General features: G+C 40.6%; 1 long non-coding RNA gene across 1 annotated transcript; it reads left to right on the forward strand.

Moving 5' to 3' along the window:
- The first annotated feature begins 50,617 nt into the window (after nt 1-50,617).
- Nucleotides 50,618-60,214, forward strand: LOC110197926 (uncharacterized). Its single transcript, XR_002321599.1, has 4 exons — nt 50,618-50,677; nt 50,808-50,941; nt 51,866-51,934; nt 59,823-60,214. It is a non-coding gene; the product is annotated as an uncharacterized LOC110197926 (long non-coding RNA).
- The last annotated feature ends 6,549 nt before the right edge of the window (nt 60,215-66,763 follow it).

Here is a 66,763-nt window from a genome sequence, read left to right on the forward strand (position 1 = left end):
CCAGAATCCGAGCTCTTTGGGTGCCTGATTCCAGCCCATTATCATCACCATCAATGGCTTGAGTCCCAAGGAGAATTCTAACTATATTCAGCTGCCCCGGAAGATTGATAAATTGGATTATTAGTTGCAATTAAAATCATCTGTAAGACTTCTAAATATCCCAGGCATCATGTAACAAAGAGCAACCAGAGATGCCCCTACCACTTTTGGAAATCTGTCCCAGTGCAGATAAGACTTTCACAAGGTACTATAGCAGGCATGAGAGTGGGGTCCATCATGTGGTTATCTTGGTGAAGCTGACTCCCCCCCTCTGTGGAGCAGAGGCAGGATCACCATGCCTCTGGGCAGGGGTTTTTCTACCTAGGACCAAGGAAGTCAAAGAAGGAGAACTGAGTTCTATTCTCCTACCTACTCTCTTTGGAGGCTTCTCCCTGGGTGTAGCACCTTTCCTACAACCTGTATTTCCTGGTGCCCTCTCCCAGTAGGTTTCCAACAACTTTCCCTCTCCCCCCTACCCCTCAGAGCAAGTTGTACAGGGTGTCTATAAAGTGCTTGGGGTGGGGGTGGGGGAGTTGAAAGAGAAAGGTGATCTGTAAATACAAACCATTGTTGTCTCATGTGAAAATGCACCTGGACCCAGAGCCAATGCTAAGGGATTTCCAGAAAGGAGAGAAAAAATTCCCCTAAAGCCTCACTCTATATAATGCAGCTTTGCAAAGATAACCCTACAATTTCAGGTTGGATATTTTCCTTAGTGATAGCTGAGAAAGAAACCAGGTCAGCGAAGCATTTCCCCCAATTGTTAAAGCCTTATTTTATCGTTGACTAAATAATGGCAGCTGCCATCCTGCAGAGAGTGCATGTGTCATGGAGAATGGTTCAAGGGCAGGAAGCAGGAAGTTTTGCTGTCCAAAAATTACCTTCAACCCAGGTGAATGAGTTGAATGTTGTCCCAGATAAAGTGCCCCACTTTTGACCAAACAGATAAGATATGAAGACTATCTTATCACATAATGATTCTCTGTAGACCTCAGAGCCACCGACACAAATGTTAGTATGGTAAGTCTTTGTGCCTGTCTAGGCAAAGGCATTCAGCGAACTTCGGTTTTCTCATCTTCAAAATAGGGAAGCTGGATTAGATTATTTCTAAATTTCTTTTCAACTCAATCTAGGATCCTATTATCACTCTTTGTAAAGCGCTCAAAGCAGCTTACAGTAAATTAATTCTCTCCTTTCCTTCCAGGTAAGTGCAAGACAAGGCCAGCCTTATGAGTAGGAAGAATAAAATAAGTGGATATCTATGCACTATGACTTATAAAGAAACAGAAAGCCTTTCTACTCCCATTCAAAAATATGTCACCTGAAAGTGGCTGAAATTTTACCACTGGACCAGGGACCAGGTTGACTAAGGAGAGTCAAACATGACTAGGTAGGAGACAGAGAAGGTCAAAGTTTCCATGTTGGTCACAGCAATACTGGGCCCATGGGTATCCCTGCAATTCCAGCCTGCACAAGATAGGGAGACTCTTGAAGAGAGCAGTAAAGAAATGGAAAGTAGGAAAGCGCCAAAGACAGACTAAAACCAATTTTGTCACTGCCCCATCCTAAACACCAACAATGCAACCTACTAGGCATGGAGGAGGAGAAAGTCTGTTCATGTTCCTTCTTAGGTTTTCCCCTTGTCGAAGGAGCTTTAATGAGTTGTTTCCAACATTTAAAAAAAAACCAACCAAACCTACTAAGCCATAGAATGGAGCTTAGAAAGAGGAAAAAGAGTGAATTGAATATGAATTCTCATTATGGATCTATCAATAACTATCTCAGTGATCTTGGCCCAGTCATTTAGCTTTTCTGAGACTCAAATATATCATCCATCTGCAAAATAGGGCTAAATGATGCCTGCCCAACCTAACTCAGAGTAGTTGTGAACATCACATGAAATAATGAAAGTAAAAAAAGCTTTGTAGTGGACTAAATAAAACCAAGATTTTCTTGTTTCTTCTCTAATGCTTCAGAAAGATAGGGTTTACACTAGGGAGGGCTCTTCTTCCACTGAGACAAATCACAATCATGCCATACCGCGGTAGCCAGTCTTGATGACTTGCTCAAAAATTTCATAACCTGGTGGTCAGTCTGGTGATCAGCTCCCCTAATATAGTTAAGCTTGTCCTCAAGAATGGACATTAAGTCTATAGTGGGCCTATACTAAAAATCCTTTTGCCAGAGCCAGTGTTCCAGTAGCACAGCAATTGAGAACTCAGGCCCATCCTTACATTACAATGAAACTTGAATTATCAGAGTACAGCTTTAATAGAGGTCATTATTATGTTGCTGTCATTGGCTGTTGTTTATTTCCTCTTTCTGATGGTTTCTCCTATTGGTTTTAATTTTTACTTACAACATCACTAATGTGAAAATATGTTTAATAGGAATGTAAATATATAGCCTATATCAGATTGTGTGCTGTCTTGGGGAGAGTGGTGGGGAGGAAGGGGGAGAAAAATTTTACACTCAAAAGCATATGGAAGTGATTATTGATAAATCAAAATAAATTAATTAAAAAAAGAAAAAAAGAAAAGGAAAACACAATTCACATTAAAAAAAAAAAAAAGAAAAAGAAAGGCCATTCCAGAATTGTCAGGAAGTTCTTTTCTTGGATTAAGCTTTAATTTTTCTCTTGGCAATTTCATCCTATTGTTCCTAGATCTGTCTTTTGGGGACAAACAGAATAAGCCTAATGCCCCTTCCACAGGACAGCCTTTAAAATTCTTGATAGCAACTGTCGTGTCCAGGATTCCCCCATGTCTCTTCTGCAGACTGAACACCCTTCATTTCTCCAACTAATCTTCATATGGCATTTTCTTCATTTCTCTCCCTATCATGCTTAGCCTCATCTAAATGAATTCCTAAGCCTCAAGCTGATTTTAAACAATATTTATGAAGTGCCTACTATGTGCGAAGGGATGCACACAACACATAGAGCACTGGGATTGGAGTCAGGAAAACCTGAGTTCAAATCTGTCCTCAGACAGTTGCTACTTGTATGATCCTGAGCAAGTCATTTAATCCATTTGCCCTCATTTCCTCATCTCTGAAATGAGAATAATAGTAGCATCTCCCTCAGAATGTTGTTGTGAAGTACAAATGAGATAAAAATTGTAAAGCCCTTAGCACAGTGCCTGGCTCATAGTAAAAGTTATATAAATGTTAGCTATTATTATTGGTAGTAGTTGTTGTGTGACCCTAGGCAAGTAACAACCTCTCTCAGCCTCAGTTTCCTCAGCTGTAAAATGAGGATAATAATATCACCTACCTCCCAAGGTTTTTATGAGGATCAAATGAGATAATATTTGTAAAGTGCTTACTTAGCACAGTGTCTGGCATATAGGTGCTTTAAATACTTGTTTCTTTCTTTCTTCCTATGCTTTGGTAGATAAAAAGACAAAACATAAAATAAAATAAATGTTTCCTGACCTCAAGAAATTTACAATGTCCTGGGAGAAACTCATACATTGATGAGTATAATACGTGGGAATTTGAAGAGAAAAAATATTTATAACTGGGGGAATCAGGGAAAGTTTCAGGGAGGTAGTGACATCTAAGTTGAGTCTTTGATAAAGATAAGTATTCTGAAAGGTAGAAAAAGGATTCCAAAAGTTAGAGATGAGGAAGGAGTGTTTTCTAGGCATGGAAAACCCAGGCAAAATCTGTAATTGTACATGTACTCTGGTCCTTTGCTAAAAAATGTTTGTGACTCAATTTCTCCTAGTTGACCCTTTGGTCCCAATACCTGGGTGTTATGTCAGAGATGATTCACAACTGATCCAGGAAAGATTGCCCTTTCAATAGTGTATACGAATTGTAGAAAGCTCTGCTTCCCTCTTTTTAGAATGTATCAATTTTGGCCTCTGCCTTCTTTTTCTGGGACTTACAGTATGGTGGCAAGTGAAGATTTCATATCAGCAATTGCAGCTATGACTACAGCACATGACAATAAGAACACGCATTTACCTCAGTGAGTCTGACACTGCACCTCAATTCTCTGGCTGTATCTTCTTTGTGTTTCATTCCTTCATACCAGGTCATCAAACATCAATCCTGAGAAATGGATATTTCCAGTCCTAGAGATAACCTCGTGAATTCAAGAGGTTAAGATGTCCTGAATTTGTGCTTGCTGTCCAGTGGGAGGTATTTCCCACAACTATAATATTGCCTGAGATGACCACCAGCTGGATTACCCTAAACTGGAAGGGACTAAAGAACCATGCCTAGTTGGCCAAAAGATCTGGACTTTGTGAATCATTCAGATGTTACAGATGTCAAGTAAATATGAAGTATCTGTTTAGCAGTTCCATCAAGCTGTCTTAACCTCCCAGGAGAGTATAATAGGTGAGATGGAAAATGAAATTATTTTAGTATTTTTATTTTTCCTCAATCACATATAAAAAGTTTTTAACATTTTTTAAATTTTGAGTTCCAAATTTTCTCCTTTCCTCCCTGCCACCCTCATTGAAAAGGCAAACAACTTGATGTAGGTTATATGTAGTCATGCAAAATGCATTTCCATATTAGTCATATTGTAAAAAAAAAAAGACCAAAAAAACCATGAAAAAATAAAGAAAATTTAAAAAGTGTGTTTCAATCTATATTCAGACTCTATCAGTTCTTTCTCTGGGAGTGGATGACATTTTTTATCATAAGTCCTTCAGAGTTGTCTTAGATCATTATATTGTTGAGAAGAACTAAGTTATTCACCGATGATTGTCTTACAATATTGCTGTTACTGTGTACAATGTTGTCTTGGTTCTATTCATTTCACTTTGCACCAGTTCATGTAAGTCTTTCCAGGTTTTTCTGAGAGCATTCTGCTCATTATTTCTTATAGCACAATAGTATTCCATCATAATCAATTTAGCTATTTCTTAATGTATACTGACAAATCTTGAATTTTAAGCATTTTTTCATGGTAGTAGAAATAAGAGCTATTGTATACCTGATACTAATATTGTTCATTTCTAGAAGAACTCTATGAATCTGTTTTGGGGAGAACCTAAATATGAACCATACCTAAGTTTTGTTAAAAAGATTTTCCCCAAGATTCTGGCTTGAGAGCATAATGAATCATGGAGTGGAAGAAAATATTGATTTTCCTTCTAAGGGTCAGGTCTCCCTAAAATTGATCCTGATCCATGTGAGACAATATCCAGAATGCCTTTCTGGGAGGAGGGGGCTTTTGGATGCAGGTTACATATGTGTGCATGTGTGTGTTTGTGTATGCATGGAAGTAGGAAATTGAACATCAAGTAGTAGCCCAGTTTCACAATAATCTAGAGAACATAAAAGGAAATAATATGAAATATGGCTGGAAAGGTAGGTAAATGGGGATATAACAGATTGCCCCTGCTTTTAATACATGCTTCCAGGGCTGCCTCAGTTTTTACATAAGTCAGTCAATCAAGAAAGTTTTATTAAGCTACCTACTATGTTACAGGCACTCTCCTAGGCATCAGGGATGTAAGTACAAAGAATGAAATAGCATAATGGAAGAAAAAGCAAATATAAATAAAACGCACAACAAAATAAATACAAAGTTAATGAATATAAATATGTACAAAGTAGTTAAATGTATGGTAGTTTGTGAGGAAGGGTGCTAGTGTTTGGAGGAATCCCAAGAAATGCTTCATGGAGAAGATGTTGCTTGGGTGCAGGGATTATGAGAGTTGGTCAGTGAAGACTCTAATTGAATGCAAACATTTGCCATATGCCCTGTTTAAACACTGAAACAGAAGAAATGGAGCCAGGGAAGCAGGAGAAAATGGATGTGAAGTCAGGAACCTTCTCTTCAGTCATGTAGTGCTTCTATTGGGCCTAACAAGAGACTGCCCCTCAGCTATGTCTCATTTGTGCCGGGGCTAGCAAAGAAGCAATGCTGTCAGGATGGTGAGACAGACATGAGGTTCTTTCTTTAACGGTTACTGAGGAGCAGCTAGGTGGCGCTGTGAATAGAGCTCCAGCCTTGGAGTCAGGAGGACCTGAGCTCAAATTTGGCCTCAGACACTTGACACTTACTAGCTGTGTGACCCTGGACAAGTCACTTAACCCTGACTGCCTCACCAAAATAGAAAAAACAAAAACAAAAACCAGTTACTGAATTAGAAAGCTGAGTGAGAAATTTCCTCATCCAAACTGTACTCATTGATGCTATACCAAGAAGAAAAACTAGCAGTCTCTCTAGTTTCAGTGCTGAGAACAATGAATATACCCAGTGGAAAAAGGAAGATGTGTTTTCATTCACCTTCCTGTGAGTAAAATCATGTATGCTTCTCTGTTGCAATGAAAATGATGGAGTGGTGAATGGGGGGAGTGAACTTCAAGTCCACGGAGGCCTGCAGATGGTAGGAGATGGAGATGGAGATGATGCTGAGAAATGGATGGTGAAGATGCTTCTTGCTTGATTTAACCTCTGTCCTTAACCTCACCTTTTATTTTAAGTGCATTCTTTACCTTACTTTATCAAACAGTGCATTTGGTCAGCAGGGGGGAGTGGTGGGAGGGAGGAAGAGGAAGTTCAGAGGAATTGGAACTTTAGAGCTATGAATTTAAGTAGATGATTGGCCCAAACTTGCTCTAACACCATGTGGTTCAACGGATAGAGCACCAGGCCTAGAGTCAGAAAGATCTGAGTTCAGATTCAACCTTAGATAATTATTATCTGTGTGACTATAAGCAAGTCACTTAAGCTCAGTTTCCTCATCTGTAAAATGAAAATAATAACATCTAATTCCCAGGACTGTTGTGAGGACCAAATAAGATAATAATTTAAAGTGCTTAGCATCGTGCCTAGAACAGGGATGGGGAACCTGTGGCCTTGAGGCCACACATGGTCCTCTAAAACCATTTTGACCGAGTCCAAGTTGTATAGCACAAATCCTTTTATTAAGGGGATTTGTTCTAAGAAGTTTGGATTCAATCAAAGGCCCCACACTTGAGGACCCAGAAGGCCACATGTGGCCTCGAGGCCACAGGTTCCTCACCCCTGGCCTAGAATATAGTAGGCTCTATGTAAATGTTAGAGATGATGATGATGGTGAGGATGAGGATGAGGATGATGAGATTGATGACAATTTGGATATAGCAAAGAGTATCACTTGTGAGTTTCCTTCAGGAATTTGTTGTCAGTCCAGGGTGGCTTTTAAGTTTCGGTTTTGTCCTTTTTGTTTTGTTTTGTTTTCTGTTTTAATACTGGCTCAAAAGAGCTGATTGTTCTGGTATTACAGGGATTCAATCAGGCTTCTTTTTCTTCATCATTCTCCAAAATGTGATTGGATAGTAAAGCTTACTTAAAATCTCTCTCTGACCAGATTGATTGTTTTACTAAAACTATTAAGTGTTGGCTGATGCTATTGAATTTTGTGTATGTGTTGTTGTTGAAGTGATATTGTTAAACTAGTTTTATAAATTATATATTTGAATAGTCATTTTGGCTAAATAAATATTCGTGATTTCTGCTAATTCATGGGACTTGACCTTCACTGAGGACTATTGGTTTGGGAGGCTATCTTGACTGCAACAAGGATGATCTTGTTTGGGCTTTATGCCATGCTGGGGACACTTTGAAGGCATGCGAATGATGGGCCAAGGAAAATAGGGATGAATAAGAAACAGCAGCTGTTACATAAACTGCCTGTAAGTGATACAGTCTAGCGTTCCCAAAGAGATAACTGTTAATGGGGCTGCTTGGGAATTACTTAGTAAATCACCAGTAGAAACTGCAGCAAATAAACTCCAAACCTTCCCTAAACTGAAAAAAAAAATCCACTAGCTTGGTGCCTTCTTAAAGAACGGAAGGATCATTTGAAGAAGAAACTTGGTGTGGGGGCTAATTCATGCACTATTGACAGAGCCAGAGGTTTTTCTGGTGAGAGAGAAATGACTAAGGATGTGGTGAGAAGTAAGCTAATTAGCAGTGAAGGAGAAGTATCACCTACAGCAGCACAGGATGCAGGGATAACATCCCCTACAGCCACTCAGGTTTTAGTTGCCATAATTAGGATTGAAGTTAGCCTGTAAGTCACAACCAAAGGCCTCATTATTGAAAGTTACCATCCTTTTCTAGAGAAGATAGGGCAAGAAATTCCCGTCCACCAAATGAGAATCCCTAAATCCTTTTAGGACATGTCACTGAAGTAATACAGTAAAGTAAGAGAATTGACTCAGAGCAATCTAGAAAGCGAATGGAAAGTTTCTGAGACTGGCTTTTGATCTGAAAAATTCAATATCTCACAATCACAATGCTTGAGTTCTTAGAGATGAAGGTTGGACAATTTGGTGACATAGAAAGTATACAGGACAGAAGCTTATGTTCAGTTTCTAAATATTCTTCCACATGGTGTAGAGAAGTTCTCAGGCTTGGAGTTCCTTTGGAAAGACAACTTTAGAGGATGGGAGTCAAAGAAGCAATGATAGTGTTAGGCTGGACCAGGTGGCCAGGAATTCAGTATATGGTGGAAACCTTCGGCAGCCATTGGTTTGGCTCTTTCCAGCTGACTGTGGCAGAGTGTGGCAACAGGACATACTATAAATGACTCATTGGGGGAAGAGGCCTTGGGCCTTTATATCTCCTCATCTAGGAGGAGCACCAGCACAGGGGCCTGATACTGCTTCTGACTCTGTGGTATTTATTCTTCTTGCTTTTAAATAAAGGAGCGTTGAATACAGCTATGCCCTTGTGAGCTTCAGAAGGTTAGAATGGTAAAAACCTAGAGCCCAGAGACCAGAATTTAGGCTAGGCTTTGTAGCCAGACAGCCTAAATCAAGGCTTTGAGAAATGATCTTAAGGACCCAGCCTAGCAACATGGGGCCCTTGGAAGTTGTTGTTCATCTTAAGCATGAGGTGATTCTTGACTTGCACTTGAGTTGGACTGAAGTGAAGGGAAGCACTGCATCAAATCATCAGCCCCGCTCTCTCTCCTAGCGACCCTGAAGTCCAGTAGCAAGACAAAAGTATAGCCGACTGGCAATGGCCAAGCACACAGTGGATGCCCTTGGCGTCTGTGATGCTTGACCAGGCTCTGAGCATTCCATGATGCCTACTTTTGCCACCTTTGTGGCCACTGGAACAAATTCTTCTCATCCATCCACTCCACGGGAGGAAGTTTTCATATGCTTAGGGTAAATATCTCCCTAATTCACTAACGGGTTTGGGGCCTATCAGTTACTCTTAATCTGGGTGAGCTTGTCTGCCAAGATGTTTTACCAGGTTGTGGCAGCTGCACATGGTATAGATTCTTGAAGCCACAGGTGAGAGTTGGGGGAAAGATGGACACCAAAGATGAATGAGCAGCCCTAAAAGGGGTTTGGCAAGCTCTCATACCAGAGATGCTAGTCCTCCCTAAATACGCTATACATCCCAACTGCTAGGTGGCTCAGTGGATAGAGCACTGGGCCTGGAGTCAGGAAGACCTGAGCTAGAATCCAGCCTCAGACACTTACTAGCTGCGTGACTCTGGTTAAGTCACTTAACCTCTGTTTGCATTCATATACTGGAGATATTCCAGTATCTTTGCCAAGAAAACCCCATGGACAAGATTGGTCTTAAAGAGTCAAACATAACTGAACAACCTTGGAAGTGAACTTGATGGGGCTTTTAAGTTTGAGCCGATTGTCCCCAGATAATGGTGTGGTAAAGGTTAGTATGTGGTACTCCTACCACCAGATGTTGGGGCAAAATTCATAACTTCTATTCTTCCTCTATTTTTCATTACAAATATTCCCTTGTAAAAGCAATAAAAAATATTGCAGAATACCAAAGACTTACTTCTCAGTTACGTCCATTTGCTTTGCCTGGTGAAAACATAAAAGATAAAAATAGCAAATAGAAAGCAAGCAATGAGTCAAACTAGTTCCAAATGGTTCTAGGATGTCTCCTCACATATGGACCACCAAAGCCAATCTGGATGAATCAGATTCCTTTGAATAGATATTTTAGAAGCTCAGAGAGAGCCAGGTGGAAGATAGCAAAGCAGGCAGAGCCATTCTCCTCAGAGGAACAAAGGGGTGTAGGACCAGATCATGGCAGCACCCTTCAGGAAGAGTACTAAAAGAAGACAGAGAGAATGAGAACTGTCTTACTTTGCTATTTGTATGCCCAGAGCTTAGCACAGTGCTTTAAGGTACATTAAAAGTGCTTAATAAGTATTTTTTATTCATTTATTTATTCCTTAGAAAGAATGATAGTGTTGAATCGAGCAGCATTCTGGGTCTGGGATGGGCTAGATATGGAGCCCTTTTACCAAGCAGAAAGAATGTGGACACCATGATGTCAGTATGTCCTCATCTAATGAAAATCTGTAGAATGTCAGCACTAATTGGGACAATTCCAACCTGTTCCCATTTATATTTATCTATATTTATAGAATACTGAAGGTACCAAGCTAGTACTCAGGTCTAGGACACCCTGGCAATCTTTGCCTCCTACAAAGTGGGCAGAGAACATCAAAACCCTGAATCTTGCACTTCAAGGGTGGATCCAGAGAGGGTTGAAGACCCTCTGATGCTTAAAGAATGGAAGGATCATTTGAAGAAGAAACTTGGTGTGGGGGCTAATTCATGCAGGACATGGTGGTGCCCAAAAAGCAGCACATACAATCCACCTCAATAACTCCTGATTTTTTTTGAATGATCTCAAAAAATTGTCCTCTCGGAGGTGGAGGACCTCAAGAGCCATCTAAAGTCAACATCATAACATGGGGTCTTACAGTTCCCATAACTCACTCATATATTTGAAAGACCCAAATGTGCATGGATTACCAAACTTTGATGAAAAGAATGAATGTGGACGAGGACACCATGCCAGGAGGTCATGATGACCTGGACAATCTGCTAGACATTGGTTTTCAATCTTGGGCTTGCAATGTGAGCTTCCTCAGGAACTATTTTTCGTTTTTCTTTGAACCCCTAGTGATTAACTAAGCATCTAGCTACCACATAATAAATTGTTAATAAATCCATTGATTAATGGATTTACACAGTGGATACTACCAGATTCCAATGGCAGAAACAGGTAGAGACAAGGTAGCCTTCATTTATAGGGGCAGCTAGATGGCACATTGGATAGAGCACTGGGCCTGGAGTCAGGAAGACCTGAGTTCAAATCTGGCCTCAGACATTTACTAGTTATGTGACCCTGGGTAAGTCACTCAACCCTGTTTGCCTCAGTTTCCTCATCTGTAAAATTAGCTAGAGAAGGAAATGGCAAATCAATCCAATATCTTTGCCAAGAAAACCCCAAGTCAGGTCACGAAGAGTTGAACATTCCTGAAAATGACTGAACGAGAAAGCCTTCATTTGCCAATAAGTTTTACCAATTTAGACACAGGCCTCAAGAAATTTCGGGGAGCTCCATTATTTTTCAAAGACCCATGGAGAAGGTGGTTTATTGTATGAACTATGTGTAGGATTTCTGGTATCTGGAAGATCTCATCATAACTGGAAAGATAATAGAAGAAAACGATAAAAGTTCATCGAGAGTGTTAGCTCAGCCAGAAGAAAGTCTGAAGCTGTTACTGGACAAGGACCAGTTCTGCAGAGCCTTTTTCAAATACAGGGGTCACACAGCATCTGGGCAGAGAATAAATACCAAACTCAAAAAGACAGAAATATTTGTCAACTAGACATGCCCAAAGAATTTTTGAGAGGTAAAATCTTTTCTAAGATATGGTGGTTAGTATCATAAATTTGTCCTCGTAATAATAAACAATACCAAGGATCATCAGTGGTAAGTGTAGCTTAGCTAATTCCCTGTGAAAATCCCCTTTATTAGAGATTTAGATTATATGTCATTTCACTTCTATAGCTAGTACAGGACTGCCCCTGAGCAACTGGCTGCCCAGGAAAGGGCTGGATGAACAACTGCCCCGCCCTTCCAAGCCCTTCTCTTTCTCATGAAGAACCACATGTGGCTCCAGAGGCAGGGGTTAGATATTACTGTGTAGGATAAGCATCATTAATAGGACTCAGAAGTCATTTCCCAATTATCAACCTGACAAGCAATTTTTTTCTCTTTTTGCTTTATGCCTGGCTGGTCTTCCAATGTGAATGATCATTGGATTAGTGCAGCCACCATCTCAAAGAGATGTGGTTCATTTAGATCATTTACATAGCAACTAAAAAGACCAGAGGGAGGACATTGTTTACCGCAAATAGCAATATCTGTAATCTACTGAAGCCTTCTCAACCGTTACTGTGACTTGAAAATCTTCAGTAAATAAAAATTCAAGTCATCAGTGGAGATGACTACATTATGCTGATGATCACATCAGAAGCAACCCAGATTTTCCTCTCTCTATTTAGTCACCTACAATGAGGGAGAGATGCTCTAAGTAAGACAGAGGGATCCAAGACATAAATCTGGCCAGCACAAGCAGGATCCTTAGACAAGAAATTGTTGGAATTCATCCTTTTGGTGATATCTCTGTGAGGAGAATCACTAACAGATGTTAGGTCCCTGCCCCCACCCTGCAAAGGTTGGGTATTATTCTAAATAGCACCCCCACCCAGCCCAGACCAGTAGAAAAGGAAAGCCACTGCTTCAGTTCGTAGGCTCCCAGCTTGAAAGACAACAGAAGTGGTGATGTAGAGATAGAGATGAAGTCAGAGTACTTGAGCAAAACAGAATGGCCAGAGGCACTGAGGGCAGGTCATCATGATGGTACAAAGCACCCACTTGCTAACCAGGACCACTTCTGTCTGCCAGACTCATTTTTTAAAAATGAATCTCCCTATTCAAAGGACTTCATGAAGAATTTTAGAACAGAGCTTCCTAGATAATACAGAGCTGAAATGGAGGAAAGAGGGTTCTTGAACCAGCTATAACTTTCTTCATGTAACACCGTAATGTGCAGGTAAGAAATACTGTGTTAACTAGAAATAAATTTTTTTTTACCCCACCAGGAATAAGGCCCTGTTATTTTAGCAGCTTTTGCATCCAAGGACCTTAAGGTAGTTTACAATTATAGCAAAATCTACCAAGCTTTCCATCCCTTTGATTCCATTGCACCTTACGTCAAATCTCATCTCTGAATGTACAGAGATATGTGCAGTGAACCTAGGCTTATGATGAAGGTGTTATCCTTGATCTCTGGGGAGTTCCATTGTGCTTGGCATTTTGAGAAATAGAAATGTCACTGTCCTTGAACAAATGGCTCCCAAGGACAAAGCTGAGTGAACACCCCCACACACACACACACACACATACACACACACACACTCAAATCCCAACCCTTTCCATCCTCCACAAAGAGCCACACATGGCTCCAGAGGCAGGGTTTCAATATTACTGAAGTAGGACAAATACTTTTAATAGGACTCAAAAGTTATTTCCTAATCAAAATTTCGTTTCCCGAAAGAAAAAATATGACTTTTCACTGTCCCTATTGCAGCATCAACTTGTGGCTCTCTTCCAGTTTTTAAGTACTGCTAGATATTTTCTGCATTACAAGGATATTTTGATTTTTATGAGATTACTTGACTTCCCCTACCCCCCAAAAAACTTTTGCCAAACTACTTATATCACTAGTTTACCCTATCCTTAGCCTATATTTGGAAACACCTCAATCCAACACCATAATGATATAAATTGTAAAAGCAGGGACGTAGGTTAGACAGTGGGAAGAATTATATATGACCCATGTGTCATACACTGACCTCTGACATTTGTTTTCAGAGGAATCTCTCAAATAATAATCCCAGTGATTCATAACCCCAGAAAGAGCCTCCCCTGAGAAGGTCAGAATTTAATTTGTGTCAATCAAAGTACCTTTGGCTCCCCTAAAAAACATCAGGTTAAGGACATTAAATATACATTTATTTAAGGCAATATCAAACAAAGTAGGATTCATACCTTATCCCTTTGCCAGCAATGGAAAATTCTCCCATTTAGTTATGTTCAGTTCTCCAAAAGTTTTTCTTCCAAGCTCTTCAGACTCGTTATATAAACTGACGATGCCCCTGTCTGACTTGGTGGATGGAGCAGGGCTAAGGGGAAGGAGAGAAAAAGGGTGTTTGTGAGCCCTGCTACAAGTACAAGTTCAGTATTTTTGATGTGAATACCAATTCAGCAATACATTCAGAAATGTTTCTTTTCAGCAAGTGTCTCCAAACTTTTTTAATCATACCCTCTATTAATTAAAAATAGTGTTAATTTATAAATTCCATAAATGTAATATTATCCTGATATATTATGCACATTATAACATTATAATACAAGCAAAAAATAGAAATTTTTAAAAGCATAATGATGAAGTTAGATTTTAAAGTAATTTTTTTTTAAATTTTCACAGAATCTGAACTTAGAAAGGATCCCATTTGGCCATCTAGTGCAACCCATACACAGAAGGAATTCCCATGATATCATACACATCCAGCAAATGGTTATAAGGCTTCTGCTTGAACACTTTCAAAGAGAGGAAACCAAGCCCTTACTAAGGCTGCCATTTTCAATTTTGGACAGCTCTAATTAAAAGGATATTTTTCCTTCATAGCAAACCCAACTTTGCCCCTTCGCATCTTCTGCCTATTTCTCCTTATACTAATCTTTGCGGTCAAGCAGAAAAGGCCTAATTCCTTTTCTACGTGAAAACCCTTCAGGTACTTGAAGACAGCTACCTTGTCCCCTGTGAATCTTCCTTTCTCCAGACTAAATAACCCTACTTCCTTCAGCTGATCCCTCTGTATGGCATGGATTCAAGACCCCTTCACCATCTGAGCACTTTCCTACTTATCAATATCCTTCTTGAATTATGCTGCTGAGAACAGAACATAATGATCCAGAAGACTGATCCACAGCTGGCTACAGTGGAAAAGCCATGAGGAAGAGATGCCTGGATACTGAAAACCATCCCCTCTTGGGATTTTCCACTTTGTTTTCTACATTTTTCTCAGCATCTTCATATGTCTCACTTGTAGACAACATGCAGAGGGGAAGGGAGAGAGGATAATTTTCCCATTTGTTGCTATCTTTGTAGGTTTCTGCATCATTGTCTTCTGTTCAACATTTAAGCCCTTTCAAAATCTAGTAAACCTACCTTTCCAATTATTGCACATTCTTGCCCTTCATGCACTCTTCAGGCCAGCCAAACTGGCCTTTTTGTTTTTCATCATACATGACACTCCTTCTCCTATCCCTATGCCCTTGTATTGGCTGTTCCTCATGCCTGGAATGTACTCTCTCCTCACCTCTGTCTCTTAGGATCCCCAATTTCCTTCAAGATTCAGCTCAAGGGCTACCTTCTATTTGAAGCCTTTCCTGGTCCCCTAGCTGTTTCCCTCCAAATTATGTTGTATCTCTTGTGTCTATACTTAGGTACTTATTGTCTCCTTTGATAGAATGAAAACTCCTTGAGGGCAGGAACTTTTTCATGTTTTTCTTTATCTTCCCATCACTAAGTAACTAGTATCTGGAACATTTTTGTTGTTGTTCCGTCCTTTCAGTTGTGTCTGACTCTTTGTGACCCCATGTGGGATTTTCTTGGCAAATAAATCAGAGTGGTTTGCCATTTCCTTCTCTACCCTAGAACACAGTCAGTGCTGAATAAATACTTAAAGATTGATTGCTTGATTGTCACCTTCTACTAGCTGACTGCACCCAGTGCCCTGGTCCAACTGCTCCCAGAAGCTCTTTTATGACTCCTATGTCCAGTGATGTCTCATCAGCTACAACTATTGCTCCCTCAGCCTCTGTTATTTCTACCTCTCCCAGTCATTGCTGCACCCTGTCTCACCATGTGTCTGCTTTTATCATTATAGCCCATGGAGGTGATAAGGAGGAGCTGATAAGATAAAAAGAAAACAAGGGCAACTATATGGGTGTGTCTACCATAGAATATCTATGGAATAACAAAGCTAAGAATTATAGATGATGAGACAGTATGGATGGGTTGTGATCTGCACTGATGGAAAGGATACATACCTTGATGAGATCATAGATCCACTGAAGTAGCCAAGGAATGGCCTAGGCACTATGAAATTCTTTGGCTTTTTATTTGTATAGGGCCTATGAATACCAGGTAAGGTGGGGCATCACCATTCACACTGCTCATATTCTTCCAGTCCCTCTCCAGAGATAAGACATCTGTGTACAATGATATCTAACATGCTCCTTGGTATGGCTTCCAGATAAGCAATTCAGGTAAATGGTACTTTCCTTTAAATAGACCAGCACAGGTCTCAAACTTCTTGTCTATATCTGCCACCATCTGGGGCCAATAGACCCAGTTCTACTCCAAATCCAGAGTTTTCTCTTGGCCCCAAAATCCAAAATCATCACAAATTGTCTCATAGCCACGGATTAGTAAGCTTCAGACATCATTAACTTTGTTCTCTCATTTTAATAGGGTTGGATATATTAAATTTTCTAAGTAATTTAGAAGTGCTTAATGTTTATAAAACATTTTGCTAGATGTGACAAAAGTCAATATGAACAAAGCTATGGTCTTTCCAGAAGCAATGTATGGCTGTGAGAGTTAGACTGTAAGGAAAACTGAGTGCCACAGAATTGACACTTTCAAATTGTGATGCTGGAAAATATTTTTAAGAGTCCCTTGGATATCAAGGAGATCAAATTGGTCAATACATAAAGAAATTAATTCAGGGTATTCACTGGAAGGTCAAACAGCAAAGCTGAAGCTTGAATACTTTGGCCATATAATGAGAAGATAGGACTCATTAGAAAAGACCTTGATGTTGGGAAAGATTGAAGGCAAAAGGAAAAGGGTATGTCAGAGGATGAGATGGATAGACAGTGCTATGGAAACAATGAACATGAATTTAGACAGACTTCAAGAGACAATGAAGGATAGAAGAGTCCAGCATGCTATAGGGGATGGGGTCACAAAGAGCAGGGCATTACTGAACAACTGAACAAGAAAAGATGTAAGGAATTTAAAATAGTCCCTGCCCTCAAGAAACTTCCATTATATTTTTATAGAGTCCTTCATGACAGAACAACTTCTGTTCTTATAACAGTAGCATGCAGTCAAGGTAGCTGAGCTGGATTTCTGCAATCATGGCCCCATCTTTCCACTACCTTTGGCCCCTTGGCCAGTGGCTGAATTTAAGTTCACTGCTAGTCATCTAGCATCTATCTTCAATCTGGGTGGGAAAAACTGGTTCTAAGCTACAAAATTTACTTTCCTCAATGGCATACTCTCTAAAGAAAGTTCCAAACTCTCAGCCATATTTTTCTGTATCAGCAAGCCTCCTACAGATGGTCTTCACTATCCTCATAGGAAACACCTGATGCATAGGGCCTTTGGGACAGGGTAAATATGTCTTCATTGGTTCTTCCTGGCTGGTAATGCATGATGAACTCATAGGTAGCCAGAACCATTTCTGGCTGGTACCATCCTATTCAACACTTGTCAGGGTGTAGGCCAGCAGACTTTGTCCACCCATCCCATATCTCCTAGTGAGCTTTGTTTTCCTTCCAAGAGTTTCGTCTCACAGTCCCTGCACATTCACAACACCAACTGGTAAAGTCCCTGCCCGCTGGTAGGAAACAAATGGCCCCTACACCAAGTGTGCATTTAGTTTCAGTTTGAGTATTTCCAGGTTCCTGTTCCCTCAGGCTTTCCTTTTGGAGAGCTATGGAGCTGGGAGGGGTTGACTTTATTCCTGTCAGCCAACATGTCTTCCACAGTCAATGTAATCAATCTAGCAATCAAGGTAATGGAGACCCAGCAACATACAGATTTATAGGAGTACAGAGTTGGAAGAGATCTCAAGGTCTTCTAGTTTAACCCACTATAAAAATATTTTTAAAAAAACTACACCTTACAGCATCCCCAACAGGGGAACATTCGGGCTCTTCTTAGAGATAGTCAAACCTCCTGACTGTGAGAATTCTGAAACATTAGCATGAGTTACCAAGGCCAGGTTTGCAATTTCCTTATCGTCCCTTTTAGCTCTAACATTCTATGATTTCATAACTTCATTATTCAATTAATACCCTGTAGTGAGTGCACAGACCATCTATCCCTATTATAATATAGTAAATGCCCTATAATCTTTACTAATAGGTTATACTTATCACCTAAGAAGGCATGTTCAACTCCCATTGTCTATATATATAAAGGACTGCTCTTTTTCTGACTGAAATATTTGGGCTTTCTAACAAATGACTAAGGTGAACACAGAGAGTGATATCCTATCCTTAGGGGCACTGGGCAAACTAGATTTGCCCTTCATCCTGAATAGTCTGTTAGATCAATTCTAGATGTCCCCAAAAGATTTTGGTCCCTTTACTGAAGGAGGTCCACATTGACTCAGGGCTTAAGTATGGCAGAACAAATATAGCTAATGATCTCTACATTCTGGATCCTAATCAGACAGTCAATCAATGAGCATTTACTAACTGCTTATTATGTGCCAAGCTAAGCACTGGTGATTCAAAGAAAGGCAAAAACATCATCCCTGCCTTCAAGAAGCTCCTGCTGTAATAGAGAAGACAACACGAGGGGAGGGCAACTATGTCATATCACATACAGCACAAATTGAAGGTAATCTCAGAGGGAAGGTGAAGAGGGGAGCAGAAAAGGCCTCCAACAGAAGGTAGGATTTGAGCTTGGTCTTGAAGGAAAGCTATGGAAAGTAGGAGACAAGTGAGGAAGGAGAGCATTCCAGGCATGAGAGACAGCCAGCACAAATGGTACCAATTGGGAGATGGAGTGCCATGGGCGAGGAACAGAAAGCTTGTCAGTGTAGCTGGATTGTGGTGCATAGAGCGAAGGGTGAGAAAACCAGAAGGGGCCAGGCTTTGGAGGGTTTTAAATGCCAGAGTTCCTTATGTGTGATCCTTGAGGTCACAGAGAGTTACTAGAGTTTATTGAGTCGGGGAGGGGAGAAGGGAGAATATGATTGACTTATACATTAGGAAAATCACTTTGGCAGCTAAGTGAAGGATGGCTTAGAGAAGGGAGAAACTTGGAGTAAGGAGACCAATTAAGAGACTAAGATAGGAAGAGAACCAGGAGAGAGCAGCATCACCCAAAGAAAGAGAGGAGAGAGTATCTGGGAGAATCTGATCAATGGTGTCAAAGGCTGAAGAGAAATCAAGAACAATTTGAATAGAGAAAAGGATGTTAGACTTGGCAATTAAAAGATCATTGATAACTTTGAAGGTGGCAATTTCATTTAAATGATGAAGTCAGAAGCCAGAACACAGAGGAACTGAGTGAGAAGAAAAATAGAGACCCTGACTGCAGACGGCTTTCTTAAGTTTAGCTGAGAACGAGAGGAGAGATTAGGAGGATCGCTAGTTGGACAGTGGAATTAAAAGAAAGTTTTAGGAGGTTCACCATTAAAAGAAAAAAGATTCTTCCCATATCTCCTTCCTCTCTGACCTCCCACCCCCAAACACCACCACAAAGGTTCTAACAGCCTCAGGCATATGGCTGTTCAAGGAGTCATTTGACTCTGTGTTCTACTCCCCCCACCACCACTTATATTTACTAGCCCACCAATGGAACCAAGCTACCAAAGGTGAAAATTTTTTAAGTGTTGTGTCTCAAGGGAACGGAGGCAATGAGGACAAACCATTAGAAGGAGCATTTATGAGTAGCCTGAGGTGAGTTTATAAAACTCTCATATACTGACAGATTTTTTTTTCTTTAAACTCCAATGGACACATTCTCCAGACAACCTATGCTTTTTTTTTTCCTTTCTCAAATATCCTATTCCCTTCATGTGTCACTGCACAATTTTTCAAACCTGTCTCATGAAAGGATTTGGCAGGGGTTGGGAGGGAGGTCTGGGGCCAAAAAGTTGCCACATGTGACCCTACAGTGTGACGGCCTAACTAGTCTGGAAGGAGATTGGGGGTGTAAGGGGGAAGGGGGGGGAGGATGGCAAGGTCCAGGAGGAACATCTGAACCGAGCAGTCTGGGGAAGTCGATTTAAATCAATGTCATAGTTAAACCTGAGGGCTGCTGGGTGAGGAGAAGGGAGGGGAGGAAAGCAGACCTGTGGCTAGCACCGTGGGGTTCAGGGAAAAAAAGTGATAAAAACATAACCCCATAGCCTGCTGTGCCTGCCACACAGCTCGGGGAGATTAGAAAGTTATTGAGTGAGAGGACAATTAAACTGATTTGTAATTAACTCTGCAGAGAGGAAAAGCAGCAGAGTTAATAGAAGACCAAACAGCTCTTGCTGGGCTTGTCCCTAAAAATTGTTTCTGGACCGCACCTTTTCCCTCTGTGCTGAATAATAACCTGGAAGAGTAGGCAAGTTGGTGCCACAGGGCAGTTCCCCAAAGTGGGTGTGGGTTGGGAGAAAAGTTAACCCATTCAGCCCAGCTTTAAACTCAGCCCCCAAAGTATGGTGTGTGTATGTTAACCCCCCACTCCCTTCCCCCCCCCACAAACCAAATCCATTCTGGTCTGCATACAGTGATGAAATGTAGTTACAAAATATAAAATAAAAGCAGCAGCAATTGGTTTTCTTACCTCCAAAGGCTAAATCAATATTGCTTTGAAAAGGACCCATAAATAGATCTCCTATATTATTGCCCCTGAAGTGCACTCAGAACACAAGAAGAAAAAGAAATTGGAGGCCCCCAAGACTGTCACACCATCATTAAACGATGTCTCCCTGTGCTTCTCACCGAAAGCTGCACCAAGGCTAACAATGTGATGCACCAAGCATAGGCCTGTTTGAGAGACAGAGTACCCTTCCAAGGATAAATTCAATAGTCTGAGAAAATGCCATCCACACGCCTGGTTCAGACAGAGTAGAGAGAAAAGGGCATTTGGTTTGCAAGTTGGAAGACCTGAGTTCCATTGTGAACTCTGCTGCCCATTTGCTGTGTGACCTTGCCAAGTGACTTACACTCCCTGGGCCTCCGTTTCCCCATCTGTAAAATGAGGATGATATCTGCCCTGCTTAGCTCTCAAGATTGTCACAATCTAATGAAGAGAGAGCTCCTGGACTCCAAATCCTGATCCCAGACTTGAAAAAACAGGGATAGAACCTCTTTGCCTGGGATAAAGCAGTCATGAAGAGGGATGCCACATGGTCAGTATAGTGGGAATTCCTGAATCCTAGCTTTTGGAAGAGGACTAAGAGGTCCTAGGTTCCAGCTTCCTGGGCAGCATCAGAAACCAGACCTGTGAAGAGAGGATGTGAGTTCCTAGGCTATGCAGTCTCAGGCTTGCCTTGCAAAGAATCCCAATTTTGAGAGATTGTCAAAATCAGACCAGAGCAAACCACCAACCGGTCTGATCTGAGTGAGGCCATCTTCATGGGAATGAAATGTGGGACTAGCAGTTTAGCAAACTAACCATGCTTTGTAGAGGGAGAAGAGGAATTCTTGGATAGCATTCACCTCTTGGAGAACAGAAAGACTCCTAGAATCCAACCTTATAGTGAGAGAAAGAGGAGTTCTTGGATGGATCTAGCTTCTTGAGAGAAAAGCTCATGGACTTGGCCTCTGGAGCTGGAGAAACAGCAGGGGAATTTAACATACAATTAGGGGAATGGGGCACAAAAGACCTAGACTTTGCCCTCTGCTCTTACCATGAATTATTCAGAAAGAAGAGGGGATGCCTCTCTAGTAACTCTAAGCAGTGGGGATAGAATTGTGTAAGAATTTCCTGCTTAGCATCTCCAAGTGTGTTTCCCTTCAGAGAGGAGTCCAAACCATCAGGGTGGAAGCCTGTATGAGTTTCTTTAGAGTTTCTGGGATAAAAAAAAAAGTGGGATTAGTTGGAATGGAAAGTGATTTATCTGTCTGGCAACCCCAAGTTCCTTTTCCTTCTGGAAAAAAAGAGTCCAAACCACAGGGTGGTGCTATGTGTCTGGAGGACTACAGGACCATGAGGAAGGGCAGGATTCCTGGAGAGGGAGGAGCATTATATCTATTGTTTATAGTCTAGTGTGAGTCCTTTCTATGTTTTCTGCATTTTCTAGAATAAAGATGGTTGAATGCTTAATATAGGTATTTGTTACCACAAGTGTTTGTATAGGATTTAGGAACCCTTTTACCCACATTTCTGAGGACCTAGACACAAGTTATATTTGAATTAGATTTTAAAATTCCCCAAAAGCAGCTCTGGGTAGAGACAACATGAACCAAAGAGAGAATGATAGCCACTCATAGCTGCTGAGATCAAATTCAGTTCTTCTTAGCTCAGATTTTGGGATGCTGGGCCCTAGGTGACATAATTAAGTATTCTGTGAACTTAAAGAAAGGGCCCTTCACATCCAGTAAGCAACACAAGTCAGTTATTTGCATCCTTTGATTTGTTGAAATGAATCTAAATAGACCTAGCCTAAGTCAAACACTAACTTAGCCAGCAATACCCTGATTCTTCCTTTCCATTATCATCACATGTTGTCATTATTTAAATGTAACTTACTGTGCTGGACACTCTACAAAGCAAGGGCTTTGGTTATAAAGCCTCCATGGCTAAGTGCCAAAGCTAGCACAGGTCGACATTTTCAAGTGTATTAGTTTTTCAGTTCATCTTTCAACTCTATGCTTTGCATACACCATCCCTGCCACATCTCAAATATCTGGAATAACAACAGCATCCATAAGGCGTGAGAAGTACTTTATGTGTTTTATCTCAGTTGATCCAGAGAAGACTCTGAAATTTACACACATCTGCCTCTTAGAATGCCTAACTCCCTTGGAAGTACCTCATCCCCCTCCATACATATACTTCATGATCCCATAAAAATATCATTCTTACTACCCTTCTCACAAGACACTCTATCTCCTGATTCTTGGCATTTTCATTAGCTGCACCCTCCCCAACCCCCATGCCTGGAATTCTCTCCCTCTTCATCTCCGTCTCTTGGTTTGTCTGACTGCCTTTTTAAGTCACAGCTAAAATCTCATCTTCTGCAAGAAGCCTTTCCCAGTCCTCTTTAATCTTACTGCCTTCCCTCTGAGATTATCTTCAGTGTATCCTATATATACATATATAGTATGTGTGTGTGTGTGTGTGTGTGTGTGTGCATGCGTGTGTGTAGTTTGTACAGGGTTGTCTCCCACATTAGACTTTGAGCTCCTCGAAAGCTGGCACAATTTGTTTTTCATTATATCTCCCATACTTAGCACAGCGTCTGCCACATAGTAGGTACTTATTGACAATTTCTTGCAGCCAGGCAACAAGGCTTTATTAAACACTTACTATATGCTAAGCCCTTTATTAAGTGCTACATAGATGGATGGATGGATGGATAGATACATAGATAGATAGACATTGCATTGAACAGAACTGAATTGTGGTATACTTTTGGCCATGCCAGTGTTATCCTGTAGCTTAGGAGAGGCATTCACAAAAGGGCTACAGCTTTGATCTTTGCCACAAATACAAGTGCGGGTAGTTGGAAAACATACACACCATACTATACCTTTAACTGCATAGGATCCCCGTATTCCCATTCTTTTAATTTGCACCAACAAGTTCTTTGGCACAAGGACTCCTAGCAAAACACCAGCTGCAAAGGGGCTCAGCTTAGAGGCTCAGCAGTTATGTTTAAAACCTATGACATTCACTGCCTGTCGTTTAAAGGCTCCTTTGTGAGAGCACAGAAGCCATTATTCAAAAACTTCTGGCTTATTCCTAAGCTATCAACCAAATTGAGATCATTCGTCTGGCTGGAACAATCTAAGTGCAGTACATCCACTGGGATGTGGGCTGCCTGGAAGGAGATGTCCTGAGCCAAAATTGGAGGGATTCTGAGTCAGATCTGGTTAGGCGGAGATTACCCATATACCCAAATTGGACTAGGGTGAAACATGAACTCATCTGATTGCAGTGAGACCATCTTCATGGGAATGAAACATGGGACTGGTAGTTTGACAGCTCAACCATGAGATGAGAGCTACAGTGTATAGGAAAGACAGTGGTTTTTGTTCCTAAGTGAGTAACCATGGGGATGCAATTTGCATCTATACAACAATAGACAGCTGGATGAAAAATGAAAAATGGCCAGTGGTCCAGATGTTTCCAGACCATGGCACCTTGAAGACCAAATATAAAACAGTTGGATTTTTTTTCAGCCTGAGTAGTGGATACAGAAGAAAAGGTAGTATAAGGTCTATAGTAGATGTTTCCTAGAAAAAAAAATTAGCCTTGTATTTGTAGCTATGTGTCTTTACTACTGAAGTCTGAACTTTCAAGGCCAAGAGTTCCACATGATTCAGCCTCACTTTTTTCTAACCTAGTTACTGAGAAAATGTTGTATGCTTATATGCGGGTACCATCATCATGACTGGGAATCAGTCTGCTGAATTCAACATAGTAAAAGGAAGCTAGACAGATGGCCACCTCCCTGGTACAGTGTTAGGCTGGATAAAGGCATCTCACTTTCTGTTCCTTCTTATTCCTAGAATGGGTGACAAAAATGTACAAATAGAAACTTACCACAAATCTAAGCTACTATATTACTATTAAAATTTAACATGTGAAGGTGGGGGATAGGGACAGATATTAGGAAGGTATCTGAGTTATTCAAGCCTTGGATATTAATTCTCCACATTATTTTTACCTTTTCCTATACTGTAGGACACTAGTCAGTTTTTATCATCTATGACAGTTTGTAGTAATAGAGACAACAGAATTTAAGCATGGGGAAAACTCTTTCAAGAAATGAGCCTGCCTCATCCTCTTATAACTAGGAATTAGGATGTGTAAATCTGTGGAGATCTATGGACTGTGTGCAGCTTATCTCACCCAGAAGGCAAGGGGAACAAAGTTCTATTGAGTTCTCCAGGAAGAAATGATTTTTTCTTCCTCGGAGTACACAAAGCACTTTATAATATACTTCTATTGTGCTCCTGTTACATAGTCAGTGAGTTAATAACCATTTATTAAATGCCTACTAAGTGCCAGGCACTTGCTAGGTGTGTGATCCTGTGCAAATAACTTACCCCTGTTTGCCTCAGTTTCCTCATCTTTAAAATGAACTAGAGAGGAAATAACAAACCTGTCCAATATCTTTGGCAAGAAAACCCCAAACGGGGTCATGAAGAGTTGGACATGACTGAAACAACTGATGAGCAACAAATGCCTAGCACTGGGCTGCAGTATACAGAGAAAGGCAAAAGACAGTCCCTGCCCTCGAGGCATTTACAATCCAATTCAGGATGATGACAAATAAAAGGTGAAAAGGAAGAATTGCAGGAGGGTACCTGGCTTGTGGTTGTTTGTGCTTCTTTCAGGAAGGGGACCATGACATCAGGGAGGTGATGCCACGACATGCAAGTGAATTGTATTTAAGTGAGGCAGGGCTGTGCAAAGTCACCAGCCTCACTTTCTCCTCTGGAGCCTTCAGGATCCAGTAACAAGATGTAGATCAGGACTACTGGAGATGGTCCTGATGCAGTAGGAGAGATTGGCCTTTTTAAACTAAGGTCTTTCCCAGATGTCAGTTTGACCACTTGGAGGAGGGTACCTGACTTAAGAGGATGATGAAGTCCTGCAACCAGGTAGGAAATGACGAGGTAGCTGCCTTGAACACCCTCCTTAAATGGAGGATCTGGAATGAGCTCTGCTGATGTCCACCCTCTACCTTCTCCAATCAGAGGAATGGAGGGGCCCCAGTGGCAGGGGGGTAGTGGGGAGATGTGAATTTTAGAGCTGACATAGATCTTTTTTTTAATTAATTTATTTTTAGTTTTCAACAATCACTTCCATAAGCTTTTGAGTTTTAAATTTTCTCCCCCTTCCTTCTCACTTCCCTCCTCAATATGGTGTGCAATCTGACATAGGCTCTACATATACATTCCTATTAAACATATTTTCACATTAGTCATGTTGTAAAGAAGAACTAGAACCAATAGGAGACACCAATAGGAGGAACCACAGGAAAGAAGACACAAAACAAAACAGAAGGAAAAAAATTGCAAATAGTATACTTTGATTTGCATTCAAATTCCACAGCTCTTTCTCTGGATGTGGATAATACTTTCCATTATGAGACTTTTGGAGATGTCTTAGATCCTTGCATTGCTGAGAAGAGCTAAGTCTTCAAAGTTAGTCATTGCACAATGTGGCTGTTACTGTGTATGATGTTCTCCTGGTTCTTCCTGCTTCACTCAGCATCAGTCCATACAAGTCTTTTCAGGTTTTTCTGAAGTCCACTTGCTCATCATTTCATTTTTTTCCTACTGGGCACTAAGCTTTATTGGAAGGGTTTTCAGCATGCTCGTGCTCACGGCCTGAGCTTCCCTGTTCCAGGTCACCAAGCCCCTCCAGGCCGGGGCTCACAGGGCTCTTGGTGGCAGCTGTTTTCAGGGCCATCATTCTCACAGCCTCCTTCTGTTGTTTCTTCTGCTGTTTGAGCAGCTTCCAGGCCTGCTTCTCCAGCTCCTGTAGCAGCTCCTGGAAGTGGGAGCTTCTAGGTCCATATTATAGCCCAGCTTCTCCTGTACCTGTGCCTGTAGCCAAGGCCTCCAAGCCTTCTCTGCCTGTGCCTTCTACCAGTGCTCTTGCTGTTACTGTCTCCAGGCCATGACCATTTGTGGCGGCTGGGTCATTTTGGCCTTAATGAGCTGCTCCCTCTCCCGGTGTAAGCTTGGGTCCATCCCGGATGCCACCCCAAACCATCCAAAATACTTGGCAGCGAAGCAGGGATGCAGCTGTCAGCATGAGGTCAGCGGGGTCCGCTGGTCCAGGGTGAAGGGCTTAGGTGGGAAGAGCGGGGATGGCCAGGCTGATAGGCGCTGGATGCCAGGGACCCCGGGGAGCCCCCAGCACCCATGTGCTGCATGCTCATAACACAGGCACCACCGTCTTGGTTGCCTGCCAAGTTACTCATCATTTCTTATGGAACAATAGTATCCCATTACATTCATATACCACAACTTGTTCAGCCATTCCCCAATGGATAGGCATCCTCTCAATTTCCAATTCTTTGCTACCACAGGAAAAGCTGCTATGAATATTTTTGTACATGTGGATCCTTTTCCCATTTTTATGATCTCTTTGGGATACAGCCCTAGAAGTGGTATTACTGGGTCAAAGGGTATGCACACTTTTATAGCCCTTTGGACATAGTTCCAAATTGCTCTCTAAAATGGTTGGATAAGTTCACAACTCTACCAACAATGCATTAGTGTTCCAGTTTTCCCCATATCTCCAACATTTATCATTTTCCTGTTTTGTCATGTTAACCAATCTGATAGGTGTGATGGGGTACCTCAGGGTTGTTTGGATTTGAATTTCTCTAATCGATAGTGATTTAGAGCATTTTTCATATGACCATATATATCTTTTATTTCTTCATCTGAAAACTGCCTGTTTATGAGCTGATGTTGAACTTGCAGGAAGAAGAGTTTCTGGAGACAATGATGAAGTCCCGGAGAACAGCCAGGTAGGAAATGATGAGAATACATAACAAGAATATACAATGTATAATAAGACCTCCCTGAGGTCATTTTTCTTTATGTTCCCAATGCTCAGCATTATTTCTGCTTAACAACAACAACAGCAATAATAATAATAATAGCACCTACATCGCACTTTAGGGTTTGCAAAGCATTTTACATGTTACCTCATTTAATCCATAGAAGACTCCAAATAAATGCTTGTTGAATTGAATTATTAAAACTTGCATTATGGCTATTATGTAGTGTCATCTATTAGTTTAGATAGACTGTCGATAGACTGTGACCTCCATGAGGACAGGGCTCATGTTCTAAAATTATCTTTCAATCTCCTGAAATGACAGGCACAATGCTTTTCCCACAGCAGATGCTTAATAGATGACCAATTAATTAATGACAAAACGTAGGAATGAATGACCAAATACACTGCCCTTTCCCAAACTGTATGGTCCTAACCTTGGGGGCCTACTATATGAGAAAGAAAGGAAACAGTCACATTTCATGAGTGAGAGGTATATCATGAAGAAAGGAGGCAATTCTTTTGTTGACACATCAAAAGAGAATTCTTTAAGAGATTCTAAGCTGTCCATATTTCAGGGCCACAAAGTCTATTGAAGACTACTAGTTTGCTCTGGCATTCCCCAGCACCCCATAATATTCCAAGGACAAGTTCTATCCTACTGACTAGAATCTGCCATGCTTAAGTTCCTTTCAGAAGGAACATAGCTATGATAATGTAGAGATAGTCTCAGGTCTTTTCTAAGAATCCAGGAATAGACCCTTGTTCCTTTGCTGCTCTAGAAAGGAATCTTAAGAATCATAGAGTATGCCATCCTATCTGACTGGTGTTCAGAGTCAATATTTTAGGATGTCTTCAACAAAAATGGTTTTCAAACCTTTTTTTTTCTCACAACAGTCAGTTGATCAACAAACATTTTAAAAGCGTCTACTATGTGTTGGATACTATGCTAATCACTGGAGATACAAAGAAAGGCAAAAGAAGAAAAAAACCATTCCCCAATCTCAAGGAGCTCATAGGCTAATGGGGGAGACGACATGCAAAATCTATGCACAAACATGATATAGACATAACAAGTTAGAGGAAATCAGTAGAGGGAAGGCACTACCATTAAATCAGAATCAGGAAAGGTTTCTTGTAGAAGGCGGGATTTTAGCTGAAACTCCAAGGAAGCCAGAGAAACAAGAAGGTGGAAATGTAGGCTTAGTGAAATGCCAATCAAAATATGAAGGGGCTTGTTCGAGAAATAATAAAGAGGCCAGTGTCACCGCATCAGAGTGTACACAGAAAGGGCTGAGAGCATAAGATGTAAGACTGAAAAGGTAGGAGGGGGCCAAACCGAGCATTTTATGTTTAATCCTAAAGGTAATTAGAAGACCTGAAGCTTATTAAAGGACACACTATTCTTTGTTGTGAGCATTATCAGTACACTGAACATTTGACAACAGTCTGAGAGACTTGGGAGGCTCACATATACGAAGTTTAATAAGAACATCAGCTTTCATTGAGTTATTTGCAAGTTCAAGGCTTGGTATTTTGAGTTTAGGAACCAAATACAGTAGAAAGTTTTATTTACTTTGTTAGTGCTATGCTTACCCTAATGCATATGTGGGGTAAATAAGGTGAACATCACATACAATTATTTATGTTTCCTTTTGTCTGCAATAACAGCATTAAAAATTTCAGGCCATACCTAGCAAAACTCATGGTGTGCAGGTGTGCCTCACATGGCCTTGGAGTACCACTGTTCTTTAAAGGCATTATTTAGGTGAAACAGGTCTCCTTCCCAGGCCCACATTTCGCATCAAGAGAGCTTGATGCAAGAGCAGAAATCTTATGGAGGAGACTGCAATGTCCTATAATAGGGAGTTTTGCTTAAGAGAACCTAGTCTTGACTAGACATCTGTTATATCCTGTGTTGCTTATCAGAGCAATAGCAGCTATCCCCGTGTAAATGAGAGTCAAAAGCTCTGGAAACCAAAGTGAGAAGAGGAAAAAAAATATTGTACAATCTTGTGACATATCAGAGACAGCAGGTTTTTTTTCTTTTAATTGGCAGCTACAGAAATAAGGTTTGTTTTCTTATTCTATGCCACAGGAATCTGAAATTGGGATTTACTTAGCTTCTCTGGGCATCAGGTTCCTCATTTCTAAAATAAGAGCTTGGCCTCTAGGCTCCCTCACTTCTGCCACTCTTATAAAACCTATGTTAGATGTTGAAATTGTGACGTGCTCCCTTCCTACCAGTTTCAAGATATTGGCAAGTTACATGAAAAATGAAGGTGAGAACAGTTTCTGAGTTAAGGCAGGCTTAAAGAGACCAGTCAATCTCCCCAAACCAGTGAGCAGAAGTTTCTCAGGACTACGAAGGGCACCCTGAAGATCATTACACCAGGAATCCCCAAATTGTCTGGTTTATTCTTCAGGCATTCACAGTCTCCTTCGAGGTATTAGCTTCAATGTCACTGGGAACAGAAGAATAGCACGTTCGTGAAGACCCAAGAAATTCAGTCCAAGGGATTTGTGTTATTGGATAGGCCAAAGGGATAGTTCTATGGCCTGAAGGAGGATATTCTGGCAATGGACACTTCAAAAACAACCTTTAAAAATAACCTTTAAAAATTACAAGGGCTTTGGGACTCTTCTTCCCTGAATGTTCTTCCTCCTCCCTCCAATGCCGACATTCCCCATCCCCCTTCCTATGTAAGGGCTCATGATTGGCAGGTCCAGCTGATGTTACTGCTTCTAGTCTGGCCCCTTCCAGCACTCCTGACAGATGTTTTAATCTACTGTTTGAAGAATGACTTCTGCACAGTTCTGCTGTTCTAACATCTGTTTCTGTTTAGAAAGACAGAGGCATTTCAAACTGCACTGGCTATGCCACACACTGGGAATTGTTTAAACGGCAACCCAAGTTGCTTACATTACTCTATTACAGCAAGAGAAGGATTTACTGCAGTTAAGCTTGACATATTTTTAAGCTCTGTAAAATAGATCATTCATAAAAAAGGCGAACAGTTTAGCTTCCTAAATACATCCTTTTAGAAAGGAGGTATTTACTTTATTAACCAATAAAAACATCTAGGGAAAAAAAGGAAAGCATCTAGAAGTATTCTTGTCTCAGCTCTCTTCTGAGCCTAGTTAAATGATTGCTTTTCCAGTTATTATCCCTTGACTTTTCCACTTTCTCTTAATACGCTCAACACCCTGTGATTACTGTTACTCTAAACAGTACATGGCATATTACATGTCAGGAGATATTAGTGCATGGCTTCCTGTTCGGGGTAGAGGGAAGAGGAAGGGCTGCTTTTGAAACCCAAATACAAGATGACATGGTGTTCTACCAGGCCTACAACAGAGCAAACCAAATAGGCTAGTAGAGATAACCAAGTTTCAATCTGCTACTTTATGTGTAAAGTGAATCTTTCCCCATAAGCCTTTATTCTTCCCTTTTCCTTTGGCCTCAATCAGTTGCCTAGTATTCTGTTTCCCAGCATTAACTTATATCTATCTCCTTTCCACGTACACTGCTGTCACCATAGTTCAGGCATGCATCACCTCTCATCTGGATAATTCTAATGATTTTCTAAGAGACTTTTCTTCCTCCAGCTGTGTCTGCTCCAATCCATCTTCCACAGAAGCTGCCCAAGTAATCTTCCTAAGGAACACGTCTGACCCTGCTCAGAAACTTTCAATGACTCCCTAGTGCCTCAAGGCCAGGTATTCTTAAACTTGTGTGGTGTGTGTGTGTGTGTGTGTGTGTGTGTGAGACATGGAATCGTTTGCATGTTGTTTCTCCCATTAGAGTACAAGTTTCTCAAGGACAGACACAATTTTTACTTTTCTTTGTATCTCCATCACTTAAAACGGTACCTGACACATAGTAGTGTATAATAAATGCTTGCTCACGTGGTTTGTTGACTTTGGCAGTATGATGAAGCCTATGGACCCCTTCTCATAGTCATGATTTTAAATGCATAAAACAAAATACATAGGATTACAAAAGTAACCAATCATATTTAAATACAGTAATCAAAGTCAATTTTAAAAAACCTCATGAACTCCACATAAAGAGCCCCTGCTCTAGGCAATAATTCACACTCCTTAATCCAGAATTTTAACCCTTTCCTCATCTGTTCCAATCTAACTTTATAGCCTCATTTTTATGATTACTCCCCTTTATATACATGATCTTCCAAAGAAATGGCCTGCTAGCTGTTCCCTGAACTCGATATGACATTTCCTATCTCCAGGAGTGTGCCATCCCCTATTCCCTCCTCATCTCTGATATTCGGAATCCTTTTCTCTGTGAAGCTTTCCGTTATTGCTTAAGTTGAAAGGACATCCTTTTTGCACAAATTATGTTAGAGCATTTTTTCTATTTCCTTTTCCCACCATCACATTCTACTTTTTGGTACCCTTATATACATATACATCATTTCTTCTCTAGTAGAGTACAGTTTTGGTTTTGGTTTTGTTTTTGTTTTTTAGGCAATTGGGGTTAAGTGACTTGCCCAGGGTCACACAGCTAGTAAGTGTCAAGTGCTTGGTCTGAAGCTGTATTTGAACTCAGGTCCTCCTGACTTCAGGGCTGGTGCTCTATCCACTGTGCCACCTAGCTGCCTCTAGTACAGTCCTTTAAAAGTAGGAATTGCCAGGTAGCACAGCATTTTGTACATTGTTGTTCAGTCATTTTTCAGTCATCTCCAAGCCTTCGTGACCCCATTTGGAGTTTTCTTGACAGATACTGGAGTAGTTTGCCATTGCTTTCTCCAGATCATTTTACAGAAGAGGAAACTGAAGCAAACAGGGTTAAGTGACTTGTTCAGGGTCAGATAGCTAATATGTGTCTGAAGCTGGATTTGAACTCAGGAAGATGAGTCTTCCTGACTCCAGGCCTGGCACTGCATCACCTAGCAGCCCCTACTTTGTACATATTGGATGTTTAATAAATGCCATAGATGTTCTCTCTCTGAGTTAGTATAATTATTAGTTTCAAATATTGTTTTGTAATAGAAATTTTAATTGAGCAACATAAGGGTAGATGGTTCTAAGAGGTTTATGAACAGCAAAAACCTGACTACAAAACAAGATGCTCCTCCAATATATTAGACCAAGGAGCCTAATCTATGGAAAGAAAAAAAAAACTTAGGACTATGTGGATGGATCATGTAAGCAATCATTTCGATTCTTTGGGCATCAGTTTTTCTATCTGTAAACTGGGTTTATAACAACAGTCCTATAGATAACAATATAGGGGAACACTTTAATTTGTGGAATTTTTTTAATGTGCTAGCCAATTTTTGAATTTTTCAGTTCTAAGAACATATCCTTCAATTCCCTACAAAAAGGAAAACAGAACTCAATATTTCCAAATGATAAGCTACATCTTTCCATTGTTATCTTGGAAGTACCTAGGCATTGGGGGGGGGGGGGAAGGGACACACATGCACATACACATACAGCTTCCTTTTATTGATCCCTTAAGGAGTTGTGATTGAAGAGGAATGATTAAAGAAGAAAACAAGGAAGTCACATGCAAGCAGGATAGCTTTAAAAGTTATGTATTTAATTTATTATTTATTATTATGCTAAAATGATCTGTATATAATTGCATTTAACACATAATCCTCTTTTTTCCATTTTGTTTATGGAGATGATAATTCTACTTGGTATTTGTTAGGTTCAAAATTTGAGGGGAGGGCAATGGGAGTTAAGTAACTTGCCCAGGGTCACAAAGCTGGTAAGTATCTGAGGCCAGATTTGAACTCAGGTCTTCCTGACTCTAGGGCCAGTGCTCTATCCACTGCATCACCTAGATATCCTAAGTTCAGAATTTTTAAAAAGAAAGAAAAAGAATGGTTGAATTCTAGGATATATGTGTGTGGTTGGATGGTCAATGAGGTAAAAAGATTAATATGGGATCAGATTCTAGAGAATATCTATGAGTATCAAATCAAAGGCTGATCTTTGAGGAAAATGGGAATTAAATGGATAAGACAGAATATTATAATTATATAACATTTTGGTTCTTTCTTTGTCATTTCTTTCAGCTCTCACTTCATTCAAAAGGATAAATATCAAAGCATTAAATATACAAACAACCACCACCACCACCATTTTGGCCAGTCACTCAAAAATGAGTTATAAAGCTACCCCTTTCAACTTACTTAGTAGGTACAATATAAGTTTTCAACCATACTCAGATATATGTAGTGTATATTGTATCCAAATTTCCTTTTTGGGATTGATTAACAAACAGGCAGCATGCATAAGACATGCAGCTAGGTGATACAGTGGATAAAGCTACAAGGCTTAGAGCCAGGAAGATCTGAGTTCAAATCTGGCCTCAGATACTTACTAGCTGTGTGATCATGGCAAGTCACTGAGAGACTATTTGCCTTAGCTCCTCATCTGTAAAGTGGAGACACACTGGAGAGGGAAATGGCAAACCACTCTAGGATCTCTGCCAAGAAAACCTCCATGGAACAGAAGTCCATGGGGTCATACAGAGTTGGACATGCCTGAACAACAACAAGAAGCATGTATAAAATTACACACACACACACACACAAACACATATACACATGTGTATATATAGCTATATATCTATATATCTATGATATATATACATATTTGTGTCTAATGGTAGGCATCTCTGGGGGGAAGATGGGAAGAAAATGGGAAAAAAGAAATTTACATAATAACCATTAAATATTTAAAAGGAATAGCAAATTGTCCATAATCGATTTGCAGTTTCATTGCAATCACCTTTTTAAAAATTGTACTGTGTTATGGAAATCCTTGTTTTATTCCATAAAATAAAAATAAAATAAATATTTTTTAAAAAGAGGGAAGGCACCGGAATTGAGTGGTTTAGAAAGACTTCTCGTGGAAAATGGGATTTCAGTCGGGACTTGAGGGAAGCCAAGAGGTAGAAATGAGGAAGGAGAGCATTACAGGCATGGAGGATAACAGAGAAAATGCTCAGAGCTGAGAGACTGATTCTCTTGTTTGAGAAATAGCAAAGAGGCCAGTGTCACTGGATTGAAGAATAGGTGGCACGGAGTAAGAAGTAAGAAGATCGGAAAGGTGGGGGTGGGGGTGATGAAGGGGTAGGTTATGATAGGCTTTGAATGTCAAACAGAGGATTTTGTATTTGATCCTGGAGGCAATAGAGAGCCAATGAAATTTATTGAATGGGGGGAAGAGAGAGAAGTGGTCAGATCCGTACTTTAGAAAAATCACTTTGCTGAATGAAGCTGAATGAAGATTGGATTGGGGCAGAGAAAGACAAGGTAGGCAAAACCACCAGCAAGCTATTGCAATAGTCCAATTGTGAGGTGATGTGGGCTTGCACTAAGGTGGTGGCAGTGTCAGAGGAGAAAAAGGGGAATATTCAAGACACGCTGCAAGGGTAAAATCAACCAGCCTTGACAACAGATTGGATGGGGAGGAGGTAGAGAAAGATAGTGAGTAGTCAATGATAACTCCTGTGTCATGAGCCTCAGTGACAGGGGGGCATGGTGTTGCCCTCAACAGAAATAGGGAAAATGATAGTTGGAATGGCTTAGGGAGGGAAAGATAATGAGTTCAGTTATGGATATGTTAAGTTTAAAATGTTTACAGGATATCTCATTTGGAAGGCAGTTGGATTGAAGGTCAACAGAGAGGTTAGGATGAGATAGTTAGATTTAGGAATCATCACCATTGAGATGATAATTAAAAATCATGGGAGCTGATGAGATCACCAAGTGAAGGATTATAGGGGGAAAATAGAAGATAGTACAGGAAGAGCCATGTGGGACACCCACAGTAAATGGGCATGACTTGGATAAGGATCCAGCAAAGGAGACTGAGAAGGATTAGGCAAATAGGTAGGAGTAGAACCAGAGAGAAGAGACTATCAAAGAAAAGAAAGTGATCAAAAATGTGAGAGCTGTAGAGAGGGCAAGAAGGATGAGGACTGAGAAAAGACCATTGAACTTGGCAATTAAGAGATCAGAGGTAAATTTGGAAACAGCAGTTTTGGTGGAAGAATGAGGTCAGTAAGGGGTTAAGAAGTGAGTGAAAGCATGCTACTGGGAAATAAGAAATACAGGAGATGGGGTATAGAAGTCTATCCTGCCCTACAGGAAAATAGAAAGGGAAGGGGATAAGAGAAGGGGGGAGAGATAGAAGAGAAGACAGACTAGGGGAAGGGATATTCAGAATGCATGCCATTTTGGGGTGTGGGGAGAGGTGAGATGGGGTGAAAATTTGGAACTCAAAAACTTGTGGAAGTGAATGTTGAAAATTAAAAATAAATAAATTTATATTAAAAAAAAGAAGTGAGTGAAAGGAGAGAAAGCAGAGGTACCTATTACAGACTACAGTGGAGGATGGATTGGAGTGGGAAAAGACTTGAGGAAGTAAGATCAATTGATAATAGTAATAATAACAATAACTGGTACTTTGAAGTTTGCCAAAAGCTTTACATATGTTCTCATTTCATCTTCTAATTAGGAGGCTGCTGCAATAATCCAGACAAAAGGTGATGAGGACCTGTACTAGGGTTGTGGCTATATGAGAAGAAAGAATGACTCAGATGTGAGAGATGCTGAGGAAGTAGAAATGACAATATTTGGCAACTGATTAAATATGGGAGATTGGGGAAGTTGGGAATCAAGGATAATGCCATGTTTACAACCTGAGAGCCTGGAAGAATGGTTGTGACTTCAAAAGAAAGAGCAAAGTTTGGATGAGGGCTGGGCTTGTTGAAGGAGAGGCGGTAATAATGAGTTCTATTTTGGACACATTGGGACATACAGTTTGAAATATCCAATAGTCTAGTTTCTGTTGTGCTTGTGGCTTCCTGAGGTCTTCCTTTATGCTGGCTTTCACCAACCTCATGCTTCAGACTCCACACCACCATTAGCATGACCCGTATAGTCAGTTAAGTATTTTGATGAACAGTATGAGTACTGGAATGTTATGTTACCTGGAAAACTTTCAAAAGAAGTGTCAAAAACCCACCTGATGTCCAAAGAAGAGTAGAGGATACTGGGTGTCCAGTAGCTTAGATATGTCCATCATAAAATTCATGAGCCAGAACCACATATTCTACTCTTTAGAAGACTTCTTCCAAAAGAACAACAAAAATGAAATTGACCTGAGGTCTTCACTTACTTATTTTTTTGCAATTATGTTCACATGTATATATGATAGTAGTCAGTGCATATTCATACTTGTGAATGAGCTGTATTTTTCACAGAAACAGGGCTCAGTTAAATGCCACTGTGAGCAGACCTCTATATAGTGTTTAAGATCATTTTTTACTAGTCAATTTTCTCTTAATGTAAATGCTTATTTGACTTCTCCTTGAATTATCTCTGTTTAATGAAGTTCATATGTTGCATGTAAAAAATAGTGTCCAATAGGAAATTGGGGATGTCAAGTTGAAGTTCAAGGGAGAGCCTGGGGTTGATGATATAGATCTGGGAGTCATATACATATAAGATTTAAATCCATGATTGCTGATAAAGTTACCAAGAGTTACCAAGGTTACCAAGAGAGAAAGAGAAGAGTAGGGGGCCTTGGGTAGAGGGAACCTTATGGAATACCTTTAAGAAATATGGAATTTAGGGGTTGTGATATGGATGATAAACCAGCAAAGAAGACTGAAAAGGGGTAGGAGAACCAGTAGCAAGCAGTATCACAAAAATCCAAACTAGTATCTAGGAAATAATATATAGGAAGCCATAGTGATTGATATTGTCAGAGGCTACAAAGGTCAAGGATGAAGACTGTGGAAAGACCCAAATTTAGCAATTAAAAGAGAAACTATTGGTAATATTAGAGAGAGCAGTTTCAGTCAAGGGATGAAGAGATTGCAAAGAGCTGAGGAAAGAGAGGAGAGGCACTAAAGGCAGCAAGTATAGATCAGGTTTTCTAGGAGGTTGGCTGAGAACCTTAAGAGGAATACAGAATGATAGCTTTGAGAGGATGTTAGGGTCTAATGAAGGGTTTTTTTTTAAGTGAAGGATACTTGGGAATCTTTTTCTAGCTGAAGGGAAGGAGATAGCAAGAAACTCAAGATTAAAAAAAGAAAGAGAATGATTAAGGTTACAATCTTCTGGAGAAGATGGGAGGGATTTGGGAATATAGTCACATGTAGAGGGGTTAGCCTTGGTGAGGAGAAGAGCCACTTCTTTGTCAGAGACTGGGGGAATGCAAGAGCGAGGAATCATGTTAAAAGGTTTGAGATGGAAGAGAATGGGAGAAAACGGAGCTCATGGGAATGACTTTTAATTTTCTCAGTAAGAGGAAGTCAATATTCTCAGGTTGAGTGGGGTCAGGTTGGAGGTGTAGGAAGTTTGAGGAGAGATGAGAATATTTAGAAGAGCTTTTTTTTTAAGGTAATTGGGGTTAAGTGACTTGCCCGGGGTCACACGGCTTGTTAAGTGTCAAGTGTTTGCTCTAAGGCCAGATTTGAACTCAGGTTCTCCTGACTTCAGGGCTGGTGCTCTACCCACCATGCCACCTAGTTGCCCATAGGAGAGCTTTTGTGGGTAGTAAGATAGAGAATCAATAGGGGAAGAATGAAAGGATTGCCTTGATGCAATAGGGGCCCAGTTAAAGTCAGATAACTTGAATTTATAATGCACCACAAGCTGAAAAAGCACTCTCTACAATCTCTTTTGTTGTTGCTCAGTTGTTTTTCAGTTGTGTCCGACTCTTTGTGACCCCATTTGGGATTTCCTTGGCAGAGATACTAGAGTGGCTCACCATTCCCTTCTCTAGCTCATTTTACAGATGAGAAAACTGAGGCACACAGGGTTAAGTGACTTGCCCAGGGTCACATAACTAGTAAGTGTCTAAGGCCAGAGTTGAACTCAGGAGGATGAATCATTCTGATTCCGGGTCCAGCACCATATCCACTGTGCCACCTAGTTGCCTTGTTTACTTTAGCTGACATACTAATTTTATGAGAGCCTGTAGGATTACCAAGGGGAAAAGTAAAACCTAGGAACCATAGTGTCTCAGTGTTACTCTTACGGTACTGAAACCACTGACTATCATGCTATGTTATCTCCCACACACCCAAGACAATAGGGAAGGTCTTACAAGACTTCAGGGAAGCAGTTGTCCTTGACTTTATGATTAGGTCATCACGGCCTGGCCTTTTCCTTATGTTCTGTGCTTTAATTCCTTTGCAATGCAACCCAATGGTCAAGGCTTTCTCCAGAGACACACACAACACAAGGGACAAGCAGGGAAAGCCAAACAGGTAACCAGACCGAGCAGAGCTGAGCTGCTCTGCTTTAAAAGGGTCGACCATAGCTCTCTTACCCTTTTTGCTTTCAAGACACACAAATTTAGCACCACCCTCTCATGGCCATATCAAAACACAATCCCAGACACCTTCCTGGCCCTGCTTTTATCTTTAAATTGCAGTTTATAGGCCTCTTTGGAGTAAGTGAGAGGCACTGATTCTGAAGATTACTGGCAACTGCTACCTTCCTGTTCCACAGACTGACTGTCCTGATTGTGGTATTTTGAAGAACAATCTGGAAATATGCCCAAAGAGTTATAAAACGGTGTGCCCTTTGACCCAGCAGTATCACTTTTATGTCTGTTTCCCAAGGTGATGGGGGGGAAAAGGAAAAGACCCTGTATGTTCTAAAATATTTATAGCAGCTCTTTTTGTGGTGGCAAAGAACTGGAAATTGAAAAGATGCCCATCAATTAGGGAATGGCTGAGTAAGTTGTGGTATTGTGCTGTAAGAAAAGATGAGCTGGTTGATTTTAGAAAAATATGGAAAGACTTGGATGTAATAATGAAAATTGAAGTGAGCAGGACCAAGAGAGCATCATATACAGCAACAGCAATATTATTGGAAGAATATTTGTGAACAACCAACTTATTCTGAGTGCAATACTCAGATCAACTCTTAAAGTCCTATGAAGGAAGATGCTGTCTATACTTTCAGAGAAAGAACTGATTAATAGAAGTATACATAGTATGGTTTTACATATATTTATAAATCTGCACCAGTTGTGGCCTTCTCTAGGGAAGGTTGGGGAAGGAGGGAGGGAGATAATTCAGAGCTTAAAATGTAATAAAAAAATTAAATTTTAAAAAATCCCTGGAATTGAGGGGAATTCTCCAATAATAATTAAATCCCTCAAACTGTATAATGTGTGTGTACCCTGCATACTCTAAGGAATAGGGTTCCAAAATGCAAAAGAAAAAGAGCATTTGGCAGTTCAAATTGAAGAACTCTTAACTTTCCAAATTTGGCTTCAAGTTCCCTTCTCACTCTAAAATCTTACCAAAGTCCCAGAGGATTGCCCCCAGGCACTAGCTTCTCTCAAAAAATGAAATGAGCAAACCAGCCTTTACCACAAGGGGTGAACCTTAGCAGTGAAGAGAAGAGACAGAATATTAAGTTTCCCCCAGAAGAAGTAATATGCAAGACTAATATAAAGAGAGGTTAAGGATTTCTTTTTAGTTTTTAACTCAATTTTATTTTGTTGGAGTGAGGCAAGGTGATTTTCTTTACTATAGTCGAAGATGATCAGCCTGAGAAGGGTTTCCCTCTCTCAAGCTGTATACAGCCCTAAAAAGCAAGGAAGTCTTTCCCCAGCCAGCTCTTCAACCACAGAAGAGGATTGTCCTGTCCTCCAATCAGATCCCAAGCCTTGTGATCCAGTGGAAAGAGCATTAAGCATGGAATAAGAAGAGTTGGACAGAAGAACCACCACTTCCTAGGAATATAACTGGAGGCAAGTCCCTTGGATAGATTGAGCTCTAGTTTCAGCATATATTAAAAAAAGAAAATAACATTATTTGCACCACCCACCTGGTAAAGTGCTATTTAAATGTGAACTGTTATCATTTCAGAGGCAGGACTTGAAGTCAGTTCTTCCTCAATCCAAAGTCAGCATGGGTTCTGGACCTCTAATTTCATTCATGCATAATGATACATATGTGGAGAAAATATATTAAATATACATACATATAACTGGTATAGAGAGAAGGTATGGCCATAGAGAGAGAGGGTGTGGCCACATAGTATGATGTCCAAACCCCCTTTTTTCTCTCTCTGGGCTGGCTAGCTCACTTACAACTGGTACTCAAAATGATAGGTCGGATGGGTTTTCTCAGAAGGGGAGCTTTCCACAAGTAGTCACACTACTACAATTTATTCTAAGTGCCCTAGGGGCAGTAGTGTTCTGGTAAATGTTTAACAACGAACTCTCCAAAAAATGTATGTACAATATACTTCTACACTGAAGTTGCATTATTAGTATTTTCTCCATTACTTTCTTAAGTCTAAACCAGAGGTGGGGAACCTGTGGCCTCGAGGCCACACGTGGCCCTCTAGGTCCTCAAGTGTGGCTCTCTGACTTAATCCAAACCTCACAGAACAAATCCCCTTAATAAAAGAATTTGTTCTGTAAAACTTGGACTCAGTCAAAAGGGATTTGTTTCTCTCACTAGAACGACATTCTGCCCTTCGATGGCTAGATTCCTTCCATGTCCAGGGGTGGGGAACCTGCGGCCTTTTATTAAGGAGATTTGTTCTGTGAAGTTTGGATTCAGTCAAAGGGCTGCACTTGAGGACCTAGAGGGCCAAACGTGGCCTCAAGGCCACAGGTTCCGCATCCGTGGCCTAACAATCAACAAAACAATAAATCAAACCTTTATCTGTAATGTGTACCAGTTTCCCAGGTTTGCTCACACTAAAAATTGAACATGGCTCTCCAGAATCAGTTTGAGATACTCCCTGTGGGAATAACTCTGGTGTGAAGAAAATACACATCTATATTCACAATGGTAGCCCTTGAGCCCCAACCTATGTGCTTCCCATTTACTTAAATCAGTTGCAATGACTTTATTTTATTCATTTTTAATTTTTTTTAAGATGGTGTCTCCCTATCTCACCCAGGCTAGAAGTGCAGCAGCCACTTATGGTTCCAATTTTACTATCAAGTGACCTGCTCCATTGCCAACACAGGCCAGTTCATCCCTCTTAAGGCAGCCTGGTGGCCCTAATTCCCAGGGACTTGGTGCCAGAGAATACATACATATAATCAGATTAACCTACTGCGACTCAGAACTCCTGAGCTCAAGCAATCCAAGCCAGCCTCTGCCTCCCCAGGAATAGGGATTACAGGTGCATGCTTTTTTGCCTGACTCCATTTAAACATGAAACTTTTACTAAATAAGACAAAATCATGAACAGTCATAACTAAACATTTACTAAATTGGGGTGGGGGGAGAAAAAGCATGAGTAATCAAAATAGTTCACCCATAAACCTGGGTCACATTCTTCCACAAATGCAATAAATAGGGGGGGAAGAGTGGGAAAAAACTTAGAGAAACTTAGCCATGAGGCACGTGAGTGAGGAATACAATATTCCCTGAACAATTCCTGACTGTGGACTGAAGACCTGGATGTCTATAGTATCTCTAAGGCACAGTCTGATCTGTAGCCTATGTTTCCTGCTTGGTAAAAACATCCCTTTTCTCAAGCTCTCCCCTATCCTAATTAGATAAAGCTATTTCTCTGCTATTGCTAGACCACTGAACCAGTGTTAAGCGCTTTTAGATAACCAACAGCCTTAAACCTGTAAATTTGCAGAATTTCCTAGTTATATCCTCTGGGCTGGGCACTGAGGCAGTATTACAATCTTTAAATAAGAAAGCAGCTCCTTTTTAAGTCTGGGATATGCAAAGCTAGTTGTTCTTCTCTCTATGGACTTTGAGGGGTTATTTCCTTCTTAAGCAGTAGAGGTCATGGGATGCATGCAAGCCTGAGAGGGGTTTCCCTCCCTCAAGCTGTATACAGCCCTAAAGAACAAGGAAGTCTTTCCCCAGCCAGCTCTTCAACCAAAGAAGATGGATTCTCCTTTTCTTCAGTCAGATCAGCTCTCCACCTCAATGGCAGAGTGTGCCTTTCAGCAAGTAGCTGGTCTCAGTTTCTGTCAGTTCTATTTCAGTTCTATCAGCTTTTCAGCCCTGTATGTTCTGTCTTCCAATGTCTCAGCTTCTGTAAGCAATATCTCTTGCTGGCTTCTCTGATTTCTCTAATGTACTCAGCTCCTTCAGTTGCAGACTCCTGATCTTCTAATCTGGCTTTTAGTGCCTCATTAGGCACTAAATTTACTACTCTTGATGAGTCATAAATCATCTACAAGTTAGGTTGAGAAGCCCAAAAATATACATTTCTGTCAAATATAACACAAATAGTTAAGACATTCCTTTGCCATAGTCCTCAAACAGTTCTTTGAGTCAACGTTTCCCAACAATAACCTCCAGAATGCTAAAAAAACAGTCAAATTAGCTTCAAGTATCCACTGCAGCAATAATAATAACAATAATAATGAGCAGCACTTATATGGAGTTTTAAAGTTTGCAAAGCACTTTGCATATATTATTTCATTTGAGCCTCATAACAACTCAGTGAAGTTGGTGTTATTATTATCCCCATTTTACAGATGACGAAACTGAGGCTGAAATAAGTAAAGGGACAATGTCCAGGGTCACACAACTCATAAGTATTTGAGGCAGGATTTGAATTCAGGTGTCCTTGACTCCAAGTACAATGCACTATCCCCTGCACTCACCTAGCCTTCTCTGCTATTAGTCAGTACTTTTTGTACTGAGATATTGTTCTCTCTTAAGTCCTCTCAAAACTGTTATCTGAGGGGCTTTAGGTTCTCTCAGCCCAGTCTGTGTTTTCCCTTTAAACTGCTTTTTTCTGTTCATATAAAATGTCCTTTTTCTTCCACTTTCAGTAAATAAAATGTCTGCATAAGAGGTAGAACTTCGCATACATGTGTGTATATGTTACATACATGCAAATGTGTGTGTATGTGATGCTGCCCTTTTCTCATGTAGATATTTAATTTATTAAAAGGAAAAGGATATCATATGTACGTAACTATATAGTAAAACACACATGTAACATATATGACATGTGTTATTGAGGAGAAGACATTTTCCCTTTCCCCAAAGCCTTGAGATTTCTAGGACTGGCAGGAGGCAGGAGGTGTGCTAACAGTAATACTTCTAACCCTTCTAAGTAGAGGGTTGGAGCTGTGGTGTCTTGTGGCATTCTTTGCAAACCAGCCAGGAAGAGGGGTGCATAACAGAGAGTGAGGAGCAGTCTTGGAAGCCAGTCTGGAAATCTACAATAGAAAAACTAGAAACTTACTAGTTGGCTAATCTCACTGTAGTGGGTTATCAGACAAAAAACTGATACACAGAAAGAAGGACTTAATCAGGGATGGGAAACCTGTGGTCTAGAGACCTCAAGGCCACAGGTTTCCCACCCCTGATGCTTTTGCACCCCATAACAAAGGGAAATTTTCCAGTTTCCTAAATTCCTTTTGAGGTTTGTATGCTAGTAGAGGTCAAATCTAAAGGGCGTCCAGAATCATCCATTTCTTAGCCAGGCCCAATTGTATATTATATACACAAATGCTACTCATGAAAGCTGTGTTTTCAACCTTTCCTCAACCATAATCAATAACTGGTTGTATATAATCAAGACAAATGTTGCATAATAGGGCCATGTTTATTAAGTCAATATATGGCTTGTAGTGAATTCCTTGGCATTGTTTGTACACGGTGTAAATATTTTAAAATTCTGCCGGTAACAGGAGTTTCTGTATACATTATACAGAGTACTCTTTTATCCGGTTAAGAGAAGCAATATGAAGGAGCGGATGCAACTTGTCCAAACAAACATGTGTTTCTTCCTCCAGCTGGGCGGATTGTCATTATTTCCTTTTGGAACGTCCTTTTGTCATCTTTCACAGCCATAGCATATATACACAGGTAAATATGTTGGTTTAAAGTATCTACTATTTATAACTAGAAAACCAAAATTAATAGATGACTTAGTAGGCTGAGGCACAGAAGGGTATGGGCAGGAGGCTCCAGGTCAAAACTGTATATGTATGGTCTTGGCAGGATTTTAGCTTTATGTTGCTTAATGTAGCTAGCATTTATATAGTACTTTAAGATTCGTGAAGGACTTTATAAAAATTTTCTCATTAGATTCTTATTCTGACATGTAACAAAATTCTCACATTTTAGCTGACATTTTGGTATGGCTGCAATATCTATAGTAAATATGATAGGAGAGAGGACACTCCCTACCAAATATTCCTATGATAAAGGAAACAGTCCTTTAAGAACTTGCTGTTCTCACACAAGTACCGTACTATCGTATGACTGACAATTTAGGGATGATTGAAGTCGGGTGGTTTGTGAGAAAGAATGGTTTAGTCAATGCGACAAATCTGTGCCAATCCCTTTGTGGGTTTGGATTGCAAAAGACTAAAGGTCTTGCACATAGTTGGGCATCTGATCCTTTGGGGTTGGCTTCTGACATCCTCAAAGTCAGCAATATAGACATTCAGCCAGGGGGATTCTGACAACCAACAAGCCCCTCTGAAAAAAACTCTAGCTCTGAAAGCCTGCCCACTCAAGGGAAATAATGCCAGCTGCAAACTTTATTAGGTGGAGGGAGTTGGGAGGAGTTTTATTGTCTCAGAGTTTTACTTCATTGTTTTCTTTTTGGCCAACCCCTATGAAAAAAAAATTTACTATATCTTGATACCTGTCCAATTTCATATATTGCAATACATTCTACACCAAAGACATATTCTTTTTAAATGTAAGATTGTGGAAGGAACATAAGCCTGTTTGCCTCTTCTGATAAGGAAGGAAGGAAGGAAGGAAGGAAGGAAGGAAGGAAGGAAGGAAGGAAGGAAGGAAGGAAGGAAGGAAGGAAGGAAGGAAGGAAGGAAGGAAGGAAAGGAGAGAGAAAGAGAGAAAGAATAAGAAAGAAAGAAGAAAAGTTCAGAGAAATAACTCTAATGAATGTAATCAGTGCGGACAGTCATTCTAGGTCCTTCAGTTTTCTACTTGGCCCTTTACCCCTCCCCCCCAAATAAGAACAATCAAAGAAAACAACCTTCTATAGGAAAATCTTTTAAGACCCCTCCCTCACCTTCTCTCCCCTTCCCCTTTCCCTATCCCTCAACTCAAGCCTGTTCTCAATATAAGATAATAGACTTGAGTGATCATCTCAGTACCAGTACTTGGCCCTTCTAGCATCCTCTAGGCTAGATCAAGTATAAGCCAAATGTAATCCACACCTCCTTAAAATCATTCTAGAGAACCCTCTTCTATACCCTGGGGTTGGAGGAAGGAAGAGTAGCCCTGGCCTTTCTGATCCAGTTGAGACTTCTAGTGATGGGATGGGGACAGTGGTAGTGGGCATAAGGCATGCTCCTAATTATTCACGCATTGACATTTTCCTCCAGGTAAGCATTTATATAAAAGCATTCTGCCATGACCAAGTCTCTAGTATTCTACAGTGAGCTGCTCCATCTGAGCTCATTTCCTAACTTTTCATTTTCTATAAGGTAATGTTATTTTAAAATTCTTTTTTTTCCTGACAAATACAAAATCATGTTCATTCCACCAGGAAAATAAGGGTGCTTCTTCTTCATGAGTAGTTTAGCAATAAAGTGAGCAACCCTACATGGAGTTTCTAGAATTATCTGGAAAGAGTCTTGGCCAATAGAAGGTGCTCTTGAGTGTAATAACTATTTCTTTTTTTATCTCTTTTTTCTTTGCATCTGTCCCCCAGTGATTTGCCCAAAGGTGGTGCGTCATAAATGTTTGTGGGATTGAAATCAGAACTCAAAACCACTAGGATTTTCAACCTTTTTAAAGAAGGTAAAGGGACCTGGGAAAGCATTGGTAACCAAGGAGTGAAAGCAAGTGGAGAAAAGAGAAAAGAGATGAAAAGATAGCTGGTGTGGAAGGTAAATGTAAGAGGGCTGATCTAAGTGCTGGGCATTTTTTCACTATCTTTCAAAAACAATCCTCTCCCATAACACTGATAGATTCTCTCTCTCTCTCTCTCTCTCTCTCTCTCTCTCTCTCTCTCTCTCTCTCTCTCTCTCTCTCTTTCTCTTTCTCTCTCTCTCTGTCTCTCCCCCCCTTTTCCTCTTTCTCTCTTCTCTCTCTTTTCTCCTCTCTCTCTTTCTCTCTTGTTTCACTCTGCTTCCCTTCTCTCCTTCCCTCTTTTGTTCTCTCCTATTCCTCAATATCTATCTATATGTAATACAGTACATATATAGTATGATTTATAGCATACATAATATATATCACATAGCTATATATCTTTTATATCAAATAAAGTAATAGTCATTTTAAAAACTAGATTATATATATAATTTAATATATTGTATATATATGTATATATAATTTATACTACATAGTATATATCCTGCCCTAGTTCTTGAAATGTGTATATATCTGTATGAATGTGTGTGCACTCAACTTGCTTTCAAGGGGATCAATTTTTAAAAAGAAAATTGAACTCCTGGTTTTAGTGGCTTTTAGCCTATCACTAGATAACATCCGAGTATCCAGAAATTTGTAGCACACCAGGCAAGCCAGAGTCCCAGATGGTATCAGACTGGTTTGGGGAAGGCCCAGGAGTTTGCTCATATGTAAGGCTACCTTGAAAGGAGCAAACTGATGGCTTTGCCTAGGAATCCATTCACTTCCAGTCCATGGAAGAAATCAGAAAAACCTTGGGTCCTGAGCAGATGGAACCAGCCCAGGAATAAAAGCAGCCGTTAGACCCCCTCAGATCTTTTTCCATAGGCCTAAATATTAATAGTTTGAGCAAATGTTTATTAATTATTTGCAGCATAGCACCACTGGAGAGAAGGGCAGCTGTACAGAGGCCTATTCAAGCTCAGAACAATGGCCCCCTCTCTTCAGGGGGGATAGGCTCAGAGAGAGAAGGAAGGTTTCCCTTGGCAACTAAAGATGGCCTAACCTAGGAACTCCTGATTGACCAAAGCTCAAGTGTTTTCTTTAAATTACTCCCCAGAGGCAAAGAGCAAAAGGAGCAGGTGGTAGGAGTAGAGACTTCAGGGCACTTCAGAGGGAGGGGGAGAAAGCATTGAAGAGAGAAGAGAGAGCTGGAGCTTAATTTCTGGGCTGTCTCTAGGACTAGGGTTATTTTCTTCCTCAGGTAGACCCAAAGAGTCGGTCAGCCACAGAGTCAGTGGCTAGCAGATGCAAGGAAAACTCCCAGGCCCTCAAGATAAGAGTTTCTTGAACTCCCACTGCCCATATGTAGGGACCCAGCTGGGTATCGAGTTGGGTTGTTGAAGAAGGGAAAGGGAATAGCTTACGTTAACAACTACTTTAGACAACCCTGATCGCATGAAGGCCAGTCAACCAACATGTATTTATGAAGTGGTTAGTATGTACTGTGCACTGCCTAGGCACTAGGGGTGGGGGTAAGAGAGATATAAGAGACCAAGGTACAGAGTAATATGACAAAGTGACTTATTTTTAAGCAAATGTATCAGAACTTATACATTCAAACAAGTGCTGTACCCTTAAAAATAGTCACTATGGGAGGCTGTGCTAACCATGTCACCACTATTATGTTGTTGCTTTCTTAGTACTCTTAGTACTGCCTTCAGAACCTACTGCATATTCGTGGAATATCAATGGTGGTAAATTCTGATATTTTAAGTAGGGGTTTGACTCCAAATGGGTATTTGGAGTCAAATCTGGTGAATGAGGCCACCTAATTTATAATATTCATCTAATAACTAAGATGCATAATACCGAGCATGAAGGAATGACAGCAAATAAGCCATGTGCTTTTAGAGTAATGAGGCTGCTTTTCTCAAAAGAGGAGCTTCCAAATATGAGTTGAGCAATTTTAATGTCACTAAAATGAACATTTGGCCTCTTGAAGTGACTGCACTGATAGACAAAACTCATTTGAATGTATAAATGCAGATATGTCTGTTTTAAAAAGTCAGTCTGACAAAATCATTGAAAATGAATATTGCAAAGTTAAAAAAAAAATTGGCCCCAAAGAAGAGATATGAGAAAATATCATACAACCCCACTGTTTTGCAAAGGAAGGGAAGCACAGGGGTATAGAACATTATATAATTGGCAGATTTTTTTTTTGATGTATTAATCAATTTTCATCTTTTTTTTTCTCTTCCCTTATTTCTTAAAAAAGAATTTCTTTGTTATAAGAGATGGCTTTTGGGAGGAGGAGAAAAGAAATTCAGGGGGAAGTCAGGTGACATATAAACAAAAGAAGTAAAAAATGTTACTTTACTGTTGTATCTCATATAATACAAGGTTAATGTCTTCAAGGAGCTTCTTAACTATTAAAGGAGAACAGATATACCTGGAAAAAAATGAAAGAAAAATCCTATGAGATCCAGCTAGACAGAGAAGAAAGTAAGATGGTGGAAAGCAAAGCACTCTGCCTGATAGACAATTAGCTAGCCCACAATGAGAAGGCTGACTACCAATGAAATCAGACTAGGCTGAGCAGCTAACCCTGCAAGCCAGCACCGAAAATGACCAGAGCCAGAAAACTGGGCTCAAAGCTCTTCCTTCCGTCATCCCTGGCCTCTTCCTCTCACATCTTCCTTCATCTTTAGATCCTAGGACGCCAAATGACTCAAGCTTTCTTCCTAGATACCTGCACGCTGCTGGGAAGTGGATACTGCCTACTGAAGTTATCTTCTCCCAGCCTTTCTTCCAAAAGTGGCTTTTCATTTTCTCAACACCGAGAGTAAGAAGTGGGGCAGGGATAGATGGGGTGGCGCTGATAGTATAGAGAGGGTATTACTGACCGTTTCAGTGCTATGCCAAAGGGACAGTAGATAAAGGTACTGTACTCTCCTGGCAGAGATCCTCAAAAACCCTCCAGAGGAAGGTATAGTAGCAGCAACAGCCAGCTTGGTGATCTCCCATGTAAGGCTTCTAGATAGTAACAATAAAAAATACACATTTATGCTGTACTTTGTATAGGGGGAGGGGAACCTGGACTTATGAATTTAGCAGAAGAGAAAACTCTTGGTATGTAAATTCCCTCTACCAATGCAGATCAGCAACTTATTTGCAACTTACAGAATAGCCTGGGAGTACCTCAAGGCAAAGTAAAACCACTATTAGAGGAAAGATTTGATCGCAAAGCCAGTCCATGCTTCTGCATTTCATACAGTGTTGTTCAGTTGTTTTCAGTCATATCTGGCTCTTCAGAACCCCATTTGGGGTTGTCTTGCCAAAGATGCTGGAGTAGTTTGTCATTTCCTTCTCCAGTTCATTTTATAAATGAGAAAACTGAGGCAAACAGAGTTAAGGTCACAGGGGTAGTAAGTATCTGAGGCCAGATTTGAACTCTGGGAGATGAGTCTTCCTGACTCCATGTCTGGCGCTCTATCCACTGTGCCACCTAGCTGCTTACAGTTCATAAAATACCTTCTTCAAAATAACCTTGTAAAATAAATGACCCAAGTATTATTATCACCCCTCATTTTATTTATTTATTTATTTGTTGGCTAGGCAATGGGGTTAAATGACTTGCCCAGGGTCACATAGCTAGGAAGTATTAAGTGTCTGAGACCGGATTTGAACTCAGATCCTGCTGAGTCCAGGGCCTGTGCACCACCCAGCCCCCATATCACTCCCCATTTTATTTTATTTTTTGGGTTCACACTTGTAATTTTATATTGTAGGGAGCTCCCTGTAAGCCAACTCTTCCTACCAAAGCAGGTCAGTAACTCCTCTGTAACATATAGCCTTAGATAGTAATCTGGGGCACTAAGTGGCTAATTGATTTTCCCAGGGTCTCCAGACAGTTTGTATCAGCAGCAGGATTTGAACCCAGGTCTTCCAGAGTCCTAGCTGCCCCTACAACATTTTAGAGATGAGTAAAGTGAGATTTTGTTAAGTTCAGTGGATTGACCATGATCATATAACTATTAAAGTGAAAGCTATAATTTGAACCTAAGCCTTCTGATTTCATATCCAATGATCTTTCCACTACCTTGTGCCATGCCCAAATCTACCAATCAGTCTTGGGAACTCCTGACATAAGAGATATGAGTCTAAAATTTAACATTCCGTCAGATGTTCTGAGATGCTTTGAGGCAAGGCCCCTGGCTCTAGAGATGAGGAAGCCACTGGGACCTGGTTTTAGCTAGTCTTTCACTGAAGAATTATGTACATGGAATAACCAGAACTGTCTGGAGCTGGCCACTTAAGCAGGAGCTCTTCTTGTAAACCTCAGCACCCAAAACGGACCGTTATAATGATGTCATAGGGGTTGGAATCTTATCAAACATTTCCTGTACCACCAGGCGGCTGTTACAATTCCCTAAGGGGAAAGGGGGAACTACAGCTAAACTATAAGGTGCTTGGGATATATCATTTTAAGTGTTCAGATATGACTGGATCCCTTATCCCCAAAGCTTAGGGTCTAGAACCAATCAAGGAAAAATTTTCTTCACACTACTTAGCTTCCTAAAATCTTTTCCCCATAGGGCTCCTCAAGAGAAGCCCAGAGCCAGAAAGTAGACTGCCAGGTAACCAAATGCATCTGATTGCAGGATAAAACTATCTATGAGTTTCTGTTATAAATTAACACTTACAAGGCACAAGCAAGCTCAGGATTCAGGTCTGTACATTTTATTTTAATTTCAACCATTAAATCCTGTGGGGCATCTGTCAAACTTTATTCTTCATTCTGGATTCACATTCAGTTTGGAAATGGAAGTTTCTTCATTTTACATCATAGAGAAAAAGGAATTATGTGTGTGTGTGTGTGTGTGTGTGTGTGTGTGTGTTTCTGCAACTTAGTAATCTGGGAAAAAGCATTTAAACAATTAGCTTGTTCATATATTTCTGCCATAACCTGGGGCCTACACATGTCATCTATTATGGGAGAAGCAGTCAATTGGTGGTTGTAGAAATATAGGGGTTGGGAAGAACCAAATTATCTTCTGGTTTTCATTAAAACTTCCTGAGACAATAGCATGTTGTTGAGTATTTGGACTTTTTTAGCCTTTTAGCCCATTTTTATTCTATTTTGCCCAACTTCACATAGTAGGTGTTCAATAAATATTGAATGAATTAATTAATTCAGCTCTTTTCAAGATACCCTCAGAACACATTCTTTCCTTTAAGGAAGGCAGTTAAATTCTGTCTCCCTTCTCAGAAGACTCTTCTTTAGTCTAGCACCTAGCTCTTAGATGCTTGATAAAGGCTTCATTAAGGTGAATTGTGCTGAAACACAACTTTCTGAAAAGTAGAGCATGCAAAGTATCAGGCTGACGTTTTCAGGGCCTCCCACATCTCTTGCTATGGCTGTCAAACTAAAATAAAAAGAAGGAGTATCACCTATGATACTCCTACTCCTTAGCAGACTATGAAAAACCAAGAAAGGGTCAGAAAGCAAGTGAATAGATTTATCAAGGCTCCAGAAGGTTAGAGAGCAGATATGATGCCCTGTACATTCTCAGTGTGCTCCTCTGAACTGCAAGTTGGGTGAGTGGTCTGCTGAAATCTCACCATCATCCTCCCTTTCCTCTTCCTCCTTTAGAATAACCAGCTCAACCTCTTCACATGGTATTAACGTGAAATATTCCTAGCAGGCATGTACCGACCTTCGGTAAGTCATGATCCCTCTCTGAGCCTCAGTTTCCTCACATGTAACCTGAAAGGGCTATAGTGATCTCATAGTTCTCTTCCAGCTCCAATACCCTAAGGCTTGGCCATTATAACTACCTGTTCCAAGCAGATCATGTACATTCAAAAATTGGCGGAATTTCCTAACCTTTTTGGTGTCCTGGATTATTTTGGCATTCTGGTGAAGGCAGCATACCCCTTCTCGGAATAATGTCAGTTTTTAAAATTATAATCATTATTATTGTTATTAATATAATAACAAAAGGAAACACTAACTTTCAGTCAGAGATTAGTGAAAATAAAGATGCAATGGTTTTTTTTTTTCCATACAAGGTCACAGACTCCCTGAAATCTATCCGTAGATTCCTTAGGGGTTATAAACCCCAGGTTAAGAACACCTGCTTTAAGGTCATCCAATCCAGCCCTGTCATTTTTTGTAGATGAGAAAACTAAGAAGTGAGAGAGAAATCCAGATCCTTTACCTCAAAAGTCATTGTTCTTTCCACTGCTCCACACCATTATCCCACATAGTACCATCCTACGTATTCCCATTACCTTTCCTGTGTGTTAGTCCAGCCCAGGCTGATTGGGACAAAGATGGGAAATACTGATAAAGCCTGGATTTTGTGTGATATTTAAATCCTGTGCATGATTTATAATGCCCAATAAAGGGTGTATGCAGGGCAAGTGCATAGACTTACCATGTGCACACAAAATGAATGCTGGTCCTGCTGCTCCCTTTCTCTAAATTTTCCAGACTTAGCTGTTTGGTGGTCAATGCTGGTCAATGAGGTCTGTGCTGATAGAAGCAATGGATGCTGCCTTGGGGCTAATTTAGAAAGAAAAGAAAGAGAGGCCAGGTAGGGGAGGAGGGGCTACAACATGCTGGGCTGCTAATTAAAAGACCCAAATACCAAAGTAATCTGGGGATCACAGCCCCAGGGACACATCATTTGGGCCTTGGGGATAGAGTGACAGCTGTCCCACCAATAGGCAACCTGTGCCATTGCCTAACCCACAAAGTAGCATTGTTCTTGTGTGAGTGTGTGAGCAGGAAAGAGGGGGAGGGGTGGGAGAGGGGAGGAAGAGAAAAGAGGCTCTCAGTACTCAAGGCCCCAGAGCTTAAGCAGGTTAAGGCAAGGGCAGACTGTTTCTTGACTTGGCTACAAAGTGGTTTCCCAGTGGAAGACAGGAGGTGGAGGAGCAGGACAAGAAATCAGGACACTTAAGCCCAGGTCTTAATTTGATTATTAGAAAAGGTACATCCAGAGAAAGGATTTTTCTTTCCTTGTATCTTTAGAAGGAGACGGTGTGATTATTGATCAATGGATCAAGAAATTTGTATTATAACTAGCATTTAAATGGTGCGTTAAAGTTTCCAAGGCATATGTTATCTCGTTTTTAATATGAAGCACATACTATGTGTCAGGAGCTATGCTGACAACACATAAGGACATAAGGACAATGTCCTCAAAAAGCTTATGTTCTTTTGGGGGATGTGGCATGAACATTAATAAGTAAGCAGAAAATGCATTTTAATAAGAAATAAATACAAGGTAATTTGGGGGAGAGGTGCTAGTAGGGGGATTGGGAACAGTTTCGAGTAAGGGGTGATGTTTGAGCTGAGCTTGTAAGGGAACTAGGGACTCTTAGAGGCTAGGTAAGGATAGAATGCATCTCAGGCAAGGGGCACAGCCTAAGTAAAAGCACAGAGTAGGGAGATGCACTATCCTGGCTGTTCTCCACACCTGGGATGCTCTCTCTTCGTCATTCTGACAGCTGGCCTCCCTGGCTTCCTTTAAGTCCTGACTAAAATCCCCCATTCTACAGGAAGTCTTTCCTAGCCCCTCTTAATTCCAGTTCCTTCCCTCTGCTAAATATCTCCTATTTATCCTGTACATATAGTTTGTTTGTTTATATTTGTTTGCACATTGTCTCCACCATTAGATTGTAAGCCCCTTGAGGGCAAGGACTATCTTCTGCCTCTTTTTATATCTCCAGTGCTTGGCACAATGCCTGGCGCCTAGTAGGTGCTTAGCTATCCATTTATTGATTTGATCTCTTCATGTGTGAGCAACAGCAAGGATAAGTCTTGGATTCTAAGTCCCAGCTCAGTTTTGATCTACTATGGGTTTCCAGTGTCTGAATAGCTAAGTTGTATATTCTGAATGCTGTATCCACTGCCCAATAACTTCTAAGACTCAGGAACTTGGAGATAAAGCAACAATCTTTGGAGGACTATGGGATTTCAATCCAGAGGGGACTTTGCTTATTATTTAGTCAGGATACCACTCCCACTCCCTCCCCGCTTGCCTCTCCCATTGTACAAATGAGGGAACAGACCCAGAATAGCTAAGTGAGTTACCTACCCACAGTCACATAGGTAGCAGAGCTGGAATTCAAACTCTGGTCCTGTTAATTTAAAATCCAATGCTCTCTATGTTATACAGTGATGGTCAAAGAAAATTGCGACTATTCTGATCATGATCTTTTTAAATAATATTTTAATATTTCAGGAGACTAAGGCAAAGTGCAGAGTCACAGATCCTGCTGCTCCTGGGAAAGTAGACAGGGTTTGCCCTCTCTTAGGAAAGTACTGAAGCTCCAGGCTTCAGTAAGTGCTAAGTTTGGCTTTTGAGAAGTCCCACCTCCTGAGAGAACTATCAGCCTCCCTTCTCTCACTCTGACTCATTAAGACAGGGGTAGGGAAAACTGTGGCCTTAAGGCTACAAGTGGCCCTCTAGGTCCTCAAGTGCAGCCCTTTGACTGAATCCAAGCTTTACAGAAAAAAGAAATTTGGATTCAGTCAAAGGGCCACACTTGAGGACCTAGAGGGACACATGTGGCCTCAAGGCCAAAGGTTCCCCACTCCTGCATTAAGCTCTCTCCACCAAGCCCTAGGGGAAATTATTTCAAGTTTAGATTTGGTTCATGCCTCCCTGAAAGGGAGTAGAAAGGTACTCAAAAATACAATGTTAGGATAGCTCTTTCCCCATCACAAAAGAAATGCTTAAAACATAAAAATATGAAATGACAAAAACTCAAAACATTAACCCATAACTCTAGCATAGTTGATACTTAAAACATAGGGGGAGATGATGTATTTCAAGGTCTTACAAAAGAAACAAACAGGAGGCATCCCCATCTCTGACCGGCGGCCTAGGAGGTCAGGAGCTCAGGAGTTCATGCCTTGCATCCCTGTCATTGTCTTCCTGAGCTCAGAGAATCATGCTCATACTTTGAGGTCAGTGGGAGGAAGAGGCCTGAGGGGCAGTAAGGGCCCCTTTAGTTTTTCTAGGGAGTTCTAGTTCAGCAGTCAATTAAAAATCAACATCGTCAACAGGAAGCAGTCAGAGGATGTCCATCCCTGCTCTGGGAGGACAGAGGGGGAAAAGGGCCCCTCCATCATGCATGCCCAAGGGAGCACTCTCTCAGAAGATGGAGTGGAAGTTGTTTCTTCTTGAAAAGTCTCCTGAGTAGGCAGCTCTTCCTGGCTCAATAACCAATCGTCTCTAATATACCTCCTGTTTCCATCATAGCAACCAAAGGAGTCCCCAGTCATCCAAAGTCCTTCACTGCTGAGGATATGTCCCTTGAAGTAGGGAAGAAAACAAGTATTTATTAAGTGCCCATAATGGGCCAGGCACTGTATTAAGTGCTGTACAAATATTATATCATTTAATCTCACAACAAACTTGTAAGGTAAGTGCTATTATGATCCCCATTTTACAGTTGAAAAAACTGAGGCAAACAGTGGTTAAGTGACTTGCCCAAGGTCACGCAGCTACTATGCGTCTGAGGCTAGATTTGAACTCCGCTCTTTCTGAATGCAGGCCCAGAGCACTATCTGTTGGGGTGCTTGGGTGCTTATGCTTGGGTGCTTATGTTTGGGTGCTTGTACTTGGGCTCCAATTTCTCCCTAGCCTCAGAAACACTGTCCCTTGATAATCATTTAAGATCAATTGAGCCCCAATAAGGGCCAAAAACCTAAATTAATCTTTTTCTCTCTGAGTGAACTAAAAACACCCCTTCCTGTGTCAGCAAATTCCAGGACCAGATAGAGCTGATCAGTATTCTTCCTGTTTGTTATCACTGGGCCCAGGATGTCTGGGACTCTCTTGAATAACGGGACTTTTCTTATCTTGAGTTTCAATTGAGAACTGACCACTCCTTAACCACTCCCTAATCCCACCCCGAATCCCCTAGTTAGCATATTTGACACATGTTTTATTGCATTTTATCCTATATAAACTTTACCTACACCTCTCTAAGGTTGCAGGATCCTTTAAGAATCCTTGCCCGCTGAAAAGCGTGATCTTCGCCACCTTGAATTAAAGAATGCTTGAGTCTGTGAATTCATTCCAGACAACCCATCCTGTACTCCAGTCTTTGAGGGTCACAGCCTCTCAACCTCTCAGCCCGCAACATATCCACTTAACCACCTAGCTGAAGTGGTCAAGCTTAGCTCAGCTCCACACATGCTGTATGGGGTGCATTGTACCCTCATTACTGACAAAAAAAATTTCTCAAAATAGAGATCCTTCTGAAATATGTAAAGTGGGGACTGAATATTTCATGTAAATCCAAAATATTTTCTCCCTGCTCCCCTTGTTTTCTAAAATCCGTTTTATAAACAACTGAAGTCATAGTAAACAGGCAGGTAAAGAGTGAATATATTCAGTAAATTTTCTTTTATCTTTCAATACTGTCATAGATTATAATCCTAGAGCTGGAATGAACATTAGGAATCATCTTGTTCAATCCCTTCACTTTGCAGAAGAGGAAACAGAAGCCCAAAGATGTTCAGTGCCTAACCTGACATCATATAGGTAACAGAGCCAGGCAGAGCCTGGAGTTAAAGCCAGGTCCTGTAACCCACAATCCAGGACCTTTTCAACTCTACCACACAGGCTTTGTGCTGTGAGTACTCCCTCCAATTTACAGACTGCAAACCATCTTCACCTTATCCTATCCAATTCTTATCCATGTACACCCACAAGTCTTCCTAAGCGGAGCCACCCAAAGTAGTGGAGTCTTTCCTCAAGGTATTTTCACATTCCTTCGGTACCAGTGTAGCATTCTGAGTACCATCTCCTATCCTTTGTTCTTGCTACATGTTTGAACACCTCCTTTTCCAATAGTAGGCTTTCTGGATAATACTTCATTGTTGGCCATATATTGCAGGCTCCCCCTTCCTATCACAATTAATCAAACAAATATGCATATATTCAAGCCACTATGCCTTAATATGCTGTTTTGCATTTTACAAAGTAAAAATGTTTTTACAACCATCAAAGAATAAACAAGGAGGGATCTGGTGTTCTTTATACCTTTCAGGCAATTACATGACTATGAATAATGTCTACTGTGGAATATCATTTTTGAAAGCCCATGTATTCCTGTCACATATTTTTCATTAACAAAACACTTGATGAATGCATAGCTCATTCTCATTAAGATTTTATAAAAATTAGAGAGTGGGTATATGGATAATACTTATTCTTGTCTTTTTATCACCTTCTTAAGGTAATAATTCCATCTCGATAGTCAATAATAAATAAGCATTTCTAAAGTGCCTACTGTGTGACAGGCACTGTGCAAAGCACTGGGGAAACAAACAAGAAAAAGAAAAATAGTCCCTGCCCTTACAATCAAATGGGGGAAGGCAATAAATACTGAAAAGAAAGTTGAAAAGATGGTGGGGTATCAGGGGATGTGGAGTCAAAACCAAGCAGAAAAGCTTGTGGAAAAGGAAGAAAGAGTTAACTGGGAAGTTCTGAGCTTTCTATAATGGAAGGCATTGGGAGAGTTTATTACCCTACCCTCTAGCCTCTCACTCAGAGGGGAGAGGGGAGAGGCAACTGAGGGTGATAAAAAGGTGTTAAGTATCAAAGCTGAGTCAATCTGCATGCAACCATATGCAGGGTGATGAATTTCCTTAGGGAAGGCTTATTGTTCATGAAGTGAAAACCAGGCAGAGCTGCTGATGGAAAATGAAGAGGGACCTAGAAAGTTCTGAGCCCTCGATAAAGGAGATTTCTGATTTTCTCCCCCAACTATTTGATGTCTTTCTCTTTGTCAGATATCTTAAAAAATTAATACCTCAATACTTTCAAATTGTGAAATCTATAACAGATCTGGTCTTTCCATCTTCACCTTCTTTATTACCACTTTTACTTCTTCATTGAACACATGAGTTACTGAACTTTTGTGGCCTAAATTTCATCATCATTTCCTACTAGGTTTAAACCCCAATGAGATCAAAGAAAGAAGAAATGGACCCATAATGTACAAAAATATTCATAGCAGCTCTTTTCATGGTAGTAAAGAATGGGGCGGGGGAGGTGGGATGCCCATCGATTGGGGAATGACTGAACAAACTGTGGTAATTAATATAATAGAATAATACTGTGGTGTAAGAAATGAATTAAGAAATAGTTTCAGAGTAATCTGGAAAGATATGTATGAATAGATGCAGAGTGAATCATGCAGAACAGAACAATATATACTCTAACAACAACAGTATAAAAGTAAAAACGTTCTAAGGTCTTTTTACAAACATTATCTCATTTGATTCTAACAACAACCCTGTGTGGTAGGTACTATCATACCCATTTTACAACTTGGGAAACTAAGGTTAAGTGACTTGCCCAAAGTCACACAGCTAGATAATGGTTCGAGGCCAGATTTGAACTTGTTTCCTGATTTCAGGCCCAATGTTCTATCCACTATGCCACCAGCTGTAAGACTTAACTATAATAAATATAGTGATCAGTCATGATTCCAGAGGACCAGTGATGAAGAGTGCTAACCACCCTCCGACAGAATGATGTTGGACTAATATATAGAATGAAACACTCATTTTTGGATATGACTATCTGGAAATTTATTTTGCTCAACTATGCTTATTTGTTACAAGGCATTTGTTTTTCTTTGTTCCTGGAAAGAACTGGGGAGAGATGAAAGGGATAAAAATTTAATGCTCAGCAATTTAAAAAAAAATACAATTTAGATTTTTTTTAAGTAATGCTTTCAGGGGCAGATAAGTGGCAATGGATAGAGTGCCAGCCCTAGAATCAGGAGGACCCGAGTTCAAATCTGGACTCAGATACTTCCTAGCTATATGACCTTGGGCAATTCACTTAACCCCAACTGCCTCCCAAAATAATAATAATAATAATAATAATAATAATAATAATAATAATAATAATGCTTTCATTACTATCAATATTTACAATCCACTGATAAGTGATAAGTTTGTTGTCTACCTTCCAGTTTCAGCTACAAAAACAAATAAACAAAATACCACCTTGGTGTGATCTGGCTTCATTGGGTTTTATGCCAAGCTTTCTGAAGGTTAATATTTCTTTCCATTGTTCCTTGATGTTTTATAAAGCAATACTGCTTATAATTTCCATAATCCTTATCCACAATATTCTGAAAATAAGTTTATATTCCAAAGCAGTGTTACCTTTGGCTGCCTCATCTCTCTGGTAAGAATATCAACTATCATCATTGGGGGCAGAAATTATTGTGGAAAAAAGGGCCCAATTCCCTTATCATTACCAGCAACAATCAGTGGCCAACAGTCACCAATAGGCAGATAAGGCAGCACAGGGGCTCTGGGAGTGTCAGCATCCCCAGACTACCATTCCTGCTTCCAGACCAGCCCTCACACCATCCAAGGAAACAACTGCCAGGGAGAAAGGGCCATCCATCCCCTCCAGCTGCCAGCCATCTGCCACACAATGGGCAGGCAAACCAGCCTAGCTCTAGCTGAAGCAGCAAGGTACCCTGAGGGAAAGACAGGTGGCCGTATGGGCCACACAATTAAAACCACTATCCCTGCCTTGACTACTATCTCCCCTCAGACCTGGATGGAGACAGCTCAGGACCCTGAGCCCAAAACCCTGAGGAAAGCATTACTTCCATCCCAGAGTTCTCAGACATCGTCCTGGAAAGCCACCTCTGTGGAGATGCAGCAACTATTGCTGAAGAAGCTACAGCCATATCTCTTGAAGACCCAGAAAAGAAAGTTCTTTATCACCAAAGTCCTTGGCATTGTCAAATAGTTCAACATCAGAAACTGACATGGCATTAAATGATGTTAAAGAAGAAACATTACCAACTGCTTTGCCACTATATCCCAAGAACCCTGGGACATTTCTATCTTATTTGAAACTTCATATATATTGTCTTCCCCATTAGGATGGGTGTTGCTGGAGAGTAGGTACTGTATTATTTCTCTATTTGTTTCCCCAGAATTTCCACACAGTGTTTTGCATACACTTAGCACTTATTAAATGCTTCATTCATTCAATCAATTGTTTACTGGCTAAGGCAGTTTCTGTGCTCTTTCAGCCTCATCATCATGATGAGTACTTTCCAGCAGTTAAACTTTGGTAGGAAATGATGACAGGTCAATTTTTCCTTATCCATTCTCCCATCTTTTTTGTTTTGTTTTGTTTTGTTCCAATAGCTTATTTTAATAGGTCAAGTTGGAGCTACTGTAATTATCCATAATGTCTTCCCATTTCTATATTTGCTTCTAAATTGATGATTTACTCTAAATATTCATGGCCTTATTTCACACAAGCTACTAATTCAGAAATAGCTCCCACATTAGTAAGAGACAGGAAATTATACAAAGAATTTGATAATGTATCTTACACAGTTCTTGTGGGAAAGATGAAAATATGAAGACTAGACAGGAATATAATTAGATAGAACTAGCTTAAGAACTCAACTCAAGTAATCTTTAATGGTTCAATTTCAGCTGGTTAGGTCTTTAGCGGAGTCCCTCAGGGATTTATATTTGGCCATAAGCAATTTAATTTTTTTTCTCAATTCTTAGAAAAAGGCATAAATGGTAGGCTCATAAAATTTGCCTATGACACAAAACTAAGAGGGATAGCTAAAATACTAGATGACAGTCAAGCTAGAGCACTTAGCTAAATTTATTGAGTTGAAATTCAATGTAAAACTATGTCACAAGTTCAAGTCAAGGGAGGCAACGTTAGACAAGCAGGTTAGCTGTCAAAAACCTATGTCCTTTTGGTGGACGAAAAATATGAATCAGCAAGGTAGATCAGCTGCTAAAAAAGCTGATGTGATCTTGGGCTACAATAAAAAAAAAGCATAACATATAAGAAGAAAAAAAAAGGTTAGAGTCTCTTTGTATTCTGCCCTAGTCAGACTATATTTCATTCATCATGCTCAGTCCTGTGCACCATGGTTTAGGAAGGAAATTTACAAGGAGGAGAATATTTAGAGGAGGGCAACTATCCAGAAAATAGTAAAAGAGTTTGAGGTCATGCCATATGAAGACTGATCAAAGAAAGTGGGAATGCTTAGTCTGGAGAAGAAAGACTTACGGGTAAGTGGCCCCTGTGTTCAAGTAATTCAAGGTCCATTGTGTGGAAAAGGGATTTGTCTTCTTCTGTCTGACTCTAGAAGTAAGGAGAGTAGAAGAGGCAGCTAGGTGGCACAGTGGATAAAATTAGACAATATCAGGAAATATTTCCTCATAATTGGAGTTATCCAAAAGTGGAATAGGCTGTCTTAGGAGGTTGGGAGTTCAGCTCACTGGAGCTTTTTAAGCAGAGAATGAATGACTTATTAGGTATTATATCTATCAATTAATCAATAAACATTAAGCACCCACTATGTGCCAGGCAGTGTGCTAAGTGCTGGGGATACCAAAAGAGGAAAAAACAGTCCCTGCCTCAAGGAATTCACAATCTAATGGTGGTGTCAACATGCAAACAAATATATACAAAGTAAGCTCTATACAGGGTAAATGAAAGATAATTAATTAACTGAGGGAAGCCACTGGAATTAAGAGGGATTGACTTAGAGATAAGGGCTGGATGAGAAGCAGCATGGTATAGTGGATAAAGAACTGGCCTCAGAGCTAGGAAGATTTGATTTCAGATCATGCTTCTGACACAAAACAGTTGTGTGACTCTGGGCCTCAGTATCTTAGGCAACATCCTAAACAGGGGTGGGGAATCTGTGGCCTTCAGACCCCATGTGGCTCTCTACATCCTCAAGTGTGGCCCTTTGACTGAGTGTTCTATGAAGTTTGCTCTTTGAACAAATATTCTGTAAAGTTTGGATTCAGTCAAAGGGCCACACTTGAGGACCTAAAGGGCCACATGGGGCCTCAAGGCTGAAGGTTCACCACCCCTGCTCTAAAGCAATACATTGCAAAGAAGGTGCCAACCTGCATTGATAGAGCCAATTTCTTCACCACGGAGTGACTTCTTAGACCACTGAAATCACAAGTCCAGTCCCATCACGGAGGAGCTACAGAGAGTGGCTGCCCTGCATTGGTAGAAGGAGTCTCCTCCTCAGGGAGTTCATGAAATCACAGGTCCAGTTCCTATCCTACATGGTCACTGAGGTCCCTCCCAATTATGTGATTCTGAGAATCTTGAAAATATAGTCATTTTCACTTTCTGTAATATTGTTCAGTGCTCAGCATATCCAATAATGTCTGACTCTTTTTCTTGAAGAAATATTCATAATATGTAGGCATGAGTCTTCCTTCTGAATAGTCCATAAGACTTTGGTATCTTTCATTTCTTAAACCTAAACCATGTTTTTGGAAGTATTTTTTGTCGTCCTCCCTTCTGCCTACCTTAATGATGAACTCACTAAGTATCAATGTACACATTGGCTTGATTTATAGGACCTTGTCAAGTTCTTCCTAGAATTTCTCCAGCTCTTCATCCTCTGCAGCAGATGCTGGTATATAAGCTACATTTAGCTACATGGTGGTCTTCATTTGTTGATATTCATGATGCTTCTATAAGGCATGATGACCAAGAATCCCATAGAATGAAATTTATCGCTGCCTTTGAGCTAAAGACAAAAAGAATCTCATAGACTCCTTTATTTGCTTCTCCAAGGAAACCCTTTGAGCCATCTTTCCATTAGCTGTGATTTCCTTATGTCTTATTTCATTCATGGCAGGAATGTCAATATTGATGCGATTCAGTTCCTTTAGTACTTTATCAAGTTGTTGGTCATTAGACAAGGATCTCACATTTAGAGTACCAGCAATTAAATTCATGTTTATATACGGCCTATAAACAAACCCCTCTAGATTTCCAAATATCCTAATGTAGAAACATAGGCATACTCCTATGTAGTCCTAAACATTGTGCAATTTAAGGAGCTGAAGCCAGAGGGTTCTGTGAAAATACCAGCCAGAGGGCCAAAAGGAGAGCAGTATTGCTATTTGTTACATAGAGAGAAATGTCACTATACCAGCTAGGAATATTCAAAATTTATGCAGTGTATACTACCTGTTCTTTTCCTCTTCCCTCTATCAGTAGAACATAAGCTTCTCGAGGGCAGGGGCTATTTTTAGTTCTGCCTTCCACAGAATAAGAACTTTGGATCATAGGTTTGTAGTTTTAGAGCTAGCGGGTACTTAGTCCAACCCCTTAATTTTACAGATAAGGAAACTGAGTCCTAGCAAGGTTAATTGACTTATTCAAGATCACATTGGGAATACATGGCAGATTATGAACCCAGAACTCCTGACTCCAAATCCCTGCTCTTTGAATTCTATTAATAAATATTTGTTGGGTTGGATTGCTGAATGTATCCTACAGGCACTCATTAATTACATATTGACTTTGTCCCCAGGAGCTCAAGACTGGTTCATAGTCATTTTCTCATCTATTTCACGTCTTTAAAAAGATAGTGTTGGGAAAAATGTTGTCTCTTTATGACAGATACAGTAACTGAGATGAAAACAGATGGAATGGCTTCTTAGACAGGAGACAGTAATAATCTAATTGAAAATATTAACTGACTGGCAGGAAAGAAGGCAACAGAGATGACTACATCTTGGGGCAGAGATGATTTCTATGAAAAAGTATGAACTAAGATAAAATAGTCCTGAAGAACAATGGTCTGAATTTTCAAGAATGATATGCTAGACCAGGGGTCCTTCACCTTTTGTGGACCATCCACCCCTTGGGCAGTCTGGTGAAGCCTATGAACCCCTTCTCAAAATAATGTTTTTAAATAACTGGAGGAAATGCTCTATTTTATTTAGAGGTTGGTGAAAACAAAGATGCAATTTTTCCCATCTCAGTTCATGGACCCCTGACACCTATGCTTGTATGTCTCAGGTAAAGAGCCTCTAGCCTAGCAGAAAGAAGCAGAACAGATAAAACTGAGAAGGAGTTTGCTATGGCAAACAATTTTACCCGCTTTAGCCCTCCTTCACACAATCCCACAATGTGCTGTAGTTCCTGGGATTTCTTGGGCAAATGAGACAACTTAAGAGTATACATGGTAGGGCAGCTAGGTGGTGCAGTGGATAGAGCACCGGCCCTGAGGTCAGGAGGTCCTGTTTCAAATATGGCCTCAGACCAAACACTTGACACTTACTAGCTGTGTGACTCTGTGCAAGTCACTTAACCCCAATTGCCTTCAAAAAAAAAAAGCATATATGGTCTCCAAGGACCATCTCCATGTGAATTAGCTACAGAAATGTCATTTCCTTTGGGGGGACTGCCAGAATAGCAACCGTTTAGAATTTGCATTTTGAACAGAATCGAGGTACAAAACTACAGAAAATCCCTAGTGTGAAGGAGTAGAAGATAGAATGTATCAGAAGAGCCAAGAGGCTAGGTCAGGGGTGGGGAACCAGCAGCCTTGAGGCCATATGTGACCTTCTAGGTCCTTGGGTGTGGCCCTTTAACTGAGTCCAAGTTTTATAGAACAAATCCTTTTAGTAAGGGGATTTGTTCTGTGAAGTTTGAATTCAGTCAAAGGGCCACACTTGAGGACCTAGAGGGCCAAATGCGGCCTTGAGGCAGCAAGTTCCCTACCCCTGGGCTAGGTGATGGTAGAGAGAGTCAACCACTTCTGGACTGGGACCATGGAGACCAAGGTAGGCAGGAAGCATTTCCTGGTAGCTAACCCAAACCAACCTGGCCGAAACAAGGCCTGTAACACAGAGTGGTTGTCAGGGTTAATGAGATGATGTCTGTAAAGCTCTCAGAGATCCTGGGATGAATGGAGTTGTACAAGTACAATGTATTATGATAAATTGACACAGGATTGTAACAGATGGAAGCTGTTTAGGCTCTTTTTTTCTCTCTTTTCTCTTCCCTCCTCCTTTTCCAACCTCTCCCCACACACACCTTTTAAAAACTACAAGGCGAAGATTCCCAGCTCTACTGCATCAGATAGAAGCTTCAGTCCATAACTAAAAAGAGAGGGGAGGGGGTCCATAAGGGAGGGAGTGCCATTCATTTGTAACTGCAGCCTTCCTAGTTAAAGACTCTCTCGCTTGACAGCAGCAAGTGGCAAACTTAAGGAAGCGATGGGTCATGGGAAAGGTCCCATTAGATCAGTGGGAGCACACACTAAACAAATACAGCCACATGGAAACACACATTAAAATACTGCCCAGGGGAATATGTGGACATATGTTCAATGTGGCTGAGGAGGGGCGGCTTTAGGCCTCTAAAAAGCTATGTAAAAAAAAAAATTCCATCAATCAGTCTTTGGTCCTGTAAAGTATGAAGATGAAAACTGCAAAGGAAACATGTGCTCAGCTCTCTTCACCAGCTGCCCCCATTAAGCCACGTTGCCCAGTCACACTGCCTGGAGACAGATTTCAATCCCAGGCTGTCTAGGAAGGGAGGGAGTAAGGGGATAAAGAATAAGGTGAGGGAAGAAGGGATAGTGAGAGAAGCTGGGAGAAATGGAGAGAGGGGAGCACCATTTAGCTTTTCAGTGGCCCGTTTCCAAAATGGCCTCTGCCCATTCATGCTTTCAGCTAAACCTTTCCCTTTTTTCTTTTATTTGTTTCTTCTGTCCCCTGCCCTGCCAGGTCCTAGTTTATAATAATGGAGTAACAGAAGCTGATCATTACACCACAGAACAATCAGAGATGGATTGTTTTCACTGCTGGTCACAGAGGATGTGGACAACTTTGACATTCATAGAACTTTAGAGCTAAAATCAGCCATAGAGATCATCCTACCCAACCCACTTATTTGACAAAGGAGAACATTGCCTACTTCACAATTCTCCCAAATTCCAGCGCCATGTCAGAGTTTTTAGATACATATGCAGGAAAAGAAGAATTCAACATGTCACCTCAAGCTATTCCATTGGGTTCAAGAATAGAAGAATAAAAAAGGGAGGCATGGAGAACAACTTATAAGGGGAACTGAGGAATTACATCATGTGGACTGATAAGTTGTGTAACTGGGTGGATTTCTTCCAGGTTCAGACATCCATAGGCAGAATAGGTGTGAGTGACATTGAAAGTCAAAAAACATTCTACTATCACCGCTTGATCATTTAAAATGTGCCTTTTCCGTGCATTGTTTCATTTCACCCTCATGATAGCCCTGGGACACACGTGAAGCAGATTTCATTATTCCCATTCTTCGGATAAGGTGACAGGTTTGGAGAAGCTAAACAGCTAGACTTAGTCTAATCTCCACACTGCTTACCGAAGTGATTCTCTCACCCACTCGATAAACTCCAGGGCATCCCTATTGCCTCTATGATCCAATAGAAATGCCTCTGTTCGGATTTTAAAGCCCTTCACAACCTAATCACAAATCTTTTTCCAGTCTCACTATGCGTCACTCACTTTCTTATACTTTGTCTGAGGTCCAGCCAAACTGGGCCTTCTTATCGTTCTTCGCACATGACCTTCTATTTCCAGGACTTTGCACTGGTTTTTCTCTGTACCTGAAATGCAATCTCTTCTCATTTCTGCCTCACAGAATGTCTTACTTCCTTCTACATGAATCTTTTCCTGAAG

Source organism: Phascolarctos cinereus, unplaced genomic scaffold (genome assembly GCF_003287225.1).
Source record: "Phascolarctos cinereus isolate Bilbo 61053 unplaced genomic scaffold, phaCin_HiC Scaffold_5;HRSCAF=322, whole genome shotgun sequence".
NCBI classification, from domain to species: domain Eukaryota; kingdom Metazoa; phylum Chordata; class Mammalia; order Diprotodontia; family Phascolarctidae; genus Phascolarctos; species Phascolarctos cinereus.